At 44.6% G+C, this 69,299-nt stretch overlaps 5 protein-coding genes, 1 long non-coding RNA gene and 1 other non-coding gene across 12 annotated transcripts in view; 3 read left to right on the top strand and 4 right to left on the bottom strand.

Moving 5' to 3' along the window:
* Window positions 1–2,260, bottom strand: part of MAS1 (MAS1 proto-oncogene, G protein-coupled receptor) — a 3,230-nt gene extending 970 nt beyond the window's left edge. The window contains exons 1-2 of the mRNA XM_010303314.2: window positions 2,019–2,260; window positions 1–323 (exon numbers count right to left, since the gene is read on the bottom strand). The exon at window positions 1–323 is cut by the window's left edge and continues 970 nt beyond it. Of these exons, the coding sequence (XP_010301616.1) occupies window positions 1–286 (286 nt within the window). The 5' untranslated portion in view covers window positions 287–323; window positions 2,019–2,260. The remainder of the gene's footprint in view (window positions 324–2,018) is intronic.
* A 24,757-nt stretch (window positions 2,261–27,017) lies between these two features.
* On the bottom strand, window positions 27,018–39,946 carry PNLDC1 (PARN like ribonuclease domain containing exonuclease 1). 5 transcript variants are annotated; one of them, XM_075748489.1, is made up of 19 exons: window positions 39,690–39,946; window positions 39,138–39,195; window positions 38,946–39,019; window positions 37,951–37,984; window positions 37,704–37,827; window positions 36,864–36,952; window positions 36,475–36,575; window positions 35,091–35,170; window positions 33,340–33,477; window positions 32,342–32,411; window positions 32,005–32,090; window positions 31,722–31,777; window positions 30,540–30,607; window positions 29,654–29,707; window positions 29,395–29,437; window positions 28,723–28,822; window positions 28,063–28,238; window positions 27,790–27,888; window positions 27,018–27,208 (listed from the first exon to the last, which is right to left on the bottom strand). In XM_075748489.1, the coding sequence occupies exons 1-19, from the start codon at window positions 39,763–39,765 to the stop codon at window positions 27,136–27,138; spliced, it is 1,599 nt and encodes a 532-aa protein (XP_075604604.1). In that variant the 5' UTR covers window positions 39,766–39,946; the 3' UTR covers window positions 27,018–27,135. The 5 variants fall into 5 exon arrangements, 4 of the variants coding, with proteins under 4 accessions (XP_075604604.1, XP_075604605.1, XP_075604602.1 ...); XM_075748490.1 differs by having other exon boundaries at window positions 30,540–30,604; XM_075748487.1 differs by lacking the exon at window positions 39,690–39,946 and adding an exon at window positions 39,432–39,619.
* Window positions 39,947–40,393: 447 nt separating this feature from the next.
* On the bottom strand, window positions 40,394–43,817 carry MRPL18 (mitochondrial ribosomal protein L18). Its single transcript, XM_075748493.1, has 4 exons — window positions 43,041–43,817; window positions 42,144–42,324; window positions 40,862–41,096; window positions 40,394–40,590 (listed from the first exon to the last, which is right to left on the bottom strand). Exons 1-4 carry the CDS (start codon window positions 43,102–43,104, stop codon window positions 40,519–40,521), a joined length of 552 nt encoding a protein of 183 aa, XP_075604608.1. The 5' UTR covers window positions 43,105–43,817; the 3' UTR covers window positions 40,394–40,518.
* A 248-nt stretch (window positions 43,818–44,065) lies between these two features.
* Window positions 44,066–53,338, top strand: TCP1 (t-complex 1). Its single transcript, XM_075748491.1, has 12 exons — window positions 44,066–44,234; window positions 45,786–45,871; window positions 46,636–46,764; window positions 47,355–47,452; window positions 47,807–47,917; window positions 48,627–48,808; window positions 49,434–49,560; window positions 49,674–49,849; window positions 50,656–50,779; window positions 52,135–52,327; window positions 52,606–52,769; window positions 53,036–53,338. Exons 1-12 carry the CDS (start codon window positions 44,162–44,164, stop codon window positions 53,247–53,249), a joined length of 1,677 nt encoding a protein of 558 aa, XP_075604606.1. The 5' UTR covers window positions 44,066–44,161; the 3' UTR covers window positions 53,250–53,338.
* On the top strand, window positions 45,098–45,233 carry LOC142601474 (small nucleolar RNA SNORA29). Its single transcript, XR_012835032.1, has one exon. It is a non-coding gene; the product is annotated as a small nucleolar RNA SNORA29 (small nucleolar RNA).
* A 176-nt stretch (window positions 53,339–53,514) lies between the features above and the next one.
* On the bottom strand, window positions 53,515–63,460 carry ACAT2 (acetyl-CoA acetyltransferase 2). The gene is made up of 9 exons (XM_075748492.1): window positions 62,393–63,460; window positions 62,130–62,264; window positions 60,717–60,898; window positions 59,769–59,886; window positions 58,830–58,973; window positions 57,396–57,518; window positions 56,515–56,669; window positions 54,361–54,471; window positions 53,515–53,760 (listed from the first exon to the last, which is right to left on the bottom strand). Exons 1-9 carry the CDS (start codon window positions 62,439–62,441, stop codon window positions 53,593–53,595), a joined length of 1,185 nt encoding a protein of 394 aa, XP_075604607.1. The 5' UTR covers window positions 62,442–63,460; the 3' UTR covers window positions 53,515–53,592.
* LOC142601022 (uncharacterized) lies at window positions 62,757–68,075 on the top strand. Of its 2 annotated transcripts, XR_012834574.1 has the most exons (4): window positions 62,757–62,866; window positions 63,746–63,864; window positions 65,273–65,344; window positions 66,238–68,075. It is a non-coding gene; the product is annotated as an uncharacterized LOC142601022 (long non-coding RNA). The 2 variants fall into 2 exon arrangements; XR_012834573.1 differs by lacking the exon at window positions 62,757–62,866 and having other exon boundaries at window positions 63,486–63,864.
* The last annotated feature ends 1,224 nt before the right edge of the window (window positions 68,076–69,299 follow it).

Genomic DNA, 69,299 nt, shown 5'->3' with positions numbered 1-69,299 from the left:
CAAAACCAGCAATGTACTCAATTGACAGAATAAATGTACAAAGCAGTAAGGAGATGTCAGCAATGGACAGGTGTGTGATGTACGCAGTGAATGGGTTTCTTTTGATCTGGAAGCAGAGGCACCAGAGGACAATTCCATTTTCACAAAAACCCAGGAAGGAGATGATCATAATTACCCAAAGTGGGGTCAATATCTCCCAGACCCTTTCCTGTGTAGAAATGTTTCTGTGCATTGAGATGTTCTCTGTGCCTTCGCTGGGATGAAACGTTATGTTTGACTCATCCATGGGGAAAGGTCAAGTTTGGATAGCACAGCTCTTCCTTCTGCAAATATGTATAAAAATATACTGTGAGCATTGTGTGCTCCTCCCCTCCCCTTTTTCTTTCTGTTTTGTGGACCCTCATGTTCTGGTCATATCTGAAAACCTTAGCAAAAGGAAAACCAGCTTTGATATACGGATGCTAGCTGAAACCCAGTTGGAACTACTCTTGGCAATATTAAAGATTGCTAAGCCCATCATGCTAGCAGAAATCCTGAGCTTTCTTCTCTATGGGGTTCAGCATATGAGTGCTAAACCACAGCTAAAGAGATACTGTCAAAGAGCTCTTGGACAAGCAACGTATCCATCACATTGCAAAGTTTCACGACACAGTGGTCACAGATAGCATTGGTCATTCTTGTTAGAGCCCGTGATTGTTCCCAGACAGGTCTATTCAGGTCCCGTTGAAGCTAATGACATTAATTTTAAGTTAAACATGTGTATTTCAAGTTAATTTTGCTCACAAGTTTTTTTTGTTTAAAAAAAAAAAATGATACCAACATCTCTTTACCAGGAAGGGTTTTAATTAAGTAAAAATAATATATATAGTTACTCAGCATTGTATTCCCTCCGAGTACAGAGGTGGAGGGAAGGCAAAATGCCACCGTTTTGAGATAGTCGGTTTTGACCAGCTTAAAATGTCATTTATCATAGCATAACATAATTTAACCATGTTTACACACTCCAAACACTGAGCACAACTGCAATATCCTGTAAACATTACAAGTCCAACCCATCGCAAGGAGAAGTAGTTGTTAAGGTTCCCCGTCATTGTTACAATGGTTAAAACTGTTCTTTTGCTGAGTTATGGAACAAGTTCTCCTTTTGTATGTTTTCTTTTATCTTATAACAGAGAATTAGCACCATTGGCTTCAGCTGATTTTCAGATGAGTATTTCATGCCCCCTTCCCCGTTAACTTCCCGGCTGCCCCCGTGGTGATACAGAGTCACATTCAGGACCCTTGCTGATTTACTGATGTTAACAGAGACGAGCTCTTGGCAGTAAGCTTGCCCAGCTGACTTGGTTCATCCTTATAAGCAGCTTTGTTCATTAACATGCCATAATGGGAATGTACCCATATCCTCAAGCAGTTAAGAACATCAAATGCAGAGTAAATAAGTTTTACTGGGGCTAACTTTTGCAATGATTATTTAAGCAGAGCCATTCCCCCAGTCATAAGTTTTCTCTTATGAGCTCTGGGTTTCCTGGTTTCAAACCAGCTTCTTAAGATGCAGTAAATATCACAGTCTAAAAAAGAGTATTCGGTAGGCAACCTGGGAAGCCCCAAGGCTTGCTGGCATTTAAACCCGCACAAAAATGTTAATGGTGATCCCACCTGGATGTTGACCATGCCACCGTCTGAGACCGAGTTGGTCGGAGAGAACAAAGAACATAGCTGGAAATGTGGTAGAGAAGTGAGGGTGAATGCAACAAGTAAATGCAGTGACCAGAATGAGCGGCAAGCCTCCCAAAAGCGGTGTTCTGCAAAAACTGCAGAGGGAAGGTGCTCAAACACTGTGCTGCTGGAAGCTTCACAGGAGAAATGGAGAGGAGAAGCTATCTACTTCAAGTGTTAAATAGGAAAGGAAAAAAAGCGCAGCATGAAAAGACTCAAGAAAGTTTTTCATTCATATCTCTATATAAATGGGGTATTTCTGTTTGAAGAGTAAAACGAAGATGAAAAATTTCTCAACTTACTTCGGTCATTCCCACATGAGAGCATTCAGAGATGAGAACGGAAAGAGTCCTCTCCTTCCAGATACATCCATGGTCTGTTCAGATTTCCCTGAAGCTGTTGAAGAACTTCCTTGAAAAAGCTGAAGGTTACCTTCTGCAATCATTTGCCTCTGGTAAGGAGGGGGAGCAAATAGTGACTCTGACCATGACTCCCTCAAAAAGAAGTGTGCAGTTCTCCCATTGCTCCAGATGTCTGAGGCATGCCAAGCAAAGGGCCCCAGGCTCATCATCTGAGGCTGTGCTTCAAATGGCATCACTCAGCAACTGGCAAGTCATCTAGCTGAAAGCCCGGGAGTTAACTCTTGTGGGAACTGAATGGCAGTATATGGAAAGTTGTCCTGAGCTGCTACAATACCAAGAGACATAGTTTAAACAAACACAAAGTGAGTAGGAAATCTATTTGCGGATGATAAGATCTGAAGAAGGAAAAATCTCAAATTTAGAACTGTGCCACCAAAGGCCATCTAAAATAATGCAAGTTGATTCGTAAATTTGTATTATATTTTTTAATATGAGAAAACAACAAAGCAAGAAAGAGAGGGAGAATGAAAAAGAAGAGAGGAAGAGAGGAAGGAAGGAAGGAAAACTAATTCACAGAACGAAGAAAACAGAAAGAAAGAAACCACAGAGCAAAGAAAATAGCCACATCATTGAGTTAGTCTCATACATCCATTCCTCTCAGTAAAAACTGTATCTTGAATTTATTCTACCAAAAAAAACCCAGCTGTGCAAAGTGAAAATCTGTTCTTGAGATTTAAACAGTCTCCCCTGAAAAGTTGAAACAGGCCTAGGAGCAGATAAACTCTTTGAAAAATCCCCTGAGGATGTCCCCTGCTTTTGCCCCAAGAATTAGGTTGTTTTTATATTCAGATATTAGCAGAACGAACATTCTTAGCCAAAAAAGGAGAGAGTTTGCTTGGTCTTCTCCTTTAGATGTTTCAGTAAAACTACCAAATCCCCAAATGGGAGAAACTACTAACTAATGTGAGAAATAAATGACCCCAAAGGGAGGCTCAGAATAAAGTTAGGAAAGAAACGGAGTGAAATAAAAACAACTTCTAATTGCTTTTGTTGGCTTAAGCTGTAATCCACCTTACGTTCAACAACTAAGGGACCAAAAATTCCAAGCTACCTTTGAAAAAGAAAGAAACCTGTTCCTTTCCCATAAAATGAGATATGCACATGAGTAATGAGAAGGGTCGTTGTAGGAACATGTTAACATATCAAAATCGACCATGTACCTGGGTTCATAGCCCACTCAGTCTGCTGCGCAAACTCAATCCAAAATCAGGGATGCCCCGGCCCCCGTGTCTCCACAGGGCGGGTGGTTTGTGACGCCTCTCACACGCACCCAGCACCTCCTTCGTGACTGGTCCCTGGGGCACGATCAGCCATCACCTGCACGGCCAGGGCAGCTGAGTGAAACCTGGTCTTAAGGGAAATGGATCACCAACACAGATTATCCTTGGGGACTTCAGGAGTAACCGGAGAGTTGAGTAGCACAGGGGGACCCCGCGCCTCCTGACTATTGGAGTGTTTATATCAGATGCTGCCAAGAGATGGAGTGGCTATTTCTGAATCAGTTTAACTATTCAGATATTGAACAAGGGAACTACAATAACAAAGCATGGAACCCCAACAGATCTTGGGACTAGAAATTGGTATCGGCAATAAAAACATGATGGACAATATAGATACTCTGTTAATTTCAATCTAAACTGAATATACATCAAGATGTGACGTGAATGATAATTTATCCTAAAAAATGCACTAACCTGGTGGGACAAAGCAGCCTTGCAGTGGATGTAAATTGAACATACTAACACTTTCAAATATCCTGTATGCATGAAGCTAGTAGCATTAGCTTTTTATCATTTTGCTTTGAGCCTGTGAATAATTTCATGTTCTTATATCTCCAGTTGCTGGAAGCAGAAGGCAACTTGAAAAGAACTCGCAACTCATTCATTAAACAAAAGTCAATACCTAGGATTTATAAACCAAAGTAGAGGGGGTTATGTGGTTGATACAGGTGCCAGTATATAAAAGAGCCTCTGTGCACCTGGGAGTCAGCTCTCCTGATTACACACCTACACGAGCCATGACAAACCCCTTTGGTGCTTTGGCAGCACTTTCAGGCAGTGCAGTTTTTCCTGATGGTCATTCAGTCATTACTGCTTTCCAGCTGACAATCATTCCATAATTATTCAGCTCAACCAAATGTTAGGAGTTGGGCTTAGGTTTCAGAGGAGTGTGGACTGAAGAGGTGGGCTCAAACAACTCACAGAGAGGTACACTGAAAAACAGAGGGGTTGTAAGATGACCAAAGCCCAAACAGAGGGCTCTGGGGTGCCATGGAGAGCAAACAGAGGACTCTGGGAACAAATGGTCAGGTCCTAAGTGTTGTAAGATCCATTAAGGCTCACAGATACTAGGAGAGCCAGAATGACTTACGGTTATTCCTCAATAGGTGATATAAGAATATCATTATAGTGGGAGTTAGGCTTAGGGTAGACCTTAGGGTTAAGGTTACTCTAACCCGAAACCCACCACAGAACTTGTTAGACATCTTTTATCCTACTCATATCAGCCATCATGCTAGCGTGTGCCCAGTTCCCTGAAGGGCAGTATAGGTGTTTTATAGGCAACAGGCGTGAGAGATGGATTTATTGTTGGTTTCTGCAAAGCAAGGTGAAAGTATGTGTCAACAGCTAGTTTTGAAGTCAGCAGGGATCATCTGTTTGTAGTTAGAAGGTTATGGTAGGAATTAAGATTCAAGAAAATAGAAGATAAAGACTAAGAAGACCAAGTCCAGAATCTGGGGTTAGGATGAAGACTCCTTGGTGGCTGCTCAGTTGTTATAAGGTCAGTTGTAAAATCCCATTAGTGGCAATCATAGGATTGTGTTTTTATGAGAACGGTATAGAATAGCAGGCTCCAAAAGCAAGGATTACTGCTTAATCCTGAAATCCTACTGAGAGATTTTGACAGCTGAAGTTGGTAGGGGTAAATTAATCATATTTTTTTCTGGGTGGTTAAGGCCTCCCGCATGTTATTTATGAAAGCGGATTTAGGGCCTGAAAGCTAGGTGTACTCTGAGAACCTGTGAAGAACCTTATCTGAGGTAAGAATAAGGTGACTACTGAGACATGGGCAGTTTATAATTGATGTTGGGACCATACAGGCCCTTAAAATAGTTAGGTAAAGCTATTTTCAGATTACTTTCCTATTCTTTGTCAGAGATGGGTTTGGATGGTTCATGCATTTTAGGTTCTGCTCTGAAATGGCTGATGAGAAAAGGGTGGTCACTAGTGGATAGAAAGCTAAGGGTAAGGCTCAAAAATGGTGTGCAGGGCTCTGGAAGTCTCTGGAAGCAAAGCGAGGTGTCTGGCCCGCCTTGCCCAGAGCGGTGGCAGGTTAGAGGAACTGTTGACATGTAACTTCATGGGCTGTCATGTGAGCGCGGGAGGATTTGGAGATGTTCCTGCTCCTGACTTGAGCCGCACCTTCTTTTTCCCACCTGCGCATCTCCGGGTGGCAAGCCAGGGCTGGGTGCCACGCAGCAGGAGGAGCAGAGCTCCGGCTCCGCAGCACCAGGGAGGCGGTGTGTGTGTGTGTGTGGTGTGCTGCCAGGGAGGGGTGGGGGTCTGTGTGTGCCCGCGCGCTGCCGGGGGGGTGTGTGTGTGTGCGCGCGCTGCCCGGGCATGTTTCTGGCAGGGGGGAGGACAACTCCAGGCTGGCTCCACTTGTGCAACCCCACAACGAGGGGGCAAATCGGCCAGTTTGGGTACAGAAGGTGTACGGATGCATTCGTACGATACCAGGTGGCCACATCTACCCGCCTGGGTGCAGCACGCGTGATGTTCTGGATCTGAGCTCCTGTGTCTTGTCACGGTGCTGGTGCTGGTGAGGAAGCAGCCGGAGGGCAATTGCAGGGAGTTTCCCAAATCAGCTTCACCTATCTGACTTAGCAGTCAGTCCCCTGCAAAGCCTCACCAACATTTTGTTCCCTATCCCTTTTCCCCCCTCTCCTTCTTCATGAGAAATCGCAATGAGTCCTTCACAAAACCTTGCTTATTCAGACAGCTCCTATCTTCAGTCACACTAGATGTGAGAAGGTCTCCTCTATCCTTGGGTTTCAGAGGCTCTTCAGCTATCTGTAGACCTACCTTTAGTCCTAGCATGCATAGCAGGTGGCAGCTCTCACCTTGGGTCCCCAGTGGAAATCTGCCCTTGCTAAAATCATTCTGAGCCTTATTTCCCTCTTGGGCCAGTCACCGATGGCACAAACGCTAGCACCAAATGCAGCATCGTCACACATCAGAAAAGAAAAGACACTGCACCTGCCTGCTGGCAGCCCCACCAGCTACCAAGCATTAGGGCCACTGCTGCTATGTAGTGTAAGACAATACAGGAAACAGTATTTTCATCCTACATTGTCATTTTATATGTGTAAGACAATACAGGAAATCATTGGGGAGAGAATAGGATAAGAATGGAAGCAGTAACTTGGCATACGTGATTAACTAGTACAGGCAGTTCAGACCATTTTAGCTTTAGTTGTGCAAAGCAGAAATATCAGAGATGCATGACAGAGATGAGTCAGAGCTTTCCATGATAAAAGGTTGGAAGAAAAAGTTGGAACGCCAAGTAGCCAGTAAACTTAGCTTTTACTTTGTTTAGGTTGAGATAAGATGGTGTGGTTATTTCCAGTTACAAACTAAGACATTTTGTATTACTGATAAAGAAAGCAGGGTCTGGTACCATAGTGCTCTATCCTTCAACCTGTGTTCTTTCTGCGGGTTCCAGTCAATAGATGTCAAGATGTTTCTTGAAACGGAGTTGCTGATCAGACTGAGTTATGTGAAGTGCCTGCCCTAGTAAGAAAGACTGCCCTGAAATAATCTTTACTCCTGATTGTACTAATCTGCCTATCTTCTTTTACCCCTTTCTAAAATTTTTATTCTGTATCACATATTCATAATTTACACGCATTTCCAACCTATCACAGAAGTTAGCCATTATTCCTTATTCGCTCTCTGTGCCACAGGAATAGGTGGTTAAGTAAAATCCTTGATGCTTGTTACTGTGAAACCTTAGTCTCTTTGGCTGGGTTCGCTGAACACTTGTGATTTTTCGGCTGAAGTTTGGTGGTCCACCTATCTCCTTGCACTCTGCTCCTACATGCAAGAGAAATAGCTGCGGTGCTGAGGATCCCTTGTATTGGAAAATTATTGAAAAGGACGATAGCAGCTGTATGGAGGCACCCATACTTCAAAAAATCAAGGTAGATGACATAGGAATTGTTAACAGCCTTTTCTGAACCCTCTTTGAATTCAGCCACGATAGGTCAGTGACTCCTTAGGGCAACACCTTTACAAGTCATCTAATGGCATGCTTGCAAATGTAACTATTGTGTATGGATGTAATTAGATAATAAGCAGTAAACAACAAGAGCTTGGTAATGACATGACTCAAAGAGCTGTTTATTGCTATATGATGCTGGAATTTAATAAAGGAATTTCCATCTGAACTGTGAAAGGGGTCTAAAAGTCCATGGATTAATTCAGTATTTTAAAATTTCATTGTGGATCTGCAGGGAAACTGTGCCCGGTCTTCTCGTGTCTCATTTCTCCTTTACTGGCTTGAACCTCCCACAGTGCACCATGGAATAGGGCTTTGTAATGCAATCCTCTTTTCTCTTGCTGTCTGATTGACAGCCTGGCTGACAGAGATGAACCAGACCACAGTGCATCTCAACATAATTTCAGAAGGGAAATACTTCTTCTTTAGGATTTTTCCCAAATGTTAAACTTTTAAAATGAAGAATCTCAAGTAGCCAAACATTTTCCTTTGAGTAAAGTTTTTCTACTATTTTTAAACCACTTCTAATACTAGTCTCTTTTTTTAAGACAAAATGTAGACTCAGAGATAATTTGTATTTTTCAAGGTGATCCGGCTTGATCCACACAAGTGCAAAACAAGCTCATGCCGTAGGTGTACTGCATAAAGCCTGAAGGCCACTGAATGAAAACACTGAACTGTCTCTTCTATCAAGCGAATATAACTGGAGTGGATCTAGAATCCTAAAATATAATACAAACCTGTTAGATTTTCTGCAAAAGGATATTTTTAAAGTGTAGCAAGAGTACAAACCAATGAATCTGAGGGTAGAAATCATGAGGCCTGTGTTTACTCTGTCTCAGACTCCCTCATCCTCATCAAAATTCCTCCTCTGCAAAATGGGAGTAACATGGGAGCACTGGGAGGATAACTTCGAATCTGTGAGATGCTTAGCTAGCATAGTAATATAAATACTAAAAATACAATGAATTCACCTACTACTACAACCTCACTAACACAATAAGAACAAAGTTGATTCTATTACAGTAAAAACAAGTGGTCTTGGCTTTTTTTTTATTTTCCACCTTTTTCCAACTTTCTCTGTTCTACCTGTGACAGAAATGGGACAAGATGCTTAGCAGCGATAAGTCATCACAAAACCATGGAAATCAGCATCAGTAAAGCAGTAACAATTCAGTCCCTGAACATGAACAAAGGCTGCTCTTGAGGACTCCACATTCAGGATTTCTAGCTCCCACACTGTTGGGGTGGTACATCTTGTCAAAGCTTCAGCATGAACATCTGTATTGGCTGTGTCATCAGTTTGCTTCCAGAAACACTATTGACTTGTCCTCTTCTATTCATAGGTTGGTCTGGTAACAGCATTTGCTCTGCAGAGTTGAGATAACACAAAATAAGTTAGGTAGTAAACAACAACCAACTGAATTGCAGCTGGAGATAAAGAAACTTAAGTTCTGCATTTTTCAGCAATTCCACTGCATCAAAACATCAGGTTGCCTCTTGCTCTGCGGTGGAGAGGTTAAAGACACCACTGCATTCTCCCTCCCCTTAACATGGACTTCCAACAACTAAAATGTGTTCAGACTCACTTGAGGTCTTAGTCATTTGTTAATAAAAAATAGTTTCCTCAGAATTTAAATGCTCCAGGGACTATTTCTGCCTCTATTTCCTGCTGAACACATTTCCTAGAACTGGTTTTTCTTCCTTGTCATACTTTCCCTTTATCTTTTGATGTCAAGGACACACGATTCTTCTTGCCCTGTGAGCAACACACGAGCATTTCTGTGTGGTTCCTGGCCATGCAATTCATGCTGCTGGCCACAGTGGAGCCCGCTGCAGGAAGGGCTTCAAGGCATGTCCCAGCTGGGCAGTCATGTCTGCTGTGTGTCCACGGTGGGATAGAGTGAGCTGGCTGTGCAGAGGAGACCCAGGATAGCGCAGAAATGTTCAGGTTACCACCAGCCCCCTAGCCAACGCAGTCCCAGCTGGGATATAGCCCTGGCAAGGAAGCACTTAACTACTCACAAGGTTAAAAAGTACAGAATCATAGACTGGTTTGGGTTGGAAGGGACCTTAAAGACTATCTAGTTCCAACCCCCCTGCCATGGCACCAGGTACCCTCCACTAGACCAGGTTGCCCAAAGCCTCATCCAACCTGGCCTTGAACACTGCCAGGGAGGGGGCATCCACAACCTCTCTGGGCAACCTGTTCCAGTGCCTCACCACCCTCACAGTGAAGAATTTCTTCCTTATATCTTATCTAAATCTACCCCCCTTCAGCTTAAAGCCATTACTCCTTGTCCTATCACTCCATGCCCTTGCAAACAGTCCCTCTCCAGCTTTCCTGTAGGCCCCCTTCAGGTACTGGAAGGCTGCTGTAAGGTCTCCCCAGAGCCTTCCCTTTCCAGGCTGAACAACCCCAACTCTGTCAGCCTGTCTTCATAGGGGAGGTGCTCCAGCCCTCTGACCATCTTTGTGGCCCTCTTCTGGACTCGCTCCAACAGCTCCATGTCCTTCTTATGTTGGGGGCTCCTCAGAGCTGGATGCAATACTGCAGGTGGGGTCTCACAAGAGCAGAGTAGAGGGGCCGTATCACCTCCCTTGACCTGCTGGCCACACTTCTTTTGATGCAGCCACATAGTTTGCTCTCTGGGCTGCAAGCGCGCATTGCCGGGTCACGTTGAGCTTCTCATCAGCCAATACCCCCAAGTCCTTCTCCTCAGGGCTGCTCTCAATCCATTCTCCACCCAGCCTTTAGTTGTGCTTGGGATTGCCCCAACCCATGTACAGGACCTTGCACTTGGCCTTGTTGAACTTCATGTGGTTTGCACAGGCCCACCTCTCAAGCTTGTCAAGGTCCCTCTGGATGGCATCCCTTCCCTCCAGCGTGTTGACCGCACCTCACAGCTTGATGTCATTGGCAAACTTGCTGAGGGTGCACTTTCTCCCACTGTCCGTGTCACTGACAAAGATGTTAGTGCCAGTCCCAGTACCAACCCCTGAGGAACACCACTTGTCACTGTTCTCCACTTGGACATTGAGCCGTTGACCACAATTCTTTGAGTGCAACCACCCAGCCAGTTCCTTATCCACCGAGTTGTCCATCTGTCAAATCCATGTCTCTTCAATTTGGAGACAAGGATGTTGTGTGGGACTGTGTCAAATGTTTTGCACAAGTCCAGGTAGATGACATCAGTTGCTCTTCCTTTATCCACCAACACTGTAACCCCGTTGTAGAAGGCCACCAGATTTGTCTAGCACAATTTGCCCTTAGTGAAGCCGTGTTGGCTGTCACCAATCACCTCCTTATTTTCCATCTGCCTGAGCATAGTTTCTAGGAGGATCTGCTCCGTGATCTTGCTGGGAACAGAGGAGAAACTGACTGGCCTGTGGTTCCCCACATCTTCCTTTTCTTTTCTTTTTAAAAAGCAGGGGTTAAGTTTCCCCTTTTCCAGTCAGTGTGAACTTCACTGGACTGCCATGACTTCTCAAATAGGATGGATGGTGGCTTAGCAATTTCATCTACCAGTTCCCTCAGGACCCACAGATACATCTCATCAAGTCCCATGACCGGTGCACCTTCAGGTTGCTTAGATGGTCTCAAACTTGATCTTCTCCTACAGTGGGCAGTTCTTCATTCTCCCAGTCTCTGCCTTTGCTGTCTGTGATGTGGTGGTGTGTCTAGAGCAGTCGTCGATGAGGCAAAAAAAGTTGTTGAGTACCTCAGCCTTCTCCATGTCCTGGGTAACCAGGTCTCCCATTCCCTTCCAGAGAGGGCCCACATTTTCTCTAGTCTTTCTTTTATCACTTATGTACCTATAGAAGCTTTTCTTGTTTTCTTGATGTCCCTGGCCAGATTTAACTCTATCGGGGCTTTAGCTTTCCTAACCTGATCTCTGGCTGCTTGGACAGTTTCTCTCTATTCCTCCCAGGCTACCTGTGCTTGCTTCTACCCTCTGTAGGCTTCCTCTTTCTGTTTGAGTTTATCCAGGAGCTCTTTGTTCATCCATGCGGGCCTCCGGGCATTTTTGCCTGACTTCTTCTCTGGTGGGATGCATCGCTCCTGAGCTTGGAGGAGGTGACCCTTGAATACTAAACAGCTTTCTTGGGCTCCTCTTCCCTCCAGGGCTTTGTCCCATGGTACTCTACCTCCCTGAAGAGGCCAAAGTCTGCTCTCCTGAAGTCCAGGGTAGGGAGCTTGCTGTGCGCCATCCTCACTGCCCTGAGGATCCTGAACTCCACCATTTCATAGTCACTTCAGCCAAGGTTGCCCTTGAGCTTCACATTCCTCACCAGCCCCTCCTTGTTGGTGAGAATAAGGTCCAGCGTGGCACCTCTCCTCGTTGGCTCCTCTGTCACTTGGAGAAGGAAGTTATCATCAGTGCATTCCAGGAACCTCCTGGACTGCTTATGCCCTACTGTGTTGTCCCTCCAACAGATATTGGGGTAGTTGAGGTCCGCTATGAGGACCAGGGCTTGTGAACATGAGGCTGCTCCTACCTGCCTATAGAGGACCTCATCTGCTCAGTCTTCCTGGTTGGGTGGCCTGTAGCAGACCCCCACTATAGTGTCACTTGTCCCTGGCCTCCCTTTAATCCTGACCCTTAAACTCAATCGGCTCTTCATCCATCCCCAGGCAGAGCTCCGTGCACTACAGCTGGTCATTGACATAGAGGGTGACACCTCCTCCTTGTCTCCCCTGCCTGTCCTTCCTAAAGAGCCTGCATCCTTCCATTCCAACACTCCAGTCACAGGAGCCATCCGAAGCCATCCCACCACATCTCCATGATGTCAATGAGATCACAGCCCTGCAGGTGTGCACATGTCTCTAACTCGTCTTGTTTATTCCCCATGCTCTGTGAGTTTGCATAGAGGCATTTAAGTTGGGCCCCTGATGAAGCTGACTGGCTGGAGTGGCTGGAATTCCTTTGTGTGGCACTTCAGGTGCTCTCCTGCTGACCTGGGATCCTTCTCCTGGCTCTGGGCATCTATTACTGGCACTGGCAACTGGTAGGAATGGGATGGATTGAGGTTCCCCTTCCCTGGCAACTTTAGTTTAAAGCCCACTTGGGCAGCTCTGTATCATCTGTCCTGTTTCTCTGCCTCACTGCCCTATATTTTTGTCTCCCAGTTCCTGGCCTAATCTTTTAATACCTTGTTGTGGTTTACACACCCTCATGTTCCCACTGATAGGAATATGCATTCTCATTTAGGAGCAGAGCTTACAAGCATGACTCAAGGCACACTTGATACCCATAACAGATTGAGTTTTCTCCACCTACGTTGTCATGTGGACTGTTCTGCTGTGGTACAAAGAAACCAGACTCTGATCTGAGATATATTCTCAGCAAAGCTATTTCCTTAGCACTCCTCCAAACATGAATTGATGGAAGGAGATAACAAGGTGTCAGCCACGGAGCTAGAGAGCGCCTCCTTGTCAGGCTGAATGTACCAATACTCCAGATGACTGTATAGTATATAATGTGCATAATATTTATACACATACACATATCTTGCCAAAATTAAACTTACTACTCTCCCGGGTGAGGAAAGGCTTAGTTTCTGGTGTTGTTTCTTTGGGGACAGGGATGGGGGAAGGAAGAATCAGTAAGAGACTAGAATATAGTTGAGGGCTTAGAAACCATATTAGTCAGAAGAAAAAAAGCAGGTAAAGAGATTAGTAAAATAACTAGATGGACTGTATCTCTTTCTTTCACTGGAGAAGTTTTGGAGACATCGTGACGGCTGAAGACCAAAACCAGAGCTGTCTTTTGATACTGCGTAGAGATGGAGTACCATCCTTCAGAGCTGCCAGGTGACTCCAGGGACAGAGTCCTGAAACAGGTGGAGGGGTGATAGGCTGCCCCCGCCTTTTCAAATAAATTATATACTGGAATTAATAGGGGAGGAGCAGAACTGCAAAAGCACAGAGCAAGTAAATGGTCTCAAAGGGGTCAGCTGCTGGCAGGTCACCACTGTTCTGGTCCAGCAGCGCCCCGTTAGCCCTGCAGACAAGGTGCAGATGTCCAGCGCTGGTGCAGAGCCGCTGTGGCCTCCTTGGTGTGCGCTGCCTGCCCTGCCTGCTACCGCCATGGCTTGTCTTGGTGCTGGGGACCATGCAGATGGATGAATTTCTGAAGCTGGTGCTAAGGGGTCTACCAGGAGCCATACCCCTGTGCATTCATGATGAGGGAGGTCATGGCATTCACCCTCTTCTGCCACCATTCACTGGTGATGACGTGTGTGATGGGGAGCTCCAGGAGAGTCGTGGAAATGGTGGCCAGTTGCCCTGAGAGCCACCCTCAGCACCACATCAGGATGACAAGGCAGTGGGGTTCATCTCTCACGTGGCAGATGAGTCACTGGAGCCCATGTCTCTTGGATCATGTGACCTTCAGTTTGATGACTGCACTGTGACAGAGGAGGTGATATGGAAGATGCGGGCCAGGACTTGTAAATGTGCATTTTTTGTTCCTGTCAGCTGTGATAGTCTCCATGTGCATCTACTAATCCTGTTTTGTCAGAGTTAAACTACAATACAGAATTTGTGAGCCCAGCAACAGGGAATGAGCCCCAGGTGCTTCCTGATCCCAGCTAACTAGTTTTACAGAGGTTTCTTGCATCTTCTCAGCTACTTAAGCAAGCTGGTATGCATACCTGAAGATGGGATCAGGGTGGAGCCTCTGAATACAATGGCTTTGTGTGGTATACAAACTACTGACGCTTCTGACAGGCAAGCTCAGTTCAGCATGGTGTGAGCGCATAGCTTAAATCACATCACCTAAATTCAAGCCTGTGTTCTGGCACTTTATTCAATCAAGGCTTAAATGCTTCAGTCTTCACATTTTCATCAACTGGGAAGAAACAGCTGACAGGTGGCACTGTCTGTCCCATAATTGCAAATGCAGATCTTTCTCAGGATGATCATTAAAGTGTAGGTGTGGGTTTCCAGAGGGCATGTGGTGCCAGGCAAAACAAGGCCAGGCTTTTCAAGCATTCATGCCCTTGTGTCAGTGGCGAAACAGACTTCCCTGGTGGAAACATGTGATTGAGCAAGCCTAATTATACCTTCTGGCTTCCAAGAACAGGCTTTTATGTTAATGCAACAGGAGATACGTTCTCTGCCCTAATTCACAGCCAAGAGCACTCCCCGACTGCAGTAACCGACACAAACTTCCAGAGTAGCAATACTCGTATTTTTTGCTCGTTCCTCACGTATCTCAAATACACCCTTGTATCAGCCCCTTCTATCGCTCTCAGACATGGCTGTTGTAGCACCACAAGACAAATTATGTGTTTGTGCTTTGAAAAGCCTTTCTTTCCATACAAAACGTTGCATAAGAGTAAAAATCCTTCTGGAATAGGCACAGGTGGCCCCTCCCTTCTGGGGTCATTTTTTTCTCGTATGCCAAAGCCAAGCTGCTTCTCTCGGATGAGGATTTGGAAATGCTTCTGGGGAAAGGAGGGGAAGCATTTCCTTTTTGGGCCTCTGCCCTGGTCCCTTCTACTCTTGGATAACTTCACAATCTGATAGATGTAGAAGCCAGAGATACCCTCCTGGGGCCAGGCAAAGGCCTGGGCTGCCAAATCGTCTGTTTGACAGCTGATTTGAAAACAAACAGACCTTAAAATAGTATTTCTGCCATTGCATTGGCTTCAGACTTTCAGCCTTGTGTTGAATTGGACCAAGCAAAAGAAGCAGAATAAGCAGTGCTAAAATGGCTGTTGTGCCTCCCTTCTCCTCCATATGACTCCAATGTCCATAGCTTTTTTATTATTATTTCCTCTCTTCTTCCCGTATGCTTGTTGATTGATTGTTATATTTTTTTCGCTCTGCCTTTTCTTTCATCACCTACGTGCTCTGCAGCTCTCCCTTGAGATGTTAACTTCCTTCTTGTGACCACTCAAAGTGCCAGACAAGGCTTCAGAGATTGGGAAAATGAAAAGAGAAGGAAAATGAAAAGAGAAGGAAAAAACCTCTAAGGAAAAAAGCCATGTGACTTTTTCCTTTACTAGTTTTACTCAAAGCACGAGTAAAACTAGTGTGGAGACCGCGCATCTTCAGTATCTCCCTGCAACATCCCCTCATGGCATTTCTACCCAGCAGCTCTCCACACTCAGCCTGATCATAACCTGCTTCATGCCCTTCTCCTGTCACACCACCAGCAATGAAAGCTCTTCTCTCTCTACACGCTCATTCCAAAATCACCCACTGGCTCCCAGGGCCTGCCCTCACCCCCTCTTACAACGTGCTCCTTCTACCTCAGACAGATGATTTATTTTTGTCCAATTGTTTACATGAAGTCTTTATTTGGTACAGGTCTTCCAGGACACAGACATACACATGAAACAGGGAATCTCAGAAGTTTCTTTGCTGTCCTAATTTAGGCAGAAAAGAAAACCTTCTCTTTCATCTTAACCCTTTAGAGTCACTGAGCATTAAGGAAAAGTTACCTTTTTGGAGGCTTTTTACTGTCTTCCCCAGTTATAACATGAACCCTGGAGCTTGTCCAAGCACACGCGGTGACCTGCCCCAGCCTTGCCTTTCGCTCTTCCTCCCACACGGCTCGTCTACAGACCGTGGGACATCACTAATCTGCTCCACAAAGAAGTCATGAGCTGGATTAGCCGGAGTTCCTCTCGCCACGAGCAAGGTGGCAATTCTTCACATGCACAACTACCTGTTTTCCTCAAAAATTAGCATGCTGGCATTATTCAAGACAAAAGTGATTATTTTTAAGCATGTATCTTAAACATTTTAATTACCTCCCATCGAAACCTCCAGGAAAGCTCACCCTTTGGCTTGACTGGGAACAGGACCCAGACTGAAACTTGCTTAAATCTTGACTTATATTTTTGTTCTGAAAAACTGAGGAAAACTGCCTGTGAAGCATGTTTTCTTCCTTCACTTAGGAAATGACATGGTTACTTATGTCAGACATTATCTAAAAGTGTCAGAGCACCTTGGCCTGGCTGACAAGATCATATCACCTCTAGCATGATAGCGCATCTGGGCTGGAAACTGATCTGGTCATCAGAGGACCACGGTTTCTGGACAAACTGGGAGAAGAATCCTGAATACTTTTAGGAAGGAGTATGATCAACTTAAATATGGGATTTATTTTTTTTAATGTAATAACAAGAAATTGGGCTTTGGAATGTAAGAGCTCCCTTCTAGTCCTGCGTTCCCACTTACTTCAGCACATTAATGATCTCACTTTCGTTTAGTGTGCAAAAATAAATCAGTATATTTTCCTTTGTATCTGTTCTGCTCTTGGGAACTCTGGATTTGAGTGCATTGTCTGCAGCAGGGGTACTAATAAAGTCTGCTGATTTAGCTTTAATCTAGTTCACGGGTATGTCTGGGACTTTCCATTTCTATACGACCAGTGGAGCCTTCAGCATCCCATTTCTCTCATTTTGCAAGTCTTGCAAGCAGGAGAGTTGTCTGAGGAAGAAGAGGGCCATCTCCTGTGATTCCCTGGAGAACTGCAAAAGCAACTGTATGCCTTTGTGCCTGCAGTTCCTTCTTCAAAGGAGCTGAAAAATGCATGTGAGGCTGCCACAGGGCTCGTCCTGCCCCAGCAAGATGACATGGAGACGGGAGGTGTGGGCACTGTAAGCGTGAAACAAGAGTCTTAGCAAATGCCTCCTGGCCTACTTTGCTTATGAAAGAAGAAACATAATTTGAATTGTAATACTGCTTGGCTTATTGTTTTAAATCAATATGTCATCTAGTATTCAAATTTTTCTGAGTCTTTTTACTTAATGGAGTGTATAAAGAAGTATTTAAACAGGCTGAAGGGTTTTTGCCATTTCATTCAAAACTCAGAGATCAAATGCACCAGAATAAAGATTTCATCCCAAACTTAAAATCTTTTTCTTGCTTTTTTTTTTTCAGTTTTCCTAGTCTCATTTTTAAAGAGCGACGGTAGGGTTTTATTCTTATTTATATACTTTTAAAATGCCCCTGGGCATTCCCTGTTAGCTGTCTTAAAAAGCAGACTGATAAGGCGGTGCTTCGCCTTTGTTAACAGGAGATAACCCAGGACACGCTGAGGAAGGTCACGGTGACAGGGCTGAGTACCCAGCCTTTCCTCACAACAGACATATTGAGGGATTGATGTTGCACCCCGGGTTAGATCCTTGGAGACAAATTACAATTAAGTTCATGACTCATGGAAAATGTAGGCCCTAGTCCCACAAAGCATTGAACATTATCAGCTGTTATTACCAGAAATGGAGTAAAAGATGCACGGTACTTTGTACTTGGTACTTTTTCCAAGCCTATATAAATATGAGCAAACTACACTAGATAGCAAAAGGCGCAAGGTCAAATGATACCATGAGTTATGTATATATACTTGTGTGTATTTATGTATTTACACAATGCATTAATTGCCATTTTAAACACAGGCACAAGTAATTTTGATCAATGACTTTGCGTGCTCTAAAAAATTACAAACTTCAGCTACATAAACAAGACTTCATGTAGCTGTGGTGATTTTTTTCTTTGATGATAGTTAAGATTTTAGCAGATATTGATTTTCATGAAAAGTACCAAGCACATTGCAATACAGATAGTTTGCTAACATGATCACATGTGCTGGGTCTCTATCACAAGAGGAGAAGCATCCTTCATTGCTCTAGGGCTCTGGATTCCTAATCCACAAAACTAAGATCAATAGGCTCACATTGTGTTTAGTATTTTTTTTCTAGTTATTTCTTTGCATGGAGTGCTATTTAAGAGAATCTCTGCTGTGCCATCAGATCAATACTGTCAGCTTGGACATTTGCACAACTTGCAGAATTTTATTTCTAACCTGTGCAGAAGTCCTCTCCAATAAACAGCTTTCTCTCTGCAAGAAACTATTTTTACAGTCCCCTTTTCCTGCCTGAGCTGAGCTCTTTGTAACCCTGCTCTAACGGGGAACTGGGAAGTGGTAAAACAGCTGTTATAGAATAGGCAGTACAAAATGACTATTGGCTTTAACTCTGGGGTGCCTGATAAATGCACATCTTCTTCGGTGAAGTCATTTTTTTCATTAAAGTAACATTCGGAGGCTCTATTCTGTTCCTAATACATTGGACTCATGAGAAATTAAGTTCTTTGCAATGTCTCTGAATTATCATACCTATGAACTTTAGAGCTGTTTGATGAGAAGATGCTAATGTTTTTCCATCAGCTTCAGCAATGCAAACTGGTGGCAGAACGTCCCCGTGCGCTGACAGAAAAGAGCTCATGCTTCAAGTGACACCATGGCAGAGTCGAACACCATGTTGCCCCTCATTACAAACCCAGGAGGCCTAATGAGACCGACTCCAAGGGCGTAGAAGACAGCACATTATTCCTGAAGGCAGTCTTTGTCAGGTCAGTGCTTCCCACTGCCACTTTGGAATTCAGTGGGAATGAATCCTCTGGTTTCTGTGCTCCAGGATGAAGAGGAGCAAATTTACTGTGTATGTCCTAAATCTGGCCATCGCTGATGTGACCTCCATGCCAACGCTGATGGACCTGCAGTCACCTGTTTCAGGGGAGCTTCTCAGCTATCTCGGCTTCGTGCTGGGCATTGTTTTCTCTTCCTTTTGGCAGCTGCCGGTGCAGCGCGGTGCCCGAGGGTCCTGTCCCCCCACGGCACCGGTGCAGCTGGCCTGAGCCCCTCTCATCCCGTGCCCGTGCTCTTCTTCCAAGCCTGTCCTGCGGGCTCACTGGAATGGGGGATTCCAACAAAGGAAGGACTCGCAGGCTCTGCTCTCCAAAGGCTCTGGGAGAAGGAAGGCAATATTTATCTTCAATTCTGTCATTAATTACCTCATTTTTACCCCTCTCATGGTTCCCTCCAGTTTGATCTTGTTCAAGATCAAGATTCGCTGCCCTCGAATGAGGCTTGACCTCGCTGTCATTGTCACCGTCATGTCACCTCATCTTTGCCGTGCCTGTCAGACTCACAAGCACCATGAAACACAGACTTCCCACATCGCTGCCTCTCGGGCTCATTTACGTTTCTGCTTCATTCATCACCAACAGGAGTGCAAACCACCCCCGATCTCCTTCTGTGTTGGGGGACAGAGGAAGATGAGACTTGGGGAAGCCCTTCAGAGAGCACTTCAGAGAGCCTTAAAGGATGAGACACAGAGGGCAAGGTGAGAGCAGAAACAGAGCCAAGATGGGTCAGAAAACTTGGAGTTTAGTTACAAAACCCTTTTGAGGTGATGCTCTCTGCAGGTAGTTGAGTTTTTTAGACTTGTGAAGATGGTAAAGACAGTCAGTCACTACGTGAGATTACCGAGGAAGACTGCAGTCTTCAGCACAAGCAGGTTTGAAGAGGAGTAGAAACAAGCAGCACAGGGCGTTGTCAGACCTGTGGTATGACAAAACCAAAACATTTTCCTATTGTCAAAGAAAACCAGTTTTTGAAAATTTAAAGTGAACTCTCTGTATTTATTTTTCATAAAAATTGCCCCATTTTTGTGGTGAAAACTCCATTTGTAGGTGAATTTGGGATTTCTTGGAAAAAAACCCCCACTAAATCCTCAAAACTGCAATGAGACAGAACTTTTCACATCTCAAAAAATGGGATGCAAGCAGCTACAGGACAGGAAGGTCCCTCTTGAGTATTGCAGGGGTAAACAGTGAAGGAAGCAAAAAACATTCAGATAACCCTACCAGGTAGGCCCCCTTCCCTGACTACAAAAGAAAATTAAAATCATGCAGGGTCCCCATCAGGGTGATTCCAAGGAAATTTCCTCCCAGCTTCCCAGGCTGAACAAGCAGGCCGAGCAGAAGGAAGGTGGCAGGGAACGCAGCTCCGGTGCAGAGGGCTGAGGACGGGCTGGCTGCCCAGCGCCGGGGCACCGGCACAGGTCCGGGCTGGCTCTGGTGCCCGTGGAGAGCTGGGTGCAGAGTGGGACAACGGTGGTTGTATTCAGCTGGCCCGGGACACCTGCCTGGGGATGAGAGACCTGCGAACACAGAGCAGAGCACCATCCTTGCTCTAGAAAAGGCAGGTGTGTGTGGGGGGGAGTCCACACTAAAAAGAAAGCTGCGTTTGTGTTTATACTTGGAGGAGAGCAGGAGGAAAGCAGCCCTGACACTTGCTGCAGGTTGCCAGCTCCTCACATCAGCTGCTCCAGCCCTCTTGCTCATCTCTGGTAAAATGGCCTGGGTGGACTTTATGCTGAGGTGGCTCCATTTTCCTTCAGCAGATTAGAGGGTGAATGTGCAAAACACTGAGAGAAGTTGTAACCTTCAGTGAGAAGTGATGTACGGGTGAGGGTGCAGAAATCTCCAGCCTTGGGCTGGAGCCCAGTTTCACCCTGCAGGTCAGCAGTAACAAACCCTTTCGCACCACCCACAGTTTCTGATCACCTATTCCTACACATCCTCTCCAAATCCAGCTTCTTCTCCCAGACCCCCTCCTGGCTGAGAAGAGGCAAAGCCCATCTGTCTCCTGCTCTTGTTGACCCTGGGACCTGGTGGGGGCCAACCACTGGGAAGAAAGGGTGGGACCCCAGTCATCTTGTACTCTTGCCTTGCCAGCAGTGAGGGTGCTAATCCTGGCACGTGTGCCAGGAATTCATGACCACTGCTGTAGCACAAATCCTAACAAAAATAGCTGACAGGCAAGCACACCCTCCTTGGGAACTGTCTGCAGCAAGGGGACAGAGCAGCGCATTGTGCAGCAGCAGCTCAGCCTCCTGCTCGATGTGACCCCAGCACAGGCCAGCAGCCGCCAGCAGGCACCATTTGTTCCTCCAGGGATGTCCTCCAGCAGTAACACCACTGGAAGGTAAGGGAGGCTAAGCTCAGCAGGGAACGGGTGAGGAATCAGAGGTGACAGCCAGACTGTACAAGTATTTGGGAGACTAAAGATGGTGACAGGTGCCTGTGGGATTAGGAAGAGCTCCAGTTGCTGTCCCCCATCACCATGCTCTTCTCTTGTGCTAAGTTATGGTACGTGTAGGACATTCATCAGTGCAAACTGTGGAGCAAGAGCATCCCCGCTCCACAGGGATGCGTCTGGCTGCAGACAGCCCCCGGACACCCCTTTCTGAGCAGCCAGCCCCAGCCCATCCCCTGGAGGCTGCCCGGCTGCTGGAGGCTGCAGGACCGCAGGGGAGGCCCAGGAGCCCGGCGCGTCTCCTGTGGCATCGGTTCCCATGACCCAGCGGCCCTATGGAACAATTACATCAAGCTGCTTCAGTCCCGCATCCCAGGGGAGGGGGCAGGTTTTGAGCACTGCAGGCAGCTGTGGGAGCCTGTGGGTTTGCAAATACTCGTATTTATGTAGGAATGGCAAAGTCCATTGTATGTTTCATGCACAGATGATTTCCAGTGGGTGAGTGAACTCAGCCTGTTCTGGTCACGCTGGTTGCACTTGTAAGCAAGCAGCTTGTTAAACAATGAGAAATTATAGACAGCATGACCTTTGGTAACCAAAAGCTGGAGGCAAAGCGGAAATTTCTAGCAGCATCTTTCAGAGCAAGCTCAGAACACACCACGGCTCTGTCCGATTGCTAGTGCCAAGTTTTATGGGACAAATAAAATAGTTTGTATTACTTCAAAATACAGAATGAGGATTGCCGATTACTCTTCCACTGCTTAGAAACCCAGGTGAACTTCAGGGGTGTCTGTGGGTTGGACCAGGTCCAGACTTAGAACTACTTTAGGATTTCCTCAATTTGCGTGTGCCTGGGTGGTGTTGAATAACCCATTTTCATATTTTAAATAGTGGTTGTGGTTTTTTTTCTTTTTAAACTGGATGTATTTCTGCCAGGACACCATGTGTTTCTCCTGCATCGTAAGCGTTACCTCTTGTAGATTTCCATCTCATAGGTATTTTAAAAGCAAGCCTAAGTTACAGCACTGGCTTTAAGTCCTTTGCCAACAGACTTGCTTTTGCCATTTTCTTTTAAAGCTTGGCTGCAGAAAGTCTTGTATAGGTCTATGGGTTCACATACTTGCTCCAGAAACAGGAGAACCAGTGTCACTCACTCCTGCGTCTGGAGGAGCCCTTGGCTGTCCTGTGCAGGGAGGGAGGAGAGGGTGCAGGAGCCCCATCTGCATCTTGCCTTTGGCGAAACATCTGCCTGTCCATCTCTATATGCTCACCTGGCTGGGGAGAAGTTGCAAGAGGATTCAACTACTCGCCTGTTTGTTAAGATGCTGACAAGAAAGGCACACTGAGGATGCCAACGAGAAAGGTGCACTGATCCCCCCCCATGCTGAGGATCCAGGTCTTGTTCCCCTGCCCAAGCTGCAGGCAGGGGTCTGGATGTCAGGCAGAAGTGCTTCTGCGTGCAGCACCTGCGCCCGAAAGCGAGCCGTCTCAGCCCAGGTACCCCTCAGAGCTGGGACTGCCTCGTGCTCTTGCCCAGACGGTGAGCCCGAAGGTGCTCACACAATACTTGAAGTACTGGTTTTGTTAAAACCACACACTTAAACAAGGTAGTTTCTGCAGCAAGAAAAAGCCTAGATGAGCTGGGTAAGACACTGGGCATAAACTCCCTCATCCCCCACGCATCCTGGCAGTATGACTCTTCTCCACTTTTCATGGCCTCCTGCCTTACAACAAACTCACAGCTGCTCAGGGATCTGCAGAAGAAAATCTTCCTTTCCATCACCTCTGCCTGCATATGTTCTCCATCCAGTCTCCATCCTTGCTGAGCCTCCCCTTTCTGCCTGTCCCAGCCTGTGCCCCACAGCCACCCTTGGCCACCTCCTGCCCCGTGAGCTCCACGTGTCCCCGGGGGCACAGATAGGACTTGGAGGCGGCTCGCCTCCCTCCCCGCTGCTCGGCCACAGCCTTTGTAACAAAACACACAGTGCTTACGTAGACTCGCGTGGGTAGCTCTCCCCTCTCCTGGGGACGCGCGGGCTAGCTCCGGCAGCAGCTCCGTGAGCCAGCCATCTCAGTTGTCTGTGGTCCTACCCATAAGACACACCACACCTCCAGCACAGCAATAATCCATTGCTTTTGGGCTCCTCTGGCAAACCAAGATAGATGGAGATTTGTGCTCTCCCCAGCATCGTGGGTCTCGAGCTCCTAAACACCTTACAGAAGGGACTGGGCTGCCACAACATTGCCCTTCTGAGGGTCCCTTGTGCCAGACCGGGTATAATCACCCCCTTTCCTTAAGCATAAGGGTTGTGGGAAGAAATATGGCCACAGCATTTCATGCACTGCCCCCTCAATTAGTCTTCTGAGGGGGTTCTCCAGTGGTGGAGACTACAGCAACCAGTAGAGAGGGGCTGTTGGGAAAGCCATGGGAAAAAGGGAGATAAAACCAGAAAATAAAAGTCAGATCTGCTGCTGCATATGGAGAACACCACAGAAACGTGACAATGGAGCAGTTGTACAACAGGGTTGTCCCATGTCTAAGGCATACAGAAATTTCCTCAGTCTCTTCATCAGGAGACAAAGTTCTGGCCCAGCTGCAGCGCTGTGGTAGAGCCAAAGCCACTCTGGCTTGTTAGGCTACCTCGCGTCGAGAGGGCAAGCGATGCCGGCTGCCGGCACTCAGCACCAGGCTGCTCCACTCGATTCATCCAGCAAGACGTTTGCAAAAATTAAGAAGAATTGTTGATTCACACCACTAGAAAACATAGGAGTATATACATTTTTCTTCTATATAAAAAAAGAGTACCTTGAGTTTTAAGAGAGGTAAATCCTGCTCTCCTCCAATGCCAGTGTGTATGTGGTGTCACCACTGAAGCCAGGAGTGGTAAGAATGATGTTTTAAGGAATATTTAGAGATAGTTTTGCCTTTTCTATATATGGATTCATAGACATTTTTGCATAATTGAACAGTGTTGTTTGTTGGGATTTTATTTATTTTTCAAAATTAATGATAAAAATAAAATTTCTCAACAACAGTCTGGTGTGACGGTGTTTCTTTTAATCTGAAACAATGCTGAGCTCCTCCATTGCAAGACTTCCACTCTGGGTGTTCAGCAACAGGAGGTGCCCCAAGAGGCTTCCCACCGGAGTAGAGATGTTATCTCAAAACCCACATATTTAATCTTGAACATTTTTTTTTTTTTAAAAATCAATATATCAAAAATCAAATTGTTCTTACAAATAGATATATTCTGATCTGCAATGCTTCATTTGCAGTGTTATATTTTTAATGTGCACCTCCACAACTTAATTTCTTACGTCTTGTTTCATTGAGGGTTGGAATTATCCTTTCAAGCCCCAGAGCTGAATCACAAGTTTCCCACAGTGCTGAGAAGCAGGTGTGCTCTAACTACTGCTAGGGACTTTGCAGTGGCTTTATCACTGTCTTAGGGAAGCAGGTTGGATTTTCCCAGCTGCCAGCCCTCAGAGCCATTCAGCAATCTTGACACACACCCCTCCAGAGCCAGAGTTAGAAGGCAGGTTGCACCACCTTGAATTGGCTTCACATGAATCAAGAGTACTCCCAACTCCTTGCAGGAGACACACATGAACCAGCATAACCTGAACTACTTTTGATACTTCCAACTTCAATTAGTAACAATTCCCTAGTCTGGAGCAAAACCAACAGCTGTGGGGGAATGGCCAAATTAGCACGTCCAGGTAGATTTTGTCTTGACCTACAGCCACGCAGAAAAACTTGTAAATCTGTCCCCACAGCTAAGAGGTGCTGCTCTGATTTGTCAGAGTAGCCCCCAGCTAACCCATTTCAAGGGAATTGGCTGCTAGTACATCTGACTGATGTCTTTTAAAGCCTCTGAGCAGTGAGCGACCCTAGGTTACTACAGACAGGCAACTTGTTTCTGTGAATTCTCCCCTAGGACGGAGATAAGGGTATGCTCAACCCACTCTCATTTCTTTTTCATGTATTTACTGTGTGTAAACTTAACTGATTTATAGTAGGAATATCTAGTAGATCTACAGCAACTGTTATTTATAAGTTCTCCCAGCTCTAATGCAGAAAGCCCAGTCTCTTGATTCACTACTTGATGTTGCTACATGAGGTACGCCTGTCCCTTGGAAAGGGAGAAGGCATGGTCAGACCCATGGGCTTTTTCTCAAAAAAGGGTGAAAGGATCTCTGCTTCCTTCCACAGGGAAATGTGTTTTTCTAGAGGGTGAACCAAGACAGAGCATAGTACTGCAGGGAACTAATTCATTATTTGTCTATGTGCCACTCAGAAAAGAAAATGGGAGAAAGGGAGCAAAATTTAAAGGCAAAACAATTTATTTCTTCCTTCAAAGTGCACACTCCCTTAAAAACCACTGTGCTTATCAAAGGTAACAGCATCTGTATCTTCATGATCCCCAGACCGTAAAGATTAGGTGAACACGAAGCTGCATCTCCCCACGTTTAAGCAGCTAGCTGAATGCAGGCCCCAGAGAACAAGGGTATCATGTTTCCCATATCATAAGCCAAGTAGAGTATTTTTATGGGAAAATGTATGCTACTGCACAAAAAAACCCAGTGAAAAATTTCCCAAATCTACACGACACACAGAGCCTGTGCTCTCCTTGACACAATGGGGGTCTCTCGCAATGCTAAAACCCAAAAAACATTACAGAATAAACAAGGAGATACTTACACTGGTACTTAAAGGAACACTGCGACAGAGAACCCCATCACTGAAGGGGTTACAAAAAAAAGTCATCGAGAAGTCAGTGCCTTGCTTCGCTAGGGGCTGGCTTATGAAATAAGAACTGTAAACCACAGGCTAACCAGAACTGGAAAGCCACATCTGAGGCTGCACTGCCCTTTTCTGCTGAAGGGCAGCAAAGCAGCGAACGGGTCACAGCAGAGCACGTGATCTTCACGCACACCGCGATACCCTGCTGCTGCTTGCAGGTCCTCTGCAGCCGCAGCTCCTGTTCCGGAGTCCGTTTAAAGGCAGATCCTATGCACTTGATGACCACGGGCCCCATCCAATTAGGTGTCTCTGATGAACTCTAGGGACCATTATGTGGAAACCATGGATCCAGGTTGTTTTTAAGAGAAAGAGGAAGTTTGTAAGGAAAATTTCTGAAGACCACAGTCTGTGAACTGACAAACACTTCAACAGTATCAGAGAAACTGATCAACATCTCATGATATTTTTGCATAAAGGACCACTCACATGCTGTGTGCTAGAAGCAAACAGAAATGTGTGCCAACTCACCTGACCTGTGCACATTCTACAGATTGGAAGCTGATAAATTCCACTGATCTGTCTATGCTCAGCTCCACCGCCACTGAAAATACCACTGCACGACACAGCACTGCAAATTATTTACTATTCCCCAGAACTTTTCATGAGCCCCAAGACTGGTTTCTCCATCAACTCTGCCCATTTTCATTTGGTAAGCAGTGACATTTCCCCTGCTTTACAACTGACTCTAAAAATAGCCTCTTTCATAACTTCCCGAACTTCATCAGAAATGTGTTTTATGCAGCAGCACAAGCACTGGGAACAAAATGGGGTTATGAATAACTGTGAAGAACCAACAGAGGATCACAGTAAATTAGGCATCGAAAGAACCATCTCGGCCCTCTTCAGGAGGGGACTATGCTTTGAACAGATTTCAAAATACCACAAATTGGAAACCAACACATCATCTTTAAAAGCACATTTTTCAAGAAAGCAATTTAAAACACTATTCATAGCTTTGTTGTTTGGGTTTTCTTTGCTTATAGTTTATTGAATGGAATGAAATGAAACAAAACATAGACAACCACAAAAAATAAGATCTGCGTTCCTCATGTCTCATCTGTAAGGCAATCCTTTAGAACGAACAGCACGGAGCTCCTCCAAGTACAAAGGCCAGGAGAGACCACAGTGCCACAATACCAGAGACTCTAAAGGGCAAAAACAGTAAAATGCTGTTAGGCTACTTACGTTTAGGGCTTAATTTTGTTCTTATTAAGCACTGAGATTCTTTTCCAAACTGCATCAGGTCAGAAATTCACCCTTCATGAGCACTGCTACCACCGGCCTCACGAGAGGGGTGCACTTTGAATCTGGAATTCTCTCCTACTACCGAGCTTTCAACTCTTGCTGTAGAAAAAAAAAACAACCCACCCACAAAACACACATATCCATCCCACACCTGGGAGACTCTGCCCCACCATCCTCAACCTTGTTAGAGCTAGCACTACAGCTCATTAAGATAACCCTCTGTCTGGTATGATAGGCCATACGTGGGTTTGTGCTATCCATGGGGTAACGTTCCCCGGTTAATCAGGATCAAGATTAAAGTCTAGCTGCCCAGGGCTGACTGCTCACAAGCAGCCACCGGCAAGCGAACCTGCTTCTGCACGGCTCGTTCTCCTGAAGGGCTGGCAGAAGGACATCGCAGACGAGGGGCAGAGCGCTGCTGTGCCAGGGCCAGGCGCCCCAGAGGAATGCCTTCCCCCTCCCCGCGGTTTCCCCCACTCACTGCAGCAGGCAGTTCACTCGCGGAGAGTGCCTCCAGTGGCGATAGACGCAAACAGGCAGATGAGGGTGATGCTTATAGTCTCGCAGAACAAGCCTGACGCTGTAAGGAAAGCAGATGTCATGAGCCGTGGCTTGCAGGCTGCTAACAGCATCCCACAGCTCAGGACAGGAATCTCTTGATCTAAGAGCTGTCACGGCAGAGGGAGGGGAGGGGGTAAAGACTTGCGTCAAAGAGGATCAAGGGACAGAAAATTAAGATTTTCTGGTCACTTACTGCTTAAATTTATTGGAGAGCAGAATGAACTGGTTCTTTGAAAGCTGTCTGACATCAAAGCGACAAAGAGCTTTAAACTCTTGGTAAATCTGCCTTTCATTCATCCCTGGCCAGCCTCGGACATGGACAATCAAGACAGGGGGATGTTGGCAGGGAGCATCTTCCCCAGAAAAATTCTGGAAAATGTGTAATACTGAGACATATCTGAGTTCAGAAATACGATAGAAGCACTACTAATATAATCAGAATATATGCAAAATGTGACACATAAATAAGACAGGTTGTATAACACAACTGTTGGTGCAAAATTATTTTTATTTTGTCCCAAGACTCTTCTAAACATGAGTCATAAAAGCAAACTGTCACCATTACCATGGAGAAACCACCAGAGAAACAGAGGCTCTCTTACAGAGCAGAGAGAATTAGGGCAATACAAACTGACTAATGTAATCTTACAGGAAACAATATTAATATATTTCACAAAGCAGAAATTCAACTCATTTGCCATTTTGAAAGGTCAATTGTGTCATTTGTATGAGGACAACTTCTGCCAAGGTAGGGCTAGGCACTGGTGGATTTTTCTCCTCTAATGAAGCCATCAACTAGGCTACTGACCTACCCACCCCACAAACTGGTCACAGACCTGCAATTCATACGCACAATGCTTGAAACACCACCTCGGATGAAATTCACTTTGTTCAGATACTCAGCTAACACGGTAAGATACTGGGAGAAAGAAGGATCAGCCTCCACTGCATCACTACATCAGAAAACAAAATGGAACGACGTTTTGTTTCTCCAGCACTGCACTGCTGCACAGTGTCTCTGGAGCACAGAGCTCCTGAAGAAGCACTTTGACTAGTGACAAAATAAGTATTTCAGATCTTGGTATCTCCTACAGAAGTCAAAAAGCTGCAAGCAAAGGGAAAGGATTTGAACAGTTGCCTCTTAGGAAATTAACTGAAGGCACTGAATCACACAAATTTCAAAAATGGAAACTAATGGAAAATGATTTGACCCTTACCCAAGTGAACTGAACTTGAGAGAGCTTGTTTAAGGATAAAGGAGTCACAATGCCATTTCCCAACCTCTGAGCCATCGCATAGCCCCTGATTTCATTTTTTAAATGTCAACTTTGACATAAAGCTACTACTTTCGGACTTATAAAATAAAAATTTAATTAGAACAGTGACATTTCCAGTAACACTTTCTCTTATCCGAAAGGAAGGCCAGCCTGCAAAACAAGAAGTCAGCCAGAGCAAAGTGACGACTGTTTTCCACAGGATCTATCCATGTAATACAATTTTCAGTGAACATTTAAACATCACTTACTCTGTGGATCTGCACAGTAGCAAATGAGCTGACTTCAGAAGAACTAGGAGGAGAAATAATGAGGTGGCATTAGAACAAAGCTAAAGAAACATAACTAAACAGATGGAAAGCAAAAACTCACTGAAGTGCAGCTAAGTTACTAAAAGCAATAGACTGTATATACACAAATATTTCTTGGCATCAAATAGAGCTACAGAGCAGGAAAGGAATTGCCAAGTCCCAACACAAACTCTGAAGAAGTGTTTACAAAGCACTTTACCTGAACCACAGAGAAATGCATCATAGCCTGCCTCATGAGGAGACGACTTCTCAGCTGTAAGTGTCCAACAAAATCAAAAAGGAGTAAACAACTTCAGCATGCTGCAGAATCCTAACATTCGTAAGATTCACTGTTCTGTATTGGATTCCCCCCTCAGCCCAGCTCTGCTTCTTTCCTCACCCTGAAACCTTTACACCCCATAGAAAATCTATGCTTCTACCATGAATTTTAAAACACCACCAACAAAAAGATAGCAGTTACACAAATGGCTGAAAAGCTTAGTGAGACGCACATAAAAAAAATTTAACTTTTATGAAGATTTAAACCAAGTTGTGTCATATACATTACAGATGGTATGGGAACCATTACAAAACACAGGAGGCCCCGCGCTGCAGGACCCCATGCTGCCAGGAGAAACCAGGAAACATCTGCCTCACAGCCAGTACCATACCATGTGCTGAACACAACCTCCTGCGCACGCAGCACCACTAACCCTGCACGCCAGCCACTGAGCTCCTGCTACCTTCTGGGACCTCCCTGCCATTAGCTCCCACTATTTTCCATTCTAGGACCGCTGTTGCCCACCTCCCCTTGCCCCTTCCAAGGGCTACCAACTCTCCACAGCCCCAAGTCAGGCTCAGTTCAGCCCAACTTGGAGTAATGGCTTTTGTACTAGCAGCATGATGCAAACCTGTGACCAGGGACATGCAGAACACATGACATTTCAGGAGCCCAGGCATTGGGCCTGGACAAAAATGTGTACTGGCAGCTCTGCACAAATTCAGCTGACCCACTGGCACTCGCTCACGCTTTGCACGTAGACATCCACAAAGTAAAACGAAACCCTTTCAGCGACCTGACGTTGAAAATTTGCTTAAGAACATACCGTATCTTGAGCAGTCACTTGCAAGGGCTATCACCGGGCACGCTGCATCTTCGGGATTTAGGTTGCTGCTGAAGACAAGAGAATGTGTAAGATTTTTATCTTTCTTCAGTACGTGAGAGACAAATTATTGTTCATTAGTGACCTGTGGCTTCATTCAGAAAAAGCTACTGAAGATTTTAAAAGGAACTTTGGTAGTATTTGATGAAAAGGCTAAGATACTTCGCTGAAGAATATCTACCAGTTTTCTTCCTGAAAACTAACTCATAAATACTTCCTCAGTCTGTTCCCTCAATCAAACCTTCTAAGCAGCAAATCTGCTCTAAGCGCATACAAAAAAAAGAAAAAAAAAAAAAGAATTAGAAATAAATTGAAAACTCCAAGGAAAGGGGTTGACTAGATGGTTCTATTTGAATGGGGACACTCTGGGGGACAGATTAATAAACAGACACCCATGGAATGACTGAAATAAAAGAAAGAACAAGCAAGCATAAAAACTCTGGGAATCTGCAGTCTAAAATTGAAAAAAAAAAACCAAAAACAAACAGAAAAATAACCCCAACCAAACAAAACCAGAATCCCAGTACTGTTTTTATAAGCACTAATTTTGCATTTCCTTCTTGGGAGTAGAGGGTGAGGGGGAAAGAGGTGAAATTTTACTTTTCTGAACAAAATTGCCATGAAAAGAATTTAGCCACAAAAGAAGTGTAAAAAAAAACCAAACAACCAAAAAAACTCTTCTACCAATTAATGGCTAAGCTCACGAGATATGATATCTACTCACGTGCGCCATCTGAACAAAGTATTTAGTTACAGCTTTGGGCTTGGTGCAGCTCTTTCTTGGGAGCTGGCTTTGAAATTACTTCAGAGAATTGAAACTCACTCATTTCTAAACATGACATAAGCAACATACAATTCAAGTTGTATATAAGGTTGTCTGCAAGCCAAACTTGTGACCAATGAAGTAACGGTGGTACAATATGAGAAGTGACTTTAGAACAAATAATCTACTCCACAGTTACTCTGTCAGATAAGCAAGTCTGTTGCTCTAAATTAATAAAGACAAGAAACCAGCTGAAAAGCATTTGGGAGGAAGGAAAGTATGAACACATGAAATGACTGACTTTGAATACCTTTCCCAAGAAAACAAAGGGATTGCTGAAGGCTTTATTGCCCACCACTGACCTGCACAAAACCGCATACACCTCCAAAAGATTAGATACTCGAGGAAATGAACGTTTCTAGAAAAGAAGAACGTGTTAGGAAACCAACCAAGACAGACCTTATGGTAAGTGAGCTCATTTACTGGTACTAATGATTCATTAAACAAGGTCGAAAATCAGAATGTCTCAGGGCAACAGTGACAATCGGTCACAGTTCTGTAACCACAGGGCACCGAAGAAAGATACCCTCTCTTTTGGGTGAAAGACAAGCTGTAACTCCAAACAAAAAGACCTTGGCATCTCACCTTCCAGATGGATTTTGTTACAGTCTTGGTGTCTATGAGGACAGGAAACAGGTTGTGAATGTTCCTTTTAAACTCCTCATAGCTTTCTGAAAGCAAAACATGGAGAAAGACATTGTAAAACTGAGAAAAAGCCAATGGTATTTCAAACGAGTAAGAAAGAGAGATGAAGTCAGAGGAATGATGCACCACTTCAGCAGTTAGAGCTCAGAGGAGGCAACTAGCACTGCAGCTTGCCAAGCACTGGGGGTGGCTGGGGTGGCAAACGACCCCTGTGCTTACTGTCCCATCCCCACTGCAAAGGCAGCAGCCCGGGGACAGCAACTATGTACAGCATTACCTGGAAGGGGCTTGTAGAACTTGTCATGAAGATGCATAAGGTCCATAAGCATGTTGTGTCCCACCAGGGGCTACGGGAAGAATATAAACATAACAGCCCATTGGAGCAGATTTTTGAAGAGAGCTCAGAGATAACCAATTTTAGGCATGCTCAACAGCTGTAATCCTTTCCTCTGGTGGACTGCATCCACACACACTCACCCAAAAGTCATTCAGGCTGCAAAGCTCACAGGAGTACTACTGCTTTCAGGAAATCAGACTTGTGGACTTTCAGAAGAGGTTATTTTTTCAGCAGCATTCTAGTTTGAGTGGACCTAAGGAGCTAGGTGGATTCTCAGCTCAGCTGAACACTGGCAAAGACTTCCAGTGATCAGATTCATAGGCTCACTCACAAGGGGAGGAACAGCCTTTCCCTGCACATCACCCATAGTCTTCTGAAGCTGAAATTCATTCAATAATCTGCATATAGAACATAAGAATTTCCACACATAATCAGACCAATGGTCCACATGGTGCAATAGACTGGTCTGTCACATGCTGAAAAGCATAACTTGCCCAAAAGGCAAGAATCGGCTCAGCTTTCTTAGATGGTGACTCATGCTGTGCGACACAAGGATTTTCAACACTATGGACTCCTGCATTTTCACAAGTGACATAAGAAACATATTGCAGAACAGGTTCTGGCTCCCTCTTCCCGGGCTGCACTAGGATTGCAGGACTAATAGAAAAGTAACACAGAGAAATCTAGTGTTTGCATTCATAATTTTGAGCATGCTTTGGGAGTGGGACCTGGTCAGTAAGAAGATGTAACGTTTAACGCTCATTTTTTCTAACCATGACTGCAATCGAAGAATTCATCTCAGCTTTACTGACAACTAAACAGGATGATCACACTGAATGAGCCGAGTCATTTAATACAAATTACGACTTTATCATCCCTCTACATCCAGTGCAGCAAATCAAAGGAGATGAAAAATGAGTAGAGATGAGGCATTTTACCTTCTTGGCTTTAACAAGTGTCTGGAAGAGGTTGGTGAAGCCCCGGGCAGACAGGAGAATGAGCTCCTTCTGGAAGTAGTCATAAGGAGAGTTCTCCAGAAGCTGACGATGCTGTGGACTCACTTTTTTCACCATTACCTGAAAAGAACAGTCATCGGGTATCTCAGCCTCCCATGATAGTTGTAAGTAAGTTGCTTACTGGGATTCAGCAATGCTGAGGACAAGTTCAGCATCTAGGCTATGAAGGATGGAGAAATAGCGCATCCCCTGGCACTTCAGGACTGTCTCACTTCTCTTCCATATGGAGATCAGTGTGCCCGTAATGAAGGAGACCTGCTCTAAGGGTGTCTTATTAATGCTTTTCTTGTTAAGAAGATGGTTCCTACCACAGCTGTTTGGGGTTTTTTGAGCACAAACAAACATAATTCAATTTAACTTGACACCAATATGATAAGTTCATGGCACCAAAAACCAGAAACAAACAGCAATCACACAAACTGAGTCCCTGAAGGCTATGCTTCAGGTGAGAAGGCTGGGTAAATCTGTCACTCTGTTGACACTGCTTATCAGACCAAAACAGTACTAATGCAAAAAAAAAAAAAAAAACAAAAAAAAAAAAACAAAAAAAAAAACCAAACCAAAAAAAAAACCCGAAACACTTCTGTAGTCTATTTCTAAGCAACTGACTGGTATCATACTCATGTTTTGGGAAGCACACAGCCATAGGTTTAATTCAGAAAATACTGCACCAAATGGAAAATAGCAATAGCAAACCAGCAAGTCATTGTGGTGGTTTTGGCTGGGATAGAAGTAATTTTCTCCATAGTAGCTACCATGGGGCTATGTTTTAGATTTGTGCTAGAAATAGTGTTGATAACACAGGGATGCTTTTGTTACTGCTGAGCAGTGCTCACACAGAGCCAAGGCCTTTGCTGCTTCTCACACTGCCCTGCCAGTGAGTAGGCTGAGGGTGCACAAGAAGTTTGGAGGGGACACAGCCGGGACAGCTGACCCCAACTGACCAAAGGGATATTCCATACCACATAACATCACGCTCCGTATATAACTGGGGGCTGACCGGGAGGCAGGATCATGGCTCGAGAACTAGCTGAGCATCAGCTTCACGTGGTGAGAAATTGTGCTGTGCATCACTTGTATATACAATCTTTTATCATTATCTTCTTTTTCTGTCCTATTAAACTGTCTTTATCTCAACCCACGAGTTTTACTTTTTCTTTTTTTTTTTCTTTTCAATTCTCTCCCCCATCCCACTGTGGGGGTGGAGTGAGCCAACAGCTGCGAGGTTGTTTTAGCTGCTGGCCAGGTTAAACCACAACAGTCATATACAGACAGAATAAAAGTCTTCAAAGCAACTACATGGCAAAAGTCAGCAAAGGAAAAATCACACACACACACACACAAAAGACTAAAAACTGTACATTCCTGTGGAGAAATCTAATAAAGTCTGGAGATACAGAAAGGGTCCCTCCAAAAGTGCCCCAAGGACACGCATTTCCAGCTCAAGGTATTTTGTGGTTACAGGACAAACAGAAACCAAAGTTACTCAGTCTTCTGAATCCCTTTTCTTGGGATCTCACAATCAACACTTCCCAGAATGTTCCTTTGTCATTGTCTTCTCTTCCACCCTAACATTAAAAGTACAAGGAACGTTTCAGAGTCCCTGCAAGAACACCAGTCCTATCTGTCTAGATAGAAACTCTCTTTTCAAAATGTCCACATTTCCATCCCACCTTCTTGTCTTCAAGAGGCTGTGTCCAAACATTTTGGAGAGCCTGTCTCAGAACCAGCTGAACATCAAACATCTGATAGCCTGAGACAAAACAAAAATAAGAGAGTAGTAAAAACTTCAGAGGTGCAGACAAGCCTATTTACAAAACCACATTTTTCTAGACAGAAGGACTGACCAGATGTTTCTCCCCGCGTGTACAGAAAATACTCCTGAATGTATGATCTTGGTACATTACCATACACAATGACAGAAAACAAACAAATCAAAAAACAACAAAACACCACCACAACAAAAAAAAAGTCATAGTGAGAATTTCAGGCAAATTTCTCTTTTGTCAGAACACAGAGGAAAGGAAAAGACTAACTGAAGAGGGAGGAATGCTACTACTCTGAAAAAGACTGTGGTTTTGTAAGGTTTCAGAGCAACACAATCAGAAGCCAAGCGCAGATGAGAGATAGCAATGCATTTTCCCCCACAGCTGATAAGGAAATAACTCAGCCCTCTTCTGAACAGCATGCGAAGACACCTTAATGAGTCCTATTGCTTACTTAAATAAATGTCTGTCTTGTCACAGGTGCTCACCGTTGCCAGACCCTATTAACATAGCAGTATCATATCTACTACAGCTGACGTAGCAGATAGAAAACACAGCACACTCCGGACCCCCTGTATTTCACACTTTGCAAAAAAGCATCAACAGACAAAGCCTTAAATACTTTGTCCTTCCTAACCTTTTCTGTATTTTATTCCCTGAAGGATTAAGATTTGGTTTCTGTGATCAAACATACAAACTATTCTCTGCTACAATTCCCTGTCCCTTAAGTCCTCCAAAACAGCACAGAAATTCCTGAGCTCTGCTACAGGGCACCCAAAAGCTAACACAGGCGGTAAGCAGCCTGTTTATCCACACTGGCATATATACGTGTCTCCATGGGGCTCCTTGTTGCTCCACATACAGAAGGAACAAACTCTGAAAGAAGATCCACCTTTCCCAGGAAGACAATAAAAACCAGATCACCCAGGATTTAAATAAGTCAAGAGTTGTCCTGGTCCAGAGCAACTACAAATTCTCCAGCTGCTGCTCTGAAGCAGCACAAAATGGAAGTCAGTTACCACAAAGCATGTTCTAAGCACCTAGACATCCACTTCCCCTACAGAAAGGCCCACCACCCCAATGAAGCAGAAAAGCAGAGTCCAGAGATGAATGCCTGACAAGAACTGAGACACAGACAGGGGCAAAGGGCTGTAAAGGCAGGATGGGTACAGATGCTTTCACTTTCATCAGAGCAGTTTAACAAAACAGGCAAAGGCCAGCAGCAGCCCCAGAGGTCCAGGAGAAGTGATAAAGCCACATAGGTCCCTAAGGGAGGCATCCTGTTCCATACCACTCAGATCCTGCAGAATCATAGTCTCCCCTTCCTCTGCTGCAGCTATCCAACAGGTCACTTCATCAATAGCCTTCTTCAGCACATCCCTGTCCAGGGCACTAAAGGAGGATCAGGGGAAAGATGCAGAGCGTGAGAAAAAGCTCTTTACAGATGGAGTCTCATGCCTTGCTGTGAGAATGCAAAAGCATCACTGCCTGACATTCACCCAACTCTCTGGATTGTATCCTGTGATCTATGTTCCTTCAGACAGACCACAGCATGCTGGAACAGCTGGCAACAAGGCATTCACACCAATAGCTTTAATATTTCTACAAAATGGGACCTGAGTGAAGGTGAACTGTCAATAAAGTCAGTACTGAGGATCCACCTCTCTGAACAGCGCTCACCTGCTGACTTTCCAGCTACCTGCTAAGAGATGCTGGCTAAGGATCTTCTGCTGTACCTCATTCATGTACGGGATTCCATCTTTGAGGAACTGAGCAAGGGAAAAAAAATACCAGGTTGGTTACTCTCCCCTGGGCTTTCTTGCAGCAAATTAGAGAACAGCAGGTTAGCTAGGTCCAAACCCGGAAGATGCTGGTATTCCTCATTCTCAGAATATCCTCTTCAAAAATACAGACTGTAGGTAATCCAAGATGCATTCTTACATAAAGGAAGACATGTTTATGTATGGAGAAAAGAAAAGGGGTTTTGTGAACTGTAGTAATTTTTTTTCTCTGCTTTTACCTTTCCTTTAATGAGATACTGCAAGTGTCAAGATATCACAATGTTTCCTGCCCAAAATTGCTAAACAGTGCTCTCATGTGATGACATAGTCTGAATTTTATGGGAAATATGGCAATACACAAGATGCAGGTAGACTGAGACTCGTCCACATTCATGGCTAGTAAAGACTCCCACCAAGGTCTGTTTAGTAACTCCTCAGCTCACCAGAGGTAGGTTTGGGGTTTTTTTTGTTTGGGGGTTTTTTGTTTTTGTTGTTTTTTTTTTTTTTTTGAGGTGGGGACATCTGTCTTAGGCTGACAAAGATGTGGTTATTGCCTCTACGGCAGTTCAGAAAAACCAGCACTCACTCTCCCTGTTGATAATGAACCACATGATGGGTTCATACTTTAGGAAGATGCTATTTACCCCAGAAATGTAGCATTTAGGAATATTAATCCTAATTTCTCCTGTAATTGCACAGACTTCATCTGTGCCAGATTTCTGGAAGAGAGATTACATACCTTATTATAGTCAAAGCCATAATGAGACAGGAACTGAACGCTAGATGCAGAGAGGGTGAATTCGACATCCGAAACTCCCAATGTTGATGGAAAGAGAAAAAAGTTGTATGAATGCACCACATACCTACAACAAAAAGAAAAATCTCTCTAGAAGATCACTACAAGAAGTAACTCCTCCCAAGAAGATTCTGCATAAAATCTCAACTGCACCATCTTCATTATAACAGAAAACTGCTTTTTTACTTACTTGTTAGAATTTTCGTTTAAGAATATTGCCAGCCCTGCAAGAGAGAGAAACTTGCACTGAAATGGCAATGTTTAGCTGGATGTCTACAGATACTGTGAAAATGAGATAAGGTATGGGGGGATCCCCTGACAGAGGACATGCTTTCCATTCACTAATGCCACAGTGCAAATCTTAACAGCAACTGCCAGACCACTCCCCAGCTCCCTGAGAGCTGAACAGGAGCAAGCTTTTAGTGCTAAGTGGGAAAAGGAGTCAAGCCTGATTAAATAGCAAATTGAGCAACCGGTGAGAAGAGGTGAGTTGGTGATAAAAATCTCCAACTATGCATACACAAGTCTGTGGGTCCAACTACACTGCAAAAGCATTTGGAAGGAGCTAGGCACCACAGAGGACTGAAACATGCTTTTTACTACTTTCTTTTCTATTAATCCCTCAAAAGCACATTAAGATCTTACATAGCCTAAAGCTTTGAACAATATTTTAAACAGTTTTGGAGCTGGTTTCTTGACCTCTAACTGGTTCTTAACTGTAGATAGCCATCCACCACAGGCCCTTCCTTGTGTTGATCTTTTAATTATTTTAGGGATATCAGAAATACTACCCTTCATTTTCCTCTGATAGTCCCCTTACTCATACACTATATCAAATGACAGCCTTGAATAGGAGCTGCTGTCACTTACTTCTTACTTGCATCCTCTATTTTAAAAGCCCTGTATTTGTACCTGCAATCTTTAAATATGAACAACTTCAGACCAGCAAAAAGGATAGGTCCCATCTGACTTTATGTTATTTAAAGCATTAAAAAGTTGATAGTATTAAACATCAGAGGGGTAAAAAACAAAAACAAAAAAACCCCAACAACCAACCTACCACAGCAGACAAATATCTCCGTAATGAGTGAATTAAGACCAGAGCTACCTGCAGGGCCAGCTGGCAAGAGGCCAGTTACCACTAAGGCTTGGGGAGATTATTTTCTGCATCAGACCAGCACTTACCAAGCTGCGTAACAGTGAAGCACTGAACACTCTGCCTGGCCTTTGGGTACCGCTCCGCAGGGGAATCAAACAGGCTATGGACAAAAACAGAATGGGGGCAAGGGGAAACAGGAAGGTTTGCAACGCACCGGCTGTTCTCACAGAGCTAGAGCAGCAAATTTCAAGTCACATTGAAAAGTCCAACAGCTTTACCTGGGCTCATTATTTTGTGGGAAAGTTGAATGTAAGCCAGTAAACTCCATATCAAGGGCTGTTGAGGTGGAAAGAACACAAAAAAAAATCTGAAAATATGAAACACACATTCCACCAGCATCGGGATGAGGATCTCTGAAACACCTTTCTTCACCGTAACCTCTGTGCCAAGGGCACCGGTAGCAAGCTCAAAAGACAACCGACCGCTGTGGCAGTCAAGCCCCCAGCTCCCTCACCCCTGGGGCAGGACGAGGAAGGGAAACACACCCGCCCCCCGAGCGGGACCTGCCTCACCCTGGGGCGTACGTCGCCCCATAACGAACACCCCGACCCCGACCCCAACCCAGCGGGCCGAGCCCAGCACCGCACAGAGCGCTCGCTTTCCGACCTCTGCTGCCTGTTTTAAACCCAGAGTCTCTCCGTTCCCTGTTCTAGTACACACCACCGCCATTATCCGCTAAAATACACCTCCATGCCCGCGGGGCAAGGGCCCGCCACCACACGTCAGCGAGCGGGATAGGCCGCCCCCCCACCCCCATCACCGCGGCTCACCCAGGAAGGCGGCGCGGCGGATGCGGGCCCGCAGGCGCGGCAGGCACCGCTCGAAGCCCGCCGCCCCCACCTCCATCGCGGGCCGCCGCACTACCCCCTGCCCGGCGCGCCTGCGTGCTCCGCACTGCCCCGGCAGGGGCGGCTCTTCCCCCGGCTTTAAAGAAAAAAAGAACCCACGGCAACCCGGGCTGGCGGTGAGGGGGTCGGGCAGCGCCCAAGGACGCGGAGGTTTCCACTCGCACTCTACAAGGCTGAGAAACGTGTCCCGGGAGCCCGCCAGTCAGGGCGGGCTGACAGGCTGCCAGCATGGCTCTGCGGGCGAGCAGCAGGCAGGCGCAGGAGGGAAAGGGGCCTCTGGCTCCCTACAGCTGGCACTCCTGCCGCTTCCCTCCTGCACCTGCGAGGTCCGAGACATTGGAATCTAAGGGTTGCAAGAAAGCTGCAAAGAGTTAGGGGAATTTAATCTTTTTACCAGGTTTAGCACATAACTGTATTACAGTTCTGACCTGCATTTTGCTAAATGTGACTTGCTACATACACGGATCAAGCATTTCAAAAATTTCAGGTGAGCACAAACACAAATCAAATACAAAAAAATTAAACATACTTTAAAATTACTGAATTCTGAAGTAAATTCTGCTAGTCTGTCAGGTTGAACTACAACAGTTTATTCTAGCCTTAAAAGAATAAAAAATGGGACACACTTCCACGCATTTAGAAACATTTTATTATAAGATGCCAGGTTTCCAACTTTTCCTTCACTGTGCCTGTACACAGGCCTGAAGAAGTGATTGCTGTTCCTTGGAAAGTTTTCCCAATGGTCTCCATTTTACCGATAGATTCTTCGTGGCTCACGCAAAACAACACCACCCTCCTCCACAGCTTTCTCGAATTCCTGAATCTTGTGTAAAAGAGAGAGAGACATACACAAATAAGTACAAAGAAAAGCCATCAGCACCGAAGTATCAGTGGGGACATGCTACGTGGAGGGGCAGAGGTTAACAGCCTCACTTGAAGCATAACACCAGGAATTGCAGCTTGTCGAAATTACCCTTTTGAGCACTGCAAGAAGGGATTGTCAAACCACATGAGAAGACTAATGGTGAAGAGAATAAAATTAATGCTTAAAAACGAGAAAAAGGCCAAATGAGTGTCAGGAGATGGGTACTTGCCGAGTCACAACGATGTTCCCAGGGAATAACAGCTTTAAAGTTCACAAAGTTGATTCCTGCTTCCAAACAGCGCTGTGCCATTACGCGGCCAAGGTTTTTGCATGCTGTTACTCCCTTGGGACTGTATAGGTGTCTCTTTATGGCCCACTCTCGGGTAGAGGCAGATACCACAACATCCCCATTACAGCGCTCGACGAAGGCTTCTACGTAATGCTGTGTCCGCTCAAGTCGTAACCTGAGTGAAGGAAAGAAATAACAAGGAAGGTGATGTCTTTTCCAGATCTAAAGAGAGAATACACTCAAATGCTTAAATGCACAAGTGACTCACTTTAAATAAAACTGAACATACTAGAGCTATTAATACAATAATGATTTCTTAATATTGCTTTTATTACCTAGGTTTTTGCTTACTTTATAGAACATAAAACAGGACTCATTTTACCAGTTCAACAGAATGAAAGAGCAACTTTTCACCAGTTAGGTAGGTCACAGTCCTACGCTGCCTCACGCCAGCACGTGCTCCAGACCAAGCAGCGTACACCTGCACAGTGTGGTATGGGTGCTTATGAGCTAGATCAGGGGAACTGCTCCAGCAGAAATGTAACCTGAGGTTTGCTATGCAGGCTCTTAAAGGGTTCTGCTTACGCAGCAGGTAACAACTTGTCAGCATCGGCAAGTGGTCAAGCACTACTTTGTAAGCCGTAACGCATAATCACAGAGTATTAGGAGCAACTATCTTCTATTGCACTCGGAAAGTATCAAATTCCCAAGCATGAACAAACTGGATGTGGTTCTCCCCTCAGGAACAAAATAATGATTTTGAATCCCCAGCTTAAAAAGAACTTATTTTCCAGAGGACAAGAAACCAGCATTTTCTAAAAAAAAATCCAACCCAAACAAACAAACAAAAAAATCCAAAAACCCAACAAAACAAAGAAAAAAACAAAAGCAAAAACCCAAAGCCAACAGATTATTGTGGTGCCTCAAATAAAACAACAATGCACAGTCAGCACAAGACTAAGAGAATCCCAAGTTAAACAGTAGTTGCTTAAGCAATATTACTGCTACCTTAACAATAGCTCTTCAATGCATATGCTAACTTTCACGTGATGCTAGCCTACTACTCTCTGACCACAGAAGATACCTGTTTATTAAAAACAACTAAGGGAGCAACTGATTCAACAACCCAAAAAGTGCATTTTGTAGAAACTCCACCTGGTGGGTTTGGGGTTTCTTTATTTGTTTTGGAGTCTTCATTTCTGCTAGTGACTTTCCGACTCACCTATGCCAAAATTCACGCTTTGGCCATGTTGTCTTCCAGCCACGCTCCTTTCTAGCCAGGGCCAACTGCTCCAAGTTCCGAGGATTCCTGTTAGTGAAGTCAGGGGCAACAACCTCATTTTCGCTTGTGTCCACTTCAGTCTCAGTTTTGAGATTGGCTGTCGTTGATGCAAAACGAAGACCTTGAAGAAAAGCAGGAAATAAAACCTCCCAGAGTTAAAAAAAGGAAAACAATATGAATGAATACAATACACATTGTGCAGCTTGCACAAATTAGCAGGGCAAAATTAGCTTTTTCTGTTTTTAACTACTTAATAGATGGATTACCAGATCTCAACCTGTTTCTCCAATTTATGAGGTGAACTGCAGGCTAAAAATGAAAAGTATATTAAGTTTTAACAGTGTTTCAAAACCCATGAATAAAATACAAATTCATGCATGACAAGAAGATCCCTAGGATCAAGCCTTTACAAAACACTGAAAGTGATCTTCACAAAGCTGGCAGTGCTACCAAAAACCAAGGTAAGAATCCTTGATTCTGTCAGGCTATTCATCACTAATTAAGCTAACAAACACGAATTTGGAGTTAGATTTGTAAGCTCACTCTGCTACACAACTTTTTGGTCCAGCGTGAACCTCTCAGCAGTGACGGACGGGCAGGGCCTCCCTTTGTCAGACCGGAGACGCAGCAGCAGCGCCCCCACCCCACAGCAGCCCGAACGGCCGTTACAAGCGGGAGCCCGGCACAGACCGGGGCCTGCGCACGGCAGAACTGTCCCTCCAAGACACCCGGCCGCTGGATCACCCCGGGAGCTGGCCCCCGCCAGCAGCACAGGGGACGCTGGGCCCTGGGGCCGGGAATGGCCGGCATGGCGAGCCGTAAAGGGGCTGAGCTTACCCGCTCCAGGTGCCTGGAGCCTGCCGGCCGCCAGCAGCAAGCAGCTGCGGCTGCTTAGCGCCATGGGAAGCCAGCGGCCGCCACGGCCTCGGGCGGCAGTCACCTCTTCTCCGTTCAGGGGCACCTGGGCGCCGCCATCTTGGCGAGGCCGGCACCTCCCCCCGGAAGCCGGCCTCGAGAGGACTTCCGTCCGCAGTTGATGATCTCACGCGGAAGTACCGACTTCTTTCCTTTCCCTTCCCCGTGCAGCTGCGGGAAGGAGACGCCGCCCCCCCCCCTCCCCGGTGCAAGCTCCCTGGGGAAGTAGATGGTTCTGTCAGTCTGTAACCACTTTCCCGAGTCCGAGAACCTCTTTACTTTTTCCCATTAGAAAAATGGCGTGAGGAGATGCGGATCAGCAGAACCCGGGGCTGCGTTTCCTGGACCTGGCTGAGCCCAGGAAGCGGACACGTGCCCATGGCAAGGCTGGGAGGTGGGCTCCCGTCCTCTTCCAGCTCCTATCAAAGCCACGGCATAGAGACCAGAGCCGCTGCAAAAACCGCCTCCGTTATTAAAAGCAAAATTGCTGCTTTTGCGCTGCAGACTGCGGATCTGCCGCCACTGAATCGGGCACGAGCGGCACCAGGAGGCGTGCGATGCGGCGCAGCCGCCCCTCCCGCTGCCTGGTCGTTGCAGGGTTTTTTTGAGCCCCTACGAACCCCGCACGCTGCGCATCACAGCCGGGCGAGCCCTCCCCGAGGTGAGGCCGCCTCAGCCGGCAGGAGCGGGAGCACCGCCCCGCCCCCCCCCGGGCCGCGCCCCTGAGAGGCGAGGGAGCGAGCGCGCCTGCGCGCGAGCGCACGCCACCTTCTAGAACCTCCTAGAAGTCCGCCTGCCCCTCCCTCGGCCCGGCGGCTTTGTTCAACTGCGTGCACCAATCGCGGCTTGAGGCTGGGCCGTACCGCGCCTCTGGATTGGGCAGGCAGGGTGTGGCCCCGCCCCTCTCGCGCGCGGGGCTGTCCCCTGTCCTTCCAGCCGGGGGGGGGGAATGGGGTGTACCCAGCATTCCTTGCGGCCCTCTGGCCATTCCGCGGCTCCGCGCGTGCCTTGCCTCTCCGTCTTGTGCCGCGGCCGGCGGGAAGATGGCGGCGATGGAGGGGCCCCTGGCTGTCTTCGGCGAGCGGACCAGCGGCGACACGATCCGCACGCAAAACGGTAACGGCCGCACGCTGGCCGCAGGGGCTCGATGAGCGGTGGGGGGGGAGGGGTAGAAAGGAGGCGACATGGTGCGGCCGTTACCGCCGCCATGTGCTTACCCGCGTCAGCCCCCACCCGGGAAGGGCCTCGCCCTGCCGCCAGCTTCCCTCCGTCCCGGGCCGCTAGGAGCCGTTGGGAGGTTCGGTGCCGCCGGGAGGGAGGGCGGGTGGCACTATACCTTCTCCACAGTCTCTGTGAGGAGACAGGAGGCTGGTGCCGTTCGGCGCCGTTCCCAGGCGTCTCGGTGGCGAAGTGATCCGGCGTCCCTCTTCCTGCCTTAGTAGGAGCGCACACTGGGAGGGGGCGGCTGCTGGCTGGAGATGGGCTCCGTTCCGCCCCGAGCTCGTAGGGCGTTAGTCGGCAAGGCCTGCAGACTGGCTGAGGGGCTTTGGTGAGGAAGGGGCGGCTGAGGAAGCTTACTGCCCCCCAGCACAGGGAAATTACCAGCGTCGGAAAGTGGGGACCGGCCTCAAGATGAGTGTCTTTAACTGTAGTTCTCAAAAACGTTTCACGTGTCTCAGGATTTTCTCCCAAGTCTTGGGAAAAGGTTGCAAACTCTGAGGCTGTTCTCAATTTCTGAGTAGGGAAAAGACAAAGGAAGAAGCTGGAGACCTGTTTCCTGATGATCATGAGAGTCATGCACTTCTGATGATACTATAGGCAGGACAGTTAGAATGAGAATTACCTTAATCTATGACTGAGATACTTGATAATGGCGGCTTTGACGATACAATGGTTATTTCTTTCAGAAAGCGCCATTACTCCTCCAAAACAAACAAAAAATAGTTACATTGTTTGAAGTTGAAAGTGAAGGTCTGACTGTTCCCATTATACTACCACTTTTTCAGTTTCCAGATTAAGTGGCTATGCTTGTGGGATAGAGAAAAACTTGCCACGGTCTGAAGGAAAAGGTTGATTGTATCTTTTTCCTATATGAAGTTGGCAGAACATCTTTGAACAAGTCCCTTGTGTTAAAGGATTCATGTTACGTTAGTAGTGACTAAAAGGTCACTTTTTACTTTCTTGACTTAGTTATGGAATCAGTGTTTTTTGTTTCAGTCACGTACCTAAGCAGGGCAAAAAGATGTGTTACTAATGGATATCTGGTGATACCGTTGTTCTGTACCTGGCTAGAACTGAGGGGTAAATGAGAGTGAGTTTCACAGTATGACTTGCTGCTGCCAAAAGAAACGGTGCTACTAACCTCTGCTAAGCTACCCCTGCTCTTCTGACCTCAGTAGTGTCCTCCACCTTACCAAGCCAGAAGAAGGAGATTCTTTTTCTGATTGGTTAGCTGAACCAGCTTGGAGGGAAGAGTGGGTTTTGGCACAGACTGTGTTTTTTAGTAGCAGCAAGCCATTACTAGCTTAGCTAGGCTGAAACCTAGTCCTAAATTAGGTCACTTTATCTCAAGTTTCTGAATTGCAGGTTCTTGGCACATTTTCTTCTTGTAAACCTGAATCACCCTGAAATTGGAAAGATAAACCCTTTTTTCTTTCATTTATTCAGTTACTGCTGCATCTGCTATTGCCAACATTGTGAAGAGTTCTCTTGGGCCGGTTGGTCTGGATAAGATGTTGGTGGATGATATTGGGGTAAGTAAACTTTGTTTAGGAAGTGTCAGGAGGACGTGTATTCCTGTGTAAAAAGTGCTTCTACTTAAAAGTGCTCCATAGGTCTAATATGCACATACCTGTTTTCTTTCCATGGTTCTGAGAGGGGCTAGAAGGAGAACTGTGGTAAAATTGAGCATCAGGTAGTATATGTTACATTATTTTAGTTTAATCTAGTACTGCAGTTTATGTGGCACAGTTGTCTCCTTTCTACGTGTAAGTTCTTGACACCATTTACAAGTATTTGTCAAATTTACAGGAATGAATATTACCATTAAATTTAGGCCTTGTGATGGTGTTGACTTGTATATCCTGATCTCCACATTAGGAAAAATAACAAAAATAATTCAACTAATCTCATAAAAATTATAAAGCTGTATTTCATATTTTTAAAATATTTCAAGCAAATGAAGAAAGTTTGTCATTTTACAGGGTGCTGTAATAAAATACTGCATTAGAGGGTGGTCACTGCACTACTACTAATCCAGTATGTGCTAAACATTTGGTGGGTTTCTAGAACGTAAAGACTTTTTTGATAAAAAGAAAGTGTGGATTCTGCACTGGAAACATTTCTGTTGTTAGAATGGGACTCCTGGTTAAAAAGAAGCAGTAAATGTTTAGTATAATTAGTTATTTTATGGGCATGCACAAGGACTAATTAATTTACATTTGCATAAACAGGAAACACAACAGTAAAAATATAATAGAAATGTACCTCATATTAACATTTGATTTCTGAAAATTAGGATGTGACCATTACTAATGATGGTGCGACCATTCTGAAACTGTTAGAAGTGGAACACCCTGCTGCAAAAGTTCTTTGTGAGCTGGCAGACTTGCAAGACAAGGAAGTTGGCGATGGGACAACCTCAGTGGTATGTAGAAAGTTTTACAGGCAGATGCACCAAACGTTAGTGTTCTGTTACCACAATGCGACTTTTGATTTATCCATTATGGATCTTGATGCAATGTGGATCATCTATACAGAATGAAAAACCTTACGGTTGACTGAATATAAACATTTCTTTAAAGTAGGTTACAGAATAAAGAAATTAGACTTGTGGGGTTTTTTAGAGATGTTAGTTTATATATGCAGCCGGTGTTCTGGAATGGAATTTGCTTACTGCAGTGTTGTTATTTGTGTTTTTCCTTTCTTGAAGGCTGAGGATTCTGAATTAAGGTTCTTAAGTTTTAACAACCATGAGAAATTAAAGTGTTAGGACTAATAAGGATGCTGAGTGTGGAAAACTTGCCCGAGTCTTGGCAGCTTGGGGGGGGGTGTGGAGGGGCAGAGTTGTGGCTTTTACCAGATGTCAGAAACTATTTGTAATTCTAGGTTGCAAGTACTTGTTTCTACTGAGTAGACGTTGGACAACTATTTGTGATTCTACTTTCCACTTGGTGGCAATAGGTAGTTATTTTTCTTGTATGGAATATGTGTATTTAGTGTTTGTATTTCAAACAGGTAATTATTGCTGCAGAACTTCTAAAAAATGCAGATGAGCTAGTGAAACAGAAAATTCATCCTACCTCCATTATTGGTGGATACCGACTTGCTTGCAAGTAAGAAACTAATAGCAGTTGAAGTACATTGCATTTTGAAGGTACAATAACTGCGTGCTTTTTGTTTATTTCTGTATTTGTGACTGCATTAATACAGACTTCTTGGTGCACAGTGGATACAGAATTTTGATTTTGGTGTGTATTTTGAGCCTCTCCTGTTGTTTTGGGCTTTTTTGTTTTAATTTATTTTTAATTTCTGTAGTCTTACATAAAAATGTCACTTTACTGTCATAGGAGATGAATTGATCTCATTCTTGTGTTCTTTGAGACAACATTTAAAAGGGCTGAAAACATGTAAGACACTTGTCTTTGTGGGGGTGAAATTCTTTACCAGTGTTGGTCTTTCTTCTACAGGGAAGCAGTTCGCTACATCAATGAAAATCTTATTATTAACACAGATGAATTGGGCAGGGAGTGCCTAATTAACGCTGCTAAAACATCGATGTCCTCTAAAATTATAGGAATGTATCCTTTAACTTGATGAAGTTATTGAAGTGAGAGTGATTGGAGAGCTTGAGTAGCTAGGCTAGTTTTCTTTGCAGCAGTTTTTATGAATGCGGTATAGTATTCAAGCTGTCTTTTTTCTAACGGGTGTGACAGGCATTTCACAGATATTATTATCTGGCATGGGAAAACATGTTCAGACTCTTTGAATGTCTTTCAACCGAGTTAGGCACACCACAATAGCTTTAACAGTTTATGGTTTCCCTAGTGACATCTTAGTGACACTAGATAAGGAATTGTGTGAATGGAAGAATGTGTTACAGAAGTCAGCTATCTGGGGAGTGAAACTAAAGGAAGGAAGGTTGCATTTTACTTCATAGTCATAGAAAAGCCTGCATTTTTACCTTTTGTGCTAACAAGGGAATGCAGCCTGACCATAGGATGGCTATTTTTATTAAGGAACAAAAGGTGAGTAAAATGGAGGCATCACACTAGCCTGTCCTAATTTTTTTAGCAGTGCTTCAGCTTTAAGAATTACTCATTCCATTAAGGGAATGGTAAAGAAAGCTAGCTTTTCTGTATCTTAATGGAGTTGCTTGGGTTTGGGTGGGGTTTTTTTAAGCTGTTTTTGACTCTTACTTTGGGCACTGTCAGTGATTTTTTTTTTTTTTTTTTTTTTTGTTAAGCATCATACTAGTTTTCTTCAGTTTTAACCTTAACGGCATTGTAGCGACGGTGATTTCTTTGCTAATATGGTGGTGGATGCTGCGCTGGCAGTTAAATACACAGACCAAAAGGGTCAGGCTCGGTATCCAATCAACTCGGTTAATGTTTTGAAGGCACATGGCCGCAGCCAAAAAGAGAGCATACTTGTGAACGGTTATGCTCTGAACTGCGTGGTGGGCTCACAGGGTAAGAACACACTATGTTTTGTAACGCTTGTGTGTGAACTCAGTCCTCTTAGTCTTTCTGCATGGATCTTCTTACGACTGCATTAGTTGTAAATCATTTTCAATTCCAGAACAATTAAACAAGAACACAAAAAAATTTTACCACTTCACCAGTGGTTTCTAGGCTAGGGTCTGCCAACTAGTAGTGATCTACAAAGTGTTGGTAAGTTACTGTAGTTTCCTTAGCTCACTATCAGCATGGAAACACTGCGGTCTTCTGGAAGATAAGCACCTCCCTTGTGAGAGGCAACCTCTAGTTTGGAGGGAACTGTTATATTTAGCAGAGCTGTGTTGTGATTAGGTAACCTAAAGGATGCGAGACTCATGGGTCACCTTTTCATGGTCATTCACATTTTGCGGACGGGGTCTGTAAAAAGGTAACAGAGGTTATAGTAGAGATTTAAAAAAAAAAATCTCTCTTTGAAAGTCTTTGTTAGCATTTTTCTGTACTAGAGCAGAACTGGTGGTAGAGAAGCACACTGAATAGAAATCTGAAACGTGAAAGTAGCGTTAGTTTTAATCTCTGCTGCTAGCTTGATCTGTTAACTCAATTTGACAAAACCCTTTTTCTTGTTGCCTCTCATCAGGTATGACCAAGAGAATAGTTAATGCAAAGATTGCATGCCTTGACTTCAGCCTGCAGAAAGCAAAAATGAAGCTTGGTGTTCAGGTTGTTATCTCGGACCCTGAGAAGCTGGACCAGATAAGGCAGAGGTGTGTGGAAGCTTGAGTAACTGAGGCAGTGGGGTTTCACGGGCTTGTTTTGGTCTCTTCACTTGAGGTGGCTCAATGTAATTTTTTTATAACTTTTGACTTTATCTTTGCAGAGAATCAGATATTACCAAAGAAAGGATCCAGAAGATTTTGGCCACTGGTGCCAATGTTATTCTCACCACTGGAGGCATTGATGATATGTGTCTGAAATACTTCGTTGATGCTGGTGCTATGGCAGTACGAAGAGTTGTAAAAAAGGACCTTAAGCGGATTGCTAAGGCATCTGGAGGTATCCATCTGTCTTTGTCTTTTCTCTTTTTTGTTTTTTTCTTTTGTTTAGTTTTTCTTTTATTTGGTCAGTGTTTGTGGGTTTGGGCTTTTTTAAAGTAAAAGTCGTTGTTAGGGTGTTAATAATTCCTTTTCAAAACATGGCTTCTTAAGATGCAAGCCATGCAAGGAGAGAATGAGTAGAGGTGAGACACTGTTGTTAGGTATTAACTTTACTGTTGCTTTTAAGTGACTATTCTGTCAAAGTAGATGAGTACCATAAGAGTTGACTGCTGAAGATTTACGGGGGAGGGAAGCTCTCCTTGCGCTGGGAAGACTGTCTTCTTGTGGAAATGGGAGTCAGAATCCGTATTTATTTAGAAGTCTTTATTAAGCACACATTCATGAGCCTCTGTTTGGAGACTTGTGTTAAGTACCTTGGTTAGGTAGCTCAAGACAAATGAAGCATTCCTAAATCGTTAAATACATATTGAAAAAAATTCTGGTCCTATACAGATTTTTATCTGTCAATTCTTAAAATTTGCAAGAAAGCACTTCCATTATGGTAAGCACAGGAACTTGTACTAGTTGTGGAAAAGTAAGTACTGTAAAAGTTGAGCAAAAAGAGCAGTATTGATTATAAACTGCAGAATATTGAATTGCTACCTGAGAACTAGAAGTGCTGTTGAATTTAAAGAAAATCCACTTATGCTGCTTTTATTTCTGTTTTTAATTTCTGTTTTTCTTTCTGTATGCCTGTTCTGGGAAGTTGGCAAAGGATGTGCTGGAATTGACCACTAATTTCACTTGTTTGTTTGTTTGTTAAAGCAACCATATGTTCGACCCTCGCAAACCTTGAAGGTGAGGAGAGTTTTGAGGCATTAATGCTGGGACAGGCAGAAGAGGTGATTCAGGAGAGAATCTGTGATGATGAGCTGATTTTAATCAAGAAGTAAGGATCCTTTTTAAAATACTCAAGTTTGCGTACACTTTCTACTAAGTTTGAGATAAAATCCCATTTATTTACTTCCATGCTATCAGCCATATGAGTAGTTACACACATGGGAAAAAGTATACAAGTCCACTATAAATTAGAGGTGACGGTATTTAATCTCTCCTGCTGGGGCTTGACACCTGTTTCATCAACTATAATGTATGAGACAATCAGATTGCTAGATAGACTTTACTTACAATTTGGCTTATAAACAGATTTTCTTCTAAAATTTACAATAAAATTTTATTAAATAGCTAGAGACATTATGACAGCGTTCGTATCACGTTCCTTTACCTGGCTTTTAGCAATATAGTCACACTGGCTTCCCTTTACAGTCAGTAAAGGGAAATAGGTCCCATCTGAATAAGGAGGTGCAAACTAAATCTTAGCATTTATAGTGGAAGACAGGGTTTACTTGTGCTGGTTTCATGGAATCTGTCATCTGCTTGGTAGGATGAAATGGACCACATTGTTAGGGGCGTTTTTTAGGGTTTTTTTAATGGGCAAGAACAGCAACAGTGATTAACTGTCCACTCAGAGGATTTTTTCCTTTGAAGTTTTTAGTATGCCACTGCTATCTGGTACCTGAAGACTTGAGTATCAGTTTGTTTAACAAGAATATACCTTAGATACTAACTTTACCGCTGTTTCAATATCCCTTCTCAGTCTTCAACTTCCTGTAGTCTCATTTGCATGTGAATGAAATATTCTGACCATTTCACTTGTGTGGCAGTTACGTGACTGCCTATACTGTAATGTTGGCATTCATTAGCTTGCTTGATGGCTTTACAAAAGAGAACTTTCATAGAATTGCAGAATTGTTTGGGTTGGAAAGGACCTCAAAGACCATCTAGTTCCCACCCCCCTGCCATGGGCAGGGACACCCTCCACTAGACCAGGCTGCCCAAAGCCCCATCCAACCTGGCCTTGAACACTGCCAGGGATGGGGCATCCACAGCCTCTCTGGGCAACCTGTTCCAGTGCCTCACCACCCTCACAGTAAAGGATTCCTTTCAAACACCTAATTTAAATCTACCCCCCAAAAAAATTCTTAATTAAATAATTGCATTTCCCCTTTATTTGATGGGAAAACATCTTGTCCATCAAACTTTTGTCAGGTAGCTTTCTCTAAAAGATTAAACTCAAACTAGTTTCTTGCATATTGGCACTTAAATACTGACTTACTAAGTTGCAACGTACATACCCTGCAAGGGTGCATAATAATGTTAAGATTTTCTTTGAAACAGAAAAATTTCAGCAAGAGTAGTTTTATGTTCTGTTCTCAGCTGACTTCTGGTTCCTTTTTTCCCTAGTACAAAGGCTCGTACTTCGGCATCAATTATCTTACGAGGAGCTAATGACTTCATGTGCGATGAAATGGAACGATCTATACACGATGCTCTCTGCGTTGTTAAAAGGGTATTGGAGTCCAAGTCTGTTGTCCCTGGTGGTGGTGCTGTAGAGGCAGCACTTTCAATATATCTTGAAAATTATGCAACCAGCATGGTAAGTCTTGCACAAAGTAACAGCACGTATGTGTTAGACTTGGACAATGTGAATTTTCAGACATTTCTTTTCTTCTGCTAGAAGTCGGTTCTGTGGTTCATGAACACCACAGAGTGTAAGATGCTTCTTTAAAGCGGAGGTACTCTTTCTCTGATAATTCAGACTATGTGGTTCTTTGGTCTAAAAAGAGGTTGTGAATGTGAAAACCCCTACCTGCTATCATCGACAGTCTTGATCATGGCCGTGTTTTTCCCTTAAAACCTTTTTCCTCTTTCTAGGGATCACGTGAACAACTTGCAATAGCAGAATTTGCAAGATCCCTCTTAATAATTCCAAATACATTGGCAGTAAATGCAGCTCAAGATGCGACAGATCTTGTTGCGAAGCTGAGAGCGTTCCACAACGAGGCTCAAGTTAACCCCGATCGCAAAAATCTGAAATGGCAAGTATCTGTCTGTGGGAAGGCTATTAAATTGAAGTGGGGGGTGACTTAGATGGAAAACTGTTCTGCCACTTTACTGAACTGTGACCTGTCTGTAAAAAAAAAAAAAATAAAAAAGGGGGGGGGTGTAGCTTGTCACTGAACTATTCTCCCTCTGTCCTCCAGTCCTACATATGTGTCACTGGGACCTAGTAGTAGTTAAACAGCACGCTCCCAACTGTGTTTCTACTTGTTCTACGTCATCTGACAACATTTCTTCTTCTCAGGATTGGTCTTGACTTGATCAATGGAAAACCTCGTGATAACAAGCAAGCTGGTGTCTTTGAACCAACCATGGTCAAAACGAAGAGCCTAAAGTTTGCAACAGAAGCTGCAATTACTATTCTTCGAATTGATGATCTTATTAAACTGCACCCTGAAACTAAAGAAGAGAGAGGGTGCTATGAGGATGCAGTTCACTCTGGAGCACTTGAAGAATAAATTAGATTTTATTTATGTTTGTCTTATCTTACACTTCCCACTCCTGTAACTAAAATGTTAATAAAACAAGTGGTTGAATGCTGCTGCTATTTTCTTGTGAACAAATTAATTTTTGAAAGTGAGGTTGGTCTTTTGTGTTGAGAGTTTAAGCTTCTGGGTGCATTAACAACTAGCATGCCTACAGTAGCCACCAGCCTTGTTGTCAGGGCAAACGATTGGCAGAAAGTAACAGAGTAAGCTTATTTAATTCTAGGCAAGACAAATGTAAACTCCATGATTAGAAGTTTATTAGTAAACTGTGTCAAAGCTAGTTAGCACTAGCCCTTCATTCATTCATTCATACTCATCTCTCAACGCACATGGCTATTCCCATTCCTCCTCCTATACAGAGAGCAGCAACACCACGTTTTCCACCTGTTCGTTCCAGTGCATGTAGAAGAGTAACAAGGATACGGCAACCAGAGGCACCAAGAGGGTGGCCAAGAGCAATGGCTCCACCTTGGATATTAATCTAAAAAAAAAAGCCAATACAGAAGGTCAAGTTAGTTAGGAAATCTTTTAACCAACTTAGTTGAGGTTTCAACATGCAGGGACTTCACTGGATATTGTCCAGCCTGAAACTGCTGCCACTCTTTCAAGAAGTTGAACATGGATGCAACAGCTGTTCTAATTAGTAATCCTTCTGAAAGGGGCCCATCTTCACTCTCTGAAGGTAACAGTGATAACTGAGGTGAATTTAGAGAGGGGACATTAATACCTGCACTTCTTGCCATCACTGGAAGAATACAGCGGTAAATACACTTCCAGCACAAAGTTCAAATTGTGAAGTTAATGGTAAGTATGCTTATAATCCACTACCATAATAATATATATAAATATATAATCCACTGTAATAAAGTTGTAGCTGGTTCAGCTGGGAAATGATGTGCCTGGTAGCAAAGCGAGGCTACAGCAGGGTCGTGTAAGGAAACATCTTGTGGTTCCCATCCTTTTTGCTTGTGGCAAAATGATGGCAAGAGTAGTCACTTCTTCAGAATACAATCCAGGTGCGCAGAATGGAACAACTTTGAATTACAGGAGGCAAACTAATGGCCTCAAATATATTCATTACCTTTTCAGGATTTACTTTCAGTTCTTTTGCTATTGCAACAGATAGTGATGCAAAGGCTTCATTAATTTCAAACAGGTCAACTTGTTCCAGAGTCCAGCTGGCTTTGTCAATCTGAGAAAACAAAACAAACAGAGGCTTTATCGTCTCTTAGGTTTTCCTCAGCACCAGAGGAAACTTTTCATAAGACTTAAATGGGGTGATTTGAAGCCACTGCTTCTAAAAAGTTGAAGGAAATGAATTTTTATAGCCTGGCTTGATGACAGAAATCTTGAAGACCACAGACAAAATTTCAGTGTAAGCACAAGTCAGTACAATGTGCTGCAGCATGCTGGCTGCTCTTAAAAAATCTTGACTAATTCTACAGACCTATTGCTGGTGGTGCAATTGTGGGACTCCAACTGTACGTGGTGCCCTTAGTTGAAGAACAAGCACTGTTTTCAAAAGCAGGTTTTAACAGATGAAAAGCAAATTGTTCAGGATATGAGTCTGATTCCATTAGAGAGTCTGCTTAATACAGAATATTACACAGGAAACAGTGAAATTACCATGAGCGACTGCTGTCACGTGTAACTCATCCAGTCTCTCCTGCCTTTGGGTTGAAAGTTGCCACTGAAATCTTTTCACAGGGGCCTATTCTGGAAGGTGGTTTGGCTCACGTTTTCACTTGAGAAACTCTTGTGGTGCAACGGCCTACCTGGGTACAGGCTTAGGCATGTTTTGCATATTTATACATATTTACTTCCACTCACTTTGTTTCTAGCAGCAACGATTTATCAGCATAATCATCTGCAGCAATGATGTTTCACAACCAGCTAGCCAGACTGGTGTATCTCCAAGACTACAGACAAGGAGAACGACCTCTTTGTACTAGGTATTACAGAGACAGTATGGAAACTGTTCAACTTCTGGGAAAAGTCTTATCTTTAAGATTTACTATGTTGTTGTAACACTAAGATGCATGGCCTGCTCATTCTCTCATTATGAAGTGCTACTATGAAATTCTGAAGAAATAAACTGATAATATATGTAAGTATGAAGTGTTTGATAACACCTTACAAAGTTTACATTAAGAAGTAGTGTGCCCTTTTTCAGAGTACCTATAAAATTATACATACTGTTAAATACAGCTTGTCTGTTCTACAATTCCAACTAAAAATATGTATTGTGTATACAGTTACAGCATTCTTCATTTAAAAGAACAGTTTGAGATCTGATAAGAAAAAGCTTCAGCATTACAATTTTGATTTTCGATTTTTTTTCCACAGAGCTTGGGTGAGTTCAAGTTAGGCTTCTATATTGCCAGGACATTTCAGAGATGAACAAAACAAGGCCTCTGCACAGGAAACTAAGAAGAAATACTAAAGGAAATCTATTTTTATCAGCTGTAGAAGAGCTATTTTCATGCTCAGTTTCATAGCAGTTGTAACAAATAATCAGTTGGGGCTGCCACGGGCTACATCTATATTGGCAAGCAGCGCGGTAGCAAAGGAGCTGCTCGCTCGGGGTGCTTTATTTGAGACCCTTGTCCCAGGGACTGAACACAGAGTGCGTCAGTGGGTGCGATAACATTCTGAGCACATTAGATGTGGTTCTGGAGCGCACCTCCTTGTTCAGTTTCCTCCGAAAGGAATCCAACGTGCATGCTCCAACCCTTTCGCAGGGCAAACGAAAACGGAAAGGGTACAGTCACATTTGCTAATGCAGATGCACTCGCTGGCCTCTCTCTGTGTTGTACTATTGCAAATACAATCAGGCAGCCATCTGAAAACAAACCTGGCCAGACACTGCATCAGAACCACATCATGGCAGGACCAAATCATCCCCAAATTAGGTTAGCATACACATCCATGGAATTTAATCTTTATCCTCCTAGGTTATCTAGGTGGCCTTTCACAAACCCGACTGGTGTATGCTCTGAACTCCATTCATACACCTATACATTTACATATTTTTTTCCAACAAGTAGATGCTAGCATGGTGGCACTAGAAATCTTAATCTTATAAACTCTCTGCTATTTTAGGTCTTGTTTCCACTTAATTTATTTTTTCTACTAAGTTTTCCTTAGAATACAGAAAACCCAAGACCTGGCCAGAAAATGAAAAGCAATTACAAGCAAGAGTTTTTAAATAATAGATACATAGATAATTACTTACAGCTTGCTTTATTGCTGAAATGGGCCCTACTCCCATTATGGAGGGATCAATACCTGTCTGAGCCCAAGATACAATCCGAGCCAAAGGCATAAGACCTCTCCTAGCAGCTTCCGATTTCTTCATTAGAATTACAGCTGCAGCTCCATCATTTATACCTGTGGAATGACAAACAATTTGTATGTATTTTTGGGGGTTTATGGCTTTTACTTGTACCACCTTTTCCTGCATAAGTGCACAATCTAGACAAAAGAAAAATTGTAAATCTTTTATTCGTTTAGGTCAGTATTGTTCAGATCAACCAAGTCTGACGTCTAACACAAACACTTAAAATGGGTAACATATCTATACTGCTGTAAACGTGACACATTTGTGATTTCTTTGGAAAGCAGGTGTAAGAATTGAGGCACAATCTGAAAAAGGAGCACATCAGATTTATTAGGTAGACTTTGGAAGAGGCAGCATAAGGATGCGAGGAAGAAGTTTCAAAGCTGCCTGTGGCAGGACAGCTAGTCCCACAGGAGTAACGTTTTCAAATGTGAGGTGTTAAGTTTTCCTTTGTCCAGACCTGCAGACACGAGACAGCTAGTTTTAAATAGAGAGGATGTAGTTTCTATTTGTTCCAGCCTATCAAATATTGCTGTTATTGTCCAAACACTTGTATTGCTTCATAGAAAGCAAGCAAACAAAAGACAACTCATCTGTAAAGAAATCCTCTACCACAGTTATATTTGAGTTCTACCTATGCTGCCAAATGCATTGCCATTTTCTGCAAAATATAATCAGCAGTAACTGCATGGCAATCAATGCCTCGCAGAGACCCTGCCCTGAGCCACAAGCAGCTACTGTTCTGTTCCGTTTCGGTTTTAGCCAGACGGACCAACCTGAAGCATTAGCTGCTGTCACTGTCCCAGTTCCGTCTGTCAGGAAACAGGGCTTTAACTTCGCCATTGTTTCCAAGTTGCTCCCATGTCGAGGGTGTTCATCTGTTTTAACTTCTATAGGACCTGCAAAACAGCATTATACTCAAAGGAGGGTCTAACCACACACGTCTCCAACTGAAAGGTGGCACAAACAACAGGCTGATATATGGCATATATATGCCATATTCCTTTTAACCAACAAGCCATTCTGATCTCAGAGACAGCTTCCAACTCAGGGCAGTTTAACAAATCCTCTAACCCTCCAGCTGCTTCTAGCAGGACAGACAGGTAGGTTTTCCGAGACAAACACGAACAACTAAAATACTGTCTAGTACAAAACCAGATCTTGTTCTTGCTGTTCCTAAGCCACGAGCTTCTCTTCCAAGCAGAAGGCTATCTTCTGAATGATTCTTGTAGGAATCTCGTTGCAAAGAGTAGTCAAGTGTCATTAAATATTATTATCTAAACTGGTATCAGGAAAGCCCTTCATTAGTTTGTAACTGGCCAGGACAGCTGACCCAAACTGGCCAAAGGGATACTCCATACCATATGACATCATGCTCTGTATATAGCTGAGGGGTGGGCTGGGAGGCGGTACAGCTCAGGAACTAGCTGAGCATCAGCTTCTGGCGGTGAGAAATTGTGCTGTGCATCACCTGTTTTGCATAGTCTATCATCATCATTATTATTTTCCTTTTCTGTCCTACTAAACTATCTTTATCTCAACCCATGAGTTTTACTTTTTTTTTTTTTTTTTTTCCCTTTTCAATTCTCTCCCCCGTCCCACTTGAGGGGGAGGTGGGGAGTGAATAAACAGCTGTGTGGTTGTTGTAGCTGCCCAGGTTAAACCACTCCATGGGGGAATTCCCCTGCTCTAGAAACAGCCCTTTGGCTCAACGCACCAAAACAGGTCTGTTTATATCCCTAACAGACCTAAAGAGAAGCATACCTAATATATGTAACCTGACCTAGTTAATTAACTAGTAACCCTAATTATTGCCACTGTGTATTTTACTGGGTGCGCATGGTGGGCCAGATCAACATGCCTGTTTTAAGTTTGGTGCAGCAGGAGCCCAAATAAACAAAAAATACTGATTTTGGTACCATATCCAAGCCTATGTTAAGTTGGCAGTTTGCCTGAGTAGTAATTATATCCCAATAAAACATAGTAGTAGTATTTGCAGACAGCTACATTTAGATATTCCACATTCACGTTGCTTCTCTCATTTAAAAAATAACCACTGAAAGCTGAAAAAGAGAGCAGCAGGCTACATGCTTACAGAACAGCTTATAGAAAAGGCCGCATAAGTGGGAGACCATCCACTGATTATAGGAAACATTGTAGAAGACAGATTTTTTCTTTAAAATCAGCTCTCACTACCCATTCACACCTACCTTTTTTAGAAGGTACAAGAACAGGAACAATTTCTTTTGTAAAATAGCCAGCTTTCTGTGCTGCCTCTGCCCTGTTTTGTGACTGTACAGCAAGTTGGTCTTGTTCCCCTCTGCTGACTTGCCACTGACTGGCCACATTTTCAGCTGAAATAGGAACAAAATGCAAATTGCCACCAGGAAACACTAAAATTTTAAGTTGTAAAATTGTAAGCACAAAGGTAATCATTAATGTTTGCTGTAGCAAGCAACTAAGCTCGTTGAACAGTTTTTGTTCCTATTTCCTCATCTCGTTTGCGCATGATTCTCTACTATATTTTCTTTTGAGGGTGAAAATTTCTATGCAGCATTTCCTCCCAGATGTTATATCAAGTTAAATACAAATGCAAACAAGGTTTTCTAGTTTATTGCTTCTCTGGATTATTATGTTCAGATCTCTGTACAGCGAATTCAGAGGAGGGAACAGTTCTGAAGTTACTCTGTTTCATAAGCAGGGTCTGAAAAAGCAGTTGGCTATCCAATCCAGGGTGCAATAACCTGAAGTTGCAGAACCATGTGCATCCACAGTACGCTTTACGTAATTCCCCCCCACTGTAAATCTGTGCTGCTGAATGCTCCAGTTACATACAGAGATTATTTTGTTTGTTTATCCTGAAATTAAATTAAATTGCTCAGATGCAAAAGAGATGCAGGGAGATTAGCTCAGACAGAAAAAAAAAAGAAACAACACAACAACAAACCAGTAGCTTTACTAACAAAGCAGAAAATGCCTTCAATGCCTTTCAATATTAGGAATTTTTTTTCTTTTTCACAACTACAATTTAAGGACAACTTGAAACACCTTATTTGAAACTTCAGATTTCTGAGATTACCTATTAGTGAATTATTCCCCTTTCCCCAGTTAACCATAACCACCTCATTTTCTGGACTGTCACCACTTACCTGTTATACCCATATGATACTGATAAAAAGCATCGGTAAGGCCATCAAGGATTATAGTGTCCTGCAAAGACGCCTCTCCCATTTTCACCCCAGCTCGCATGTGAATGACATGAGGAGCCTGCAAGAAGGTATTTCGAGAGGAGTTATATGTTCTATACCTCCAGTGCGTGATACAGCCAAACAGCTAAAGAGACAGACCCCTATCTTGCGGCTGCAGGTAGCTACCCCAAATCCCAGCAGTCTCCCCAGCTGCCCGCTCTGTCTCCCCCTCCAGACTATGCCAGCTGGCTTGGTCTGTTTGGCCTGTGCATTTCCCAGGAGCGGATCACCAAGCAGCGTTTTATCTCCACAGATGGAATCAATCACCCCTGGGGCCGTACGGCCGTGGGTTCCCCATCCTCCCAGTCTGCTCTAGGTAGTTCCAGATCGCGCTCCACTGCCAGGGAACATCAACGTCACTCCCAGCACAGGCAGCGAGCGAGCCCCAGCAGAAGACATGACTCCCTTGTTAGGGATCAGATCACCGGCCCTGTGCCATTCCTCGATATAGCCTTGGGATCAACACCTTGAAATAAAAGCGCCTCACTTCCTTTCCAAGCTCAAATTGCTCGGTGAACAATTCCAGTTATTCCTTCTTTAGGCTTCTTGCAACACAAAGAACGCTGTCTATTGCCCGTTGTTATAAGCAAATCATTCACCACAACAGGGCTAGAAGGAAATTAAAATGGAATTTTAAATGTGGCGTGTATTTGCATGGCATCTTTTCAGTAACTTAAAAAAAAAGCTACTGAAGTCAATTGTTGCATGTATAAATCCATTCTGAGTGCAGAAACCAAAGCTACTCTTTCAATCTGCCTCCAGAGTGTTAGCCTAGAAATCCAGGGTTTCAACATAATGCTGTTTGATCCCAGTAAGCCAGTGCAATGCGAGTGCAACCGTTTGCTTTACCTTGCTCATACTTTCCATGCCTCCTGCGACCACGATGCTGGAGTCTCCCGTCAGAATGGACTGAGCAGCCAGACATACCGCTTTCAAGCCTGACCCACAGATCATCTGGCAGCTCCAGGCAGGGACAGAGTAAGGGATTCCTGCAGCAACACTCGCCTGCCGGACGGGGTTCTGGCCAGCACCTGCAGGAACAGGCAGCATTTTTCCTTTGTTCTTAAAGAACAAATGTCGGCCTTGTCATTTTTCATAACAGGTACCCTAATTCCGCCAAAATTTAGAGCTCACTCCTATTTTCAGTTGGTAGATAGAGAAGTTCCTAGTGGTAATCTGTAAACAGGAGCTCAGTTACCTCTCTCATTTATATCGTTGATCAATAAAATACCTGCAAGATCAGGGACTTGCTACTGATAGTTTTATATCTGCAACTCTGTTTTTGATGGCAGGTCAGATGAAATAGCAACTTCAAATTAGCACTGGCCTGTTGTACATGTGTAAGATGAGAGATAATGTGCTACTTGCTAAAGGGTTTCTTTTTGACATCTTCTGTACATCACAGGCAGGCAACTTTCCCTAAAATTTCCTATGGAAACCAAAAGCACCATTATGCAAGGACAGTCCTGAAAGCTTCCACTCTTTGCTGTAATCCTGATGGAGAGAATAGGAGCACTATATTCAAAGAAAACATTCTTCATCTGTATCTCTCCAGGCAAAAGTAATACCAGCTCTTTGTACGCAAAGAAACAGATAAGGAGAGCACATCATTCAGGGAGCTAAAAATATGCAGGAGTCTGGATCAGATCTAAGAAAGACAAAAATATTTATTTCCTTTATTTTCTTCCTCCATCTTTAAAATACAAACCTGCCCTATGACTCTGCTGATTAAACATTACCCTGGAAAAAGCCAGGGACCGTTCAAATCAAACAATTCCCTATCATCAGCCACATTTTCATCAAATCAAAATATTGGTCTCCAAGCAAGTGGCATCACAGATCTTGCAGATAAACACAAATGCAGGCCTCGCTCTTAAAATCTCAGAGTTGCTGTTACTTATGATGTTAAATTTACAAGAGGCGATGACGTGAGGGAAGGGATGCTGGAACAAAGAAAAGAAACTGACTTTCACCTATAGGCTGTTTGCTACTTCGGGCATTTAAAAAACCCAAACGATGCCCCCACCACATCCTTCCCAAAAACCCGGCCATGGGTTTGCTCACCCAGACCGCCCGGAGCAGCGGCCGGGATGCCGCCCAAGTCCTTTGTTAATGCATCACGCTCTTAATGGCGAGGAACGACGTTCCGAAACGTGCAACCTCATTCCACGGGGCAACGAAGGAGGGATGCGGCCGCGGAGAGGAAGCACCCGCCCAGCGACCCCCGGCCGCGGGAAGAGGGCTCTCCGCCGCCGCCCGTACCTGCGGTGAGGACCTGCCCCAGGATCACCTCCGACACCTCGGTGGGGGCCAGCCCGGCACGCCGCAGCACCTCCCGGATGACGGCGGCCCCCAGTTCGTGCGCCGGCAGCGCGGACAGGCCGCCGTTGAAGGAGCCTGTGCGGACAGAGAGGGAGAGAGCTCAGCACCGGCCCCCAGGGCACACGCGGCCACGGGAAGGGGGGGGGGGGACACGGACACCCGCCGCCCGGCCCCGGGAGGGACACCCGCCCCCCGGCCCTCACCGACGGCGGTCCTGGCGGCGGAGACGAAGACGACGGGGTCCGCGCTCATGGCGGCAGCAGCGGCAGCCGCGGCCGGAACGCGAGCGGAGGCGTCGAGGAGCGGCGGCCGCGGCCGGAACGCGAGCGGAGGCGGCGCCGGGGCCGCCCCTCGCGTGTTGCCGGTCCCGCCTCTCGCTGCCGGGATTGGGGCGGGATGAGGGAGCTCGCACGGGTGATTCGCGGCCGGGCCTGTGGGGAGAGTGGGGAGAGCGGGGAGGCAGGCCGGCCGGCGGCGGGGTCCACCCGTGCCCCGGGTGTCGGTGGCGTAAGGGCGTCCTCTGCCACGTCCCCCCGGAGGCGGTGAGAAAACCAGCCGTGCCGCCGTCCAGGCCGGCCCGGCGCTGCTGCGCGCTCCTGGGGGCGGTCGCTGCCTGCTGCCCCCTCCCGCCAAGGCACCCGGGCGCTGGTCAGCGCCTTTGGCAACTCTCGCTAACGGTCAGTTTAACTTTTTACGAAATAAAGCATGCAGATCAAATGCTTTATTGTCACACGGTGCCTTACAGGCAGTTTGTTTATTTCACGGTGGCATTTCATGGGATCTATGTGTGCAGGAAAAAACCCAACAGAATAATGAACCACACGAAATCCCCTATCACTGTTTGATCTGCTCAGCAACAGTTACACCCAGAGATTACTAACATCCAACACACGTCTTTTTTCTAACTCATTTATGTGTTTTCAGCACAGGCAGTGCTATGCCGCTGGCCCAAGAGCCATTCCCGACTGACCTGTGGAAGGGAGGCAAGCAGGGCTGCCTCCGTGGGACAAAGCCGCGATGGCCGAGAGGGACAGAGGGACGGGGTGCTGGGAGCAGGAGCTCCCTGCCTGCCTGGGAGGCAGAGGCTGGAAGGAGAGGAAGCAGCAGCAGCCATGGCTGCAACCCTTAGCAGGGTGGGCAGGCGGGGATGTTTGTCTATGGGGAAATGTAGCTGGGGTGTGAGGTGGGGAGCAACAATATTAAAGACACTTGGAGGAAGAAGGGACGATAAAGGGAGAAACCAAAGAAAGTAACAGCAGTAAAAAAAAAAAAAAAAAAAAAAAAAAGGATAGATGGGCTGAAATCACTCTTCTATCATAGAATCATGGACTGGTTTGGGTTAGAAGGGACCTTAAAGATCGCCTAATTCCAACCCCCCTGCCATGGGCAGGGACACCCTCCACTAGACCACGTTGCCCAAAGCCCCATCCAACCTGGCCTTGAACACTGCCAGGGATGGGGCATCCACAGCCTCTCTGGGCAACCTGTTCCAGTGCCTCACCACCCTCACAGGGAAGAATTTCTTCCTAACATCTAATCTATCTTCTGTCTCACAGCCTTGACCTTCAGTCCTTATTCCTTCCTGTGCTGCCTCGTTCACAGAACGGGTACTTGGCCTAATGGATGCACCAGCCAAAGCACCGCATTGAAGTTGCAACTGAAGGCCAAGAAGACGGTTAGAAAATGCGTTGTTACTCCTACCTTAGCTAGAGCATTAACAAAGTTGGGGGAGTATATTTTTTATCACCGTAGTAAAATTTGGTCAGGTTTTTTGGGGAAAAAAAAGGGACAAATTAAGTCCCAGAAAAGCCCACAGTGTGAGGTGACAAACACTGACAAACATATATGACAGCAGATGCACCAATACACCTGTGATCACATTCTGCACATTGACTAATCTGAACTTGGTGGTATTAAATCTGCATGCATAAAATGTATCTGAACCTTCTGTGTGGAAACCCTGAGCAGCAGGAGCAATACATTACCCAAGTTGGATTCCTCTGGCTCCTGTTAGTCTGTTCTTCCTTTACATTGTAAAAAGCTACAGCACTACTATACTGGAAAAAAAATCCCCACGCTTCAACTATGGAAAGCAAGACCGTTAGCCTAGATTTCACCAATAACTCTGTTAAACCACACTGGTCAGAGTAACTTCATCACTCAAAGCAGGGTTATCCTTTCAGAGAGTTCAGTCTGACTGAAGGATGAGACCAAAGGAGGGAACTGTTTCTGATAACGTTTCTTCAGTCACTTCAGGGTTTCCAGCTTTTAGCAAGAGAAGAATCCCCTCAGATGTCTTAAGGAAAAGAAATATCTGGAGAATCCTGCAGGCAGTTAGATCCTTTGGTGGACCAGTCTCTTAAGGATGCATTAATAGGCAACAGGCACACCCACAGCTTTTCTTTAATGATGCTGTGCACTCAGGGCAGGTGATAACACCTAAGAAAGACCTCAGATTAAATCTGGATGGGAAAAACATGTTTGGTGTCTTTTCGAAAGACTCATCTGTAAGTAATTAGTAGCTCTACCATATAAGCAAAGCTCAAGAATATATGATTTTAAGCAATAGAGTGACTGTTTTAGAAAAATATTGTAGAGTTCCTGAGCAACACTATCAGACTGAAAGTAGTCTCTGCATCTTTTCAAAATTCAGTAGGGAAGGAGTTATTACTCATGTATAAGGGCAGCACCAAGTAACGTAGTTTATCAACTGTATTGTATAACAATATGTCCTTCTTAATGTAATATTTGACTGATTACAACGTAAGGCCATCAATGCAAATACAAAATCAATAATGTAAGATGAGCTCAGAGTAACACTAAACATTACCAGCTGTGCAAAGTCCAAAACCGACAATACACCTGAAGTAAGCCTTACAGACAGGATTCCCTTGCATTTAAAACTTTGCAACTGTCACCATAAATACTGAATAGAACATAAAGTGAGGCTTCAGCCCCTTCCCTCTGCACGCTTCACCTTTAATCCACTAACAGACAGAAAGAGTTGGAATGTGAAGCAGGCCCAGGGACTTCAGGCCAGCTCGCCCTGAAGAGCTGACGCGCTGCACCTTTGCTCTCAGCAGATCTGTTTTGCAACTGGACACGAGTGACGGACCAGGCTGCAATGTTGGGCCACCCTGAAACAACAAAGATGAGTGAGTTTTATCTTGGTATCTTTATCAGACTTGCAGTACCCTATTCAACTCTGCTTGGATGGTGTCCAGGATTGAGATCCAAATGCATAAAAGGGACACGTAAAGTAACAAAATAACATAGCAATTGCACAAAGGCAAATAATTATGAAACATATATGGTACAGATCAAAGTTAAGTTACTTAAATGTAGAAAAAAACCCCACCTATTAAATACGACCAGGCGGCTGTGCTTTCAAATTCAGTGTAGTTAATGAGCAGCATAATACTCAATAGCAAACTACTGCCCTATGCTGGTACATTTTACCATTTCTTGGAAATCTAAGCTCTGGGAAATTAAGTTGGTCAGTAAAATTTAGGACATCAATTCGGAACAGAGAGTTTACTTGCTATCAGTGAAAGAGTAAGGCTATGTTGCACAAAGCTTATTTATTACCTTTCTATGAACACAATCAAATAGACTTGTGCCTTATGCGAAATACTCAAAGTGCAAAGATTTTGGCATTTTCGTTTGGTAATGATGGCTCAGTTTTCTTAGACATAGGCTAAAATTTACAGCATTTCAGTGTTCACTAATTTACTCTTCTGCTAAAAACTGTTTTCTAAATTTAACCTTTACAGAGATCAGTGTTGTTACCAAAACACTTGGTTTGTGAATATTTACAAAATTGCTTTTGTTGGGGATGTGAGTTTGATAAAAACTAAGCTGCACCTTTCATAGGCAAAAAAAATGCAAAGAACAATTACTTTAAATTCATAAATCTTGATGGGAGATTATCCTATAATTTTAAAAACCCCTTCATTTTACAACTTTCCTGTAATAGGAAATTCCCTAGTCTTTAAAATCTTATGCACAAATAATGATAGTAGTATATGCTTTGTTGGGATCCTTACAGAAAAAAAATGCACAGGGGATTCCTCAGGGAAGGAGATGTGGCCCCTCTCCATCCCCACTGATGTTGCCTTGCATCATTCTGTACTGTAAAGCCAGAAGAAACTTCTGTGTTCCTCTGGTCACTCGTGGAGGTACAACATTATTCCCATCCTCATCAGCGTGCTGTTGAACACAGCAGCTGTGCAGGAACACTCACAGCAGTGAAATAAACAAATGCCAACATGTTCCCATGATCCAGACGTAAGTGTGAAGCAGAAGTGACCCATCTTCATATTTTATGGAGCTGGCCCTTTGCTGTAGGGTATGATATTTATGATACTTAATGTCAAATAACTGGCCAACATTTGGGACTTCTGCTACTAACAGTGATAAGAGTATCCTGCTTTTTCTTATTTTTGTCTTTTTTTTCTTGCCAGCAGCATGGAACACACTTGACCACTTTTGCAGGAGTGTACACTAAAGCCAGTGTCATCAAATACAGGAGTCAAACCTTGTCACAGTAATTATGTAAGACACCTCATGATCCTTGATAATTTGGGGTCCATAGTTCTTATCTGGGATCATTTCAGAGGCATTTGCCCTTCAGATACAGGTTTTCTGTGCTTTGTCTGTGTTTGATATTACTTTTATTCCTGATAGGGAATAGGAACTCTTCTTTGGTTGGTCTAAGCAAAAAGCCAGTGTTTTGCTCTTTGACAACGGGACAGCAAAGTCATCCTTTTTTTCTTCTTAAAAAAAATAAATTAAATTAGCTACCAAAACAAGTAAGCTCAACAACATCATTTCATGAAAACCAGAGCCTTTTCACTTGGGAAAGATCTGAGGAAGCCTTTCCCTTTCTCCACATACTGTGACATTGTGTCAGGATACATAAGGCGCTCAGGCTTGCTGAGCACCATTAGTACCTTTCTCAGATCTAGAAAGACAATTCTTTCTTCTTCCAGGTTTTCTTACCAGTGGCTTGACACTCAGCTGTCTATGGGTAAGTTCAGCACATAGGGTACGCCTCAAAGAACAAACTGTTTTCCCACTGAGGATGAGATTTGTATTTTCTGAAATTCCTCAACCTCAAACTCCAACCTGACTGATTGCGTCCTTGGAAATCAAGTTCCTGATAGGCAAAAAATGTTCTTGGCTGCATTAAGAGCAATCTGTGTTTTCCTTGAATCTATTTTTGTCAGGGAAAGCTCATAATCTAATCAGTGTTTAATAAAAAATGCTGTCTTCCCCTCAGACAGAAAAACCTTTGCATTATTAAAACCATCATGGCCTTTCTATGGCTTAAAAAAAGGTATAGTAAATACCTGGGTTTTATCCTTAGCAACTATATGCACACCTGTACTTCAAATGCAAGCTTGCAGTATTTATCAAGCATCCCAAACCTAAATTTGAGTCACCATTTGGCTATAATTGTATCTTGACTGATGGTCAGCCAGGGGATGCCTTCAGGAGAGGCTCTGGAGTTCACTCACCACCGTGATCAGCCCCTAAGAGAAACAAAATTCCTGACCACCGTGTTGCACACACCAATTCACAGCTGTGGCGTAGCACCGGGAGTGCTGCCATCTTGCAGACAAGAGCTGCAAACCAAATTGGCTCTGTGTATGTTATAATACTGCTGAGTTTGTATGTTTACATGGAGTCTTTTATATATAAAAAATCGTAAAAGAAGTACTGGTAATTAAAAGAGAAGTCCTTACAAGAGCTTTCTGAAGAATTTCGAATTACTTTTCCTTTAAATATGGAAGAAGTATATGTGATAATTCCAGTAAGATCCTTAAAAACATCTTATCAGGGGATACAAAGCAAGCATTAAGCCTGCAGCCGAGTCTTCAAGAAGCTTCTGTAAGAAAGGGAGAGTTCACGGATGTCAAATTTGGGCTTTTTGCTGCCCAGATCTTTACCCAGCAGTTACCTGAAGGACGTCTCCGCTACCACTCACTTTCCTCACCGTGCAGCAATCCATACATCTCACGTCCCGTTCCCCCCCCACCCGCAGGCTACAGCAGCCTTTCATATTGCCCCCCTCTGCTCCAGCAGCAGATGTACCGCTGTTTTGCTTTCCTCCGCCTCATGTCCTTACAAGTCAAGGACAACCTTTGCAAGAGCTGATTACCCTATCTTTAGTTCCTGATGTTTTAAGGTGCTTTAAAATGCTAAGAAATGTACGTAACACTACTCCAAACGTTTTTTTCTTCTTCTGAACAACACTTTATCTCCTTTTTTCCCTATTTCCTACCTTTCCTGACCCGCAGGCTGTTACGTTATGAGTCCTTTACACTAGTACATACCCTTCCCGTCAGGTTTCCCGCCCGGGCCGCCGCCGCCATGAAGAGCGGGGGGCGGGGGAGGGGCCGGCCCGCGGCAACGTGCGCAGACACGCGCTCGGGCTGCGCAGCGCCCCCTCGCGGCCGCCGCGCCGTCCGTCCCCCCGTCCCCCGCGAAGGCGTGACAGACTGCGAACAGAAAAATAAGGGGGGGGGGGGGGGGGGGGGGGGGGGGGAGAAAAGAAAATTAAAGGTGGCAAACAGCATCCGTCTAAGTGAAGGAGCGCGTCAGTGTTTGCGCTGTTCCAGCTGGCTTCCAAACGTAACCAAGGGGCGAAAAGGAAACCCAGAACTGAGCAGGTAAAAAACAATTGCAAGCGTCATCCAGCTAACGGCTGATTAATTTAATGAACGACACGCTGTCATACGAGGAACCTACAACCGGCTGAGACAACACAAACAGATTTAAAACAAAGCTGAGAACCGTTTCCATGAATATCCTGAGTGGGCCCGGGCGTGAAAGCATCACCGGCAGGAGGGCGGCAGTGGCGTGGGGATCACTCGAATGCCAAACGATGGCCTCGCTGGGACGCCCTTCCTCTCAATCAACTTCTGCATCAAAGCCAAACGTAGAAGAGAGAGTCTGCAATCATTTTACCATGCAATTCACATGACTTCTTAAACAGAGATAGAAACACAATAGACTCAATGAAAGCGCAGTGGTTATTGTCACCTTAAACATTTATTTCTTATGTTTAATTATAGCAAGCTGTACTGCCCACACATTTGTAATCTG

This window comes from Balearica regulorum, chromosome 3 (assembly GCF_011004875.1).
Source record: "Balearica regulorum gibbericeps isolate bBalReg1 chromosome 3, bBalReg1.pri, whole genome shotgun sequence".
NCBI classification, from domain to species: Eukaryota; Metazoa; Chordata; class Aves; order Gruiformes; family Gruidae; genus Balearica; species Balearica regulorum.
The sequence above is the reverse complement of the archived record's forward strand: the minus strand, read 5'-3'. Positions and strand labels throughout refer to the sequence as shown.

Coding starts and splice junctions, on each gene's coding strand:
- PNLDC1 (XM_075748487.1), bottom strand. CDS start 39,588: ATGGCGGTGGTGTGTACTAGAACAGGGAACGGAGAGACTCTGGGTTTA. Junction 39,196..39,431: donor GGGGCGACGTACGCCCCAGG/GTGAGGCAGGTC, acceptor CCACCTCAACAG/CCCTTGATATGGAGTTTACT. Junction 39,020..39,137: donor CCACAAAATAATGAGCCCAG/GTAAAGCTGTTG, acceptor TTTTGTCCATAG/CCTGTTTGATTCCCCTGCGG.
- MRPL18 (XM_075748493.1), bottom strand. CDS start 43,104: ATGGCGCTAAGCAGCCGCAGCTGCTTGCTGCTGGCGGCCGGCAGGCTC. Junction 42,325..43,040: donor GCTCCAGGCACCTGGAGCGG/GTAAGCTCAGCC, acceptor CTTTTCTTCAAG/GTCTTCGTTTTGCATCAACG. Junction 41,097..42,143: donor AAGCGTGAATTTTGGCATAG/GTGAGTCGGAAA, acceptor TCCTTCACTCAG/GTTACGACTTGAGCGGACAC.
- TCP1 (XM_075748491.1), top strand. CDS start 44,162: ATGGCGGCGATGGAGGGGCCCCTGGCTGTCTTCGGCGAGCGGACCAGC. Junction 44,235..45,785: donor CACGATCCGCACGCAAAACG/GTAACGGCCGCA, acceptor TCATTTATTCAG/TTACTGCTGCATCTGCTATT. Junction 49,561..49,673: donor CTGGACCAGATAAGGCAGAG/GTGTGTGGAAGC, acceptor TTATCTTTGCAG/AGAATCAGATATTACCAAAG.
- ACAT2 (XM_075748492.1), bottom strand. CDS start 62,441: ATGAGCGCGGACCCCGTCGTCTTCGTCTCCGCCGCCAGGACCGCCGTC. Junction 58,974..59,768: donor GTATCATATGGGTATAACAG/GTAAGTGGTGAC, acceptor TTCCTATTTCAG/CTGAAAATGTGGCCAGTCAG. Junction 56,670..57,395: donor GACAGCAGCTAATGCTTCAG/GTTGGTCCGTCT, acceptor GTCATTCCACAG/GTATAAATGATGGAGCTGCA.